Source organism: Salmo salar, chromosome 05 (genome assembly GCF_965601325.2).
Source record: "Salmo salar chromosome 05, fSalSal1, whole genome shotgun sequence".
In the NCBI taxonomy this organism is placed as follows: domain Eukaryota; kingdom Metazoa; phylum Chordata; class Actinopteri; order Salmoniformes; family Salmonidae; genus Salmo; species Salmo salar.
This window is the reverse complement of record NC_138295.1, coordinates 32,989,492-33,052,606: the sequence shown is the minus strand read 5'-3', so window position 1 is coordinate 33,052,606 and position 63,115 is coordinate 32,989,492. Positions and strand designations below refer to the sequence as shown.

Genomic DNA, 63,115 nt, shown 5'->3' with positions numbered 1-63,115 from the left:
TCGAATACGCCCACAACATCCTTCCTTGCTCTGCCACGGGTCTTTCTCCCTTTGAGTGTTCCCTGGGTTATCAGCTCCCGCTCTTCCCTGAGCAAGAGGAAGAGGTTGGCATACCTTTGGCCCACATGTTTGTGCGCTGCTGTCATCATACCTGGAAGAGAACCTGGTCAGCCCTTCTCAAGACCACTTCCAGGTATCAACAACAAGTGGACCGCCACCAGACCCCGGCTCCCCGGTATAGTCTCGGGTAGAAGGTATGGCTGTCCACCCGGGATTTGCCCCTCCGGGTGGAGTCCAGCAATCTTCCGGCCCGGTTTATTGCCCCTTTCCCCATCTCTGTCATTAGCCCCTCTGCTGTTCATCTTCTGTTGCCCCGTACCCTCCGTATACTTCCCACTTTTCATGTGTCTAGAATCAAACCTATCTCTCTCAGCCCTTTGTCTCCTGGACCCAGGCCTCATTGCTGATTTCCAACGCCAGCACCCCGGTCAACCAGGTATACGCCCAGGTAGGACGCCCTAGAGGGGGGGGTACTGTCACACCCTGATCTGTTTCACCTGTCTTTGTGCTTGTCTCCACCCCCCTCCAAGTGTTGCCCATCTTCCCCATTATCCCTAGTGTATTTATACCTGTGTTCTCTGTTTGTCTGTTGCCAGTTCGTTTTGTTCGTCAAGCCTACCAGCGTTTTCCCCTTGCTCCTGTCTGTTTCTAGTTCCTGTTTTCTAGTTTTCCCGGTTTTGACCATTCTGTCTGCCCTGACCCTGAGCCTGCCTGCCGTTCTCTACGTTGTCACATCACACTGGATTATGGACCTCTGCCTGCCCTGACCCTGAGACTGCCTGCCATTCTGTACCTTTTGGACTCTGATCTGAATTACCGACCTCTGCCTGCCCTGACCCTGAGACTGCCTGTCATTCTGTACCGTTTGGACTCTGATCTGAATTACCGACCTCTGCCTGCCCTGACCCTGAGACTGCCTGCCCCCCTTTCTAGTAATAAACTTTTGTTACTTCAACACTGTCTGCATCTGGGTCTTCCCTAAAACGTGAGAGCAGAACAGAACAACGTGTGGACAGTACTCTGCAGAACAGTAAACACAGAATAGTAGATGCCTTTTAGAGATCAATACAAACTATATGACATATCATTATGGGTCTAATGATAATGGCTATAATAGTCACGCGTAGTCATCCACACAGTGTGTTAATGCAATAATTTCAAAATGTGTGTGTTTGCTACGTGTGTACATGTGTGTAGTGTCTAGAGACCGAGCTGGACGATAGCATCTCTTAATTTCTTAAGTGGTTCCATTACTTCTATGGCAAATTACAGTAATGCAACACAATACAGTTATATGAGCTCTGAGTGCACACACCGAGGCAATGTTGTCACGTTCCAGGAAATGACATGGTTCTCTGAAATCTATATACACTTCAGACATAAATGTTACATGAGAGACTTAATAAGAACCAGGAAGCACACATGACCGCATGCTAATGACACAAGAGATACAGAAAGAGAGAGAGCGAGCGAGAGAGGGAGTTGCGAAGAGAGAGAAAGACAGAAAGAGAGCGAAAGAGAGAGAGAGGAAATCAGATTGACTGAGGTCTCTCTCATTACTAAGATTTTTGTGAAAGGGAAAACCACAAGTTATCATCATACAGGAAATGGACTCAGCATGAACAGATAAACATGCACATGCAAAAAAGTAAGTCTTAGCAAAATTATAGATATACACATAACCCAGGGTTCCCCAAACTCGTTCCCAGGGCCCCCTGGGTGCACATTTTGGTTTTTGCCCTAGCACTACACAGCTGATTCAAAAAATCAAAGCTTGATGATAAATTGATAATTTTAATCAGCTGTGTAATGCTGGGACAAAAACCAAAACATGCACCCAAGGGGGGACCGAGGACTGAGTTTGGGAAACGCTGACATAAGGGATTGAGTTGCAGTGACCTGAGGCAGGGAGGGATCTCTGATGAACATGGTAAAGCTTTTAAAACCACACTCCCACCTTACCCATCCCCTTTAAAAATAACATTCCCCACCTTACCCATCCTCTTTTAAAAACCACACTCCCCACCTTACCAAGCACCTTTTAAAAACAACACTCCCCACCTTACCCATCCTCTTTTAAAAACCACACTCCCCACCTTACCCAGCACCTTTTAAAAACAACACTCCCCACCCAGACCCTTTTAATAAGCAGCCTTACTATTCTGACCCCACTCTACAACCACTGTCTCTACGGTGCCTCGCCAACATCTATCATTATAATTCACTCTGAAACAACCATCCCTGCTTAGTTAAACCATATACACACATATATATATATATATATATATATATATATATATATATATATATATATATATATATATATACAGTTGAAGTCGGAAGTTTACATACACTTAGGTTGGAGTATTTAAAACTAGTTTTCAACCACTCCACAAAATTTCTTGTTAACAAACTACAGTTTTGGTAGGCGAATTGACATAATTTGAGTCAATTGGAGGTGTACCTGTGGGTGTATTTCAAGGCCTACCTTCAAACTCAGTGCCTCTTTACTTGACATCATGGGAAAATAAAAATCAGCCAAGACGTCAGAAAATAAATTGTAAACCTGGTTCATCCTTGGGAGCAATTTCCAAACGCCCGAAGGTACCACGTTCATCTGTACAAACAAAAGTACGCAAGTATAAACACCATGGGACCACGCAGCCGTCATACAGCAAAGGACGTTGTGAAGATGCTGGAGGAAATAAAAAGTATCTATATCCATAGTAAAACATGTCCTATATCGACATAACCTGAAAGGCCGTTCAGCAAGGAAGGGGGAGGCTTGCAAGCCGAAGAACACCATCCCAACTGTGAAGCATGGGGGTGGCAGCATCCTGTTGTGGGGGTGCTTTGCTGCAGGAGGGACTGATGCACTTCACAAAATAGATGGCATCATGAGGTAGGAAAATTATGTGGATATATTGAAGCAACATCTCAAGACATCAGTCAGGAAGTTAAAGCTTGCTCGCAAATGGGTCTTCCAAATGGACAATGACCCCAAGCATACTTCCAAAGTTGTGGCAAAATGGCTTAAGGACAACAAAGATGTATTGAAGTGGCCATCACTAAGCCCTGACCTCAATCCTATAGAAAATGTGTAGGCAGAACTGAAAAAGCGTGTTAGAGCAAGGAGGCCTAGAAACCTGACTCAGTTACACCAGCTCTGTCAGGAAGAATGGGCCAAAATTCACCCAACTTATTGTGAGAAGCTTGTGGAAGGCTACCCAAAACATTTGACCCAAGTTAAACAATTTAAAGGCAATGCTACCAAATACTATTTTAGTGTATGTAAACTTATGACCCACTGGGAATGTGATGAAAGAAATAAAAGCTGAAATAAATCATTCTCTCTACTATTACTCTGACATTTCACATTCTTAAAATAAAGTGGTGATCCTAACTGACACAAGACAGGGAATTTTTACTAGGTTTAAATGTCAGGAATTGTGAAAAACGGAGTTAAAATGTATTTGGCTAAGGTGTATGTAAACTTCTGACTTCAACTCTATATAAGTAGCAGAAAAATAATTTAAGGTCCTCTCTTCGTTTTAAAGCCCCAGTGCACTCAAAAGCTTGATTTCTCCCGTGTTTTATGTATTTCCACACTATGAGTTTGGAATAATACTGTGAAATTGTTAAAATTATGATAAGCCCTTTTAGTGTATGATCTGTTTGAAAAGAGCGCTTGAAATTTCTGCCTGTTTTGGTGGGATGGACATCACCATGCGGTAAATTCGTTGAGACCAATAAGACCAATTTTCAGTTTCCCCTTCCCCACTCAGACCACTGCATGACAGTCCTAACAAAATTCTTGCCAGCAGTAAGGTACTTAATTGTTACCCAGAAATGATTTGATATTGAGATAAAAATGGCTGCATTGAACCTTTAACAACTTTCTGCATCCAGGATGAAGTTCCTCATGGTTCACCTTTTGTCCCTTCCCTCCACACACTCACTACTACAACCGGTCTTGTTCTGTTATTATACAGGGAATCGTTCTTTGCCTCTCTCCTCTCCTCCAATTCCAAAGGGCAAAACCATTCCCTGCCTCTATGAGCCTACAATAACATAGCTTAATACTTCCAGATATATGACTTGTTGATTGGCTAATGTGGCACATCTGAACAATATAGCATAATAAACCTTCATGTATGTAATATCTCTCAGTACAGCCGCTAACGTCAAACTATCTACAAGCTCAATTAAGAGCCAGTTAATAGAAGTCATGAAAAAAGGTATTTTTGGAAGTGTGTGTACTTCTGCCTATTATCATTTGTGTAAGTGGGTGTGTGTTAATACAGTCCTCATCTGCCTCCATTTGATGTGGTTGCTGACCTCACAACATATTATAGCCAACTGGGTGTGTGTGTGTTTGTGTGTGTGAGAGCTGGTGGTCTTCAGATTCATTTCAGGGTAGAGACCAGTCTCTATTGGTTTAAATCTCATTCCTCTACCAGATAGCCCTCCACTCATAGAATACATTCATCCTCTGACCTGGCTCCATCCCAATCCTCCCAAACGCCCCCCCCCCCCCCCCCCCCCCCATCTCAGTTCCTTTCATTTCCTCAAGTCCCCACAAACAATCACTCACATTTTATTAAAAAAAGATTTATTTTTTCACTTTGAAAAAGACAAACTTGACATGGCAAATAAACAAAAACGCACAGAATTGCAGTTCTTAATTTCTCTAAACAGTTTAAAACCTCAAGACCCCTCTGCATGTCTCAGTGCTATTAAACTACAACCATCCCCATGGGGCGAATAGAATAGAACCCAGTAGAATCATGGGTAATGTAGTACATAATATGCTGTTGGATAGATCGGACTTAGTCTGTTGAAAGCCTCTATATAGCATCAGGAAAACAAATAGTCTGTCAGCACAGCAAGAGGTATTCACTTTCTGAGAATATGTAGGACATCAGAGCGGGAGTACAAATGATTGGTCCATTTAACGCTTAGTGTGTGTGTTTATGATCTGCGTTTCTTCGTGCACCGGTCACTGAGGAAACTTGTCCAAATGTTCTCCATTCGTTGAGATGTCTTCAGCAGGTCCAGCGAGGCTCCTCCCCCTCTCCTCAGTCAGAGTCCTCTACAGAGCTGGGGGGTGTGGTCATCGCTTCCTCTTCTTCCTCCTCAGACTCCTGAGACAGAGACACAATGAGAGACGGACACAGAGAGAGAGAGAGAGAGAGAGAGAGAGAGAGAGAGAGAGAGAGAGAGAGAGAGACGCACACAGAGAGAAAGAGAGAGACGGACACAGAGAGAAAGAGAGAAACGGACACACAGAGAGAGAGAGACGCACACACAGAGAGAGAGAGAGCGACGCACACACACACAGAGAGAGAGAGACGCACACACAGAGAGACAGACGCACACACAGAGAGACAGACGCACACACAGAGAGAGAGACGCACACACACAGAGAGAGAGACGCACACACAGAGAGACAGACGCACACACAGAGAGAGAGACGCACACACACAGAGAGAGAGACGCACACACACAGAGAGAGAGACGCACACACACAGAGAGAGAGACGCACACACACAGAGAGAGAGACGCACACACACAGAGAGAGAGACGCACACACACAGAGAGAGAGACGCACACACACAGAGAGAGAGACGCACACACACAGAGAGAGAGACGCACACACAGAGAGAGAGAGAGAGAGAGAGAGAGAGAGAGAGAGAGAGAGATATTCTTCACTATGATAATCCCATCAATTCATCCTATTGTTGCCATGGTGACAGTGCAGTACCTTGCCCCTGCTCTGAGGTTTGCCTTTGGCTTTCTTGGCCTTCTTGGCTTTCTTGCGTTCACCGTCAGACGAACTCTCCTCACTGGAGATAAACTCTCGGCTCTTGAAGCTGTCGTTCCCTCCTTGCTCCTTTTCCTTCTCTCCTCCACCAGACTTCCTCTTCTTGTCCTCCTTCTTGCCTCCCGCCTTCTTCTTGCTCTCCCTGATGGAGAGAAATGGAACCCTAGGGTCAAGATGGTTGTTATGAGTGTGTGTGTTAAGAGAGCTTCTATGTGCACCTGGTAGTGTGTGTGTGTGTGTGTGTGTGTGTGTGTGTGTGTGTGTGTGTGTGTGTGTGTGTTTCTGGTCTCCTACTTCTTGGCTGGTGTGGAGGACCCTCCACCACTCTCTCTGTATTCTTTCATGGCTTTCTCGTAGTTCTTTTTAGCCTCCTCTGCCTTCCCGTCCCATTCCTAGCAGAGAGAAACATTCTGTTATCAAACTGTTTTCTTAAATAACGGTTTAAATACAGAATTACAGTTCACTAAGGGGACAATTATTTTATTCAAAATGCCCAAACCGAAAAATGGGAGAGAGGAGCAGAATAGAGGAAACAGAGAGTAGAGAAAGCATTTCCCATCCCTCACCTCTTTGTCCTCCTTCCCTATCTGTTTCCACATCTCTCCTGCCTTCTTGGAGATCTCTGTGATGGAGATTCCGGGGTTTTCCGACTTGATGCGCTCTCGGCTGGAGTTGAGCCACAGCATGTAGGAACTCATCGGCCTCTTGGGGGCGTTGGTGTCCTTCTGCTTCTTCTAAAACGCAGACAGAGAGAGAAACATGAGCACACACACACATCACATGTGCATAAATACAAAGTTGATGTAAGTGCTGCCATAGGTCAAAAAGGTATATTTTTATCTGATACAATAATAAACAAAGATATTACTCATCTATTCCCCCTTCTTTCTCTCACCTCTTTCCTCTTCTAGATTACTCCTAATCTCTCTTTTAGATTACTCCTAATCCCTCTCCTCTTCCCTCTTTTAGATTACTCCTAATCCCTCTCCCCTTCCCTCTTCTAGATTACTCCTAATCCCTCTCCTCTTCCCTCTTCTAGATTACTCCTAATCCCTCTCCTCTTCCCTCTTCTAGATTACTCCTAATCCCTCTCCTCTTCCCTCTTTTAGATTACTCCTAATCCCTCTCCTCTTCCCTCTTTTAGATTACTCCTAATCCCTCTCCTCTTCCCTCTTTTAGATTACTCCTAATCCCTCTCCTCTTCCCTCTTTTAGATTACTCCTAATCCCTCTCCTCTTCCCTCTTTTAGATTACTCCTAATCCCTCTCCTCTTCTAGATTACTCCTAATCCCTCTCCTCTTCCCTCTTTTAGATTACTCCTAATCCCTCTCCTCTTCCCTCTTCTAGATTACTCCTAATCCCTCTCCCCTTCCCTCTTCTAGATTACTCCTAATCCCTCTCCTCTTCCCTCTTTTAGATTACTCCTAATCCCTCTCCTCTTCCCTCTTTTAGATTACTCCTAATCCCTCTCCTCTTCCCTCTTTTAGATTACTCCTAATCCCTCTCCTCTTCCCTCTTTTAGATTACTCCTAATCCCTCTCCTCTTCCCTCTTTTAGATTACTCCTAATCCCTCTCCTCTTCCCTCTTCTAGATTACTCCTAATCCCTCTCCTCTTCCCTCTTTTAGATTACTCCTAATCTCTTTCCTCTTCTAGATTACTCCTAATCCCTCTCCTCTTTCCTCTTCTAGATTACTCCTAATCCCTCTCCTCTTCCCTCTTCTAGATTACTCCTAAACTCTCTCCTCTTTCCTCTTCTAGATTACTCCTAATCCCTCTCCTCTTCCCTCTTCTAGATTACTCCTAATCCCTCTCCTCTTTTAGATTACTCCTAATCCCTCTCCTCTTCCCTCTTCTAGATTACTCCTAATCCCTCTCCTCTTCCCTCTTCTAGATTACTCCTAATCCCTCTCCTCTTCCCTCTTCTAGATTACTCCTAATCCCTCTCCTCTTTTAGATTACTCCTAATCCCTCTCCTCTTCCCTCTTCTAGATTACTCCTAATCCCTCTCCTCTTCCCTCTTTTAGATTACTCCTAATCCCTCTCCTCTTCCCTCTTTTAGATTACTCCTAATCCCTCTCCTCTTCCCTCTTTTAGATTACTCCTAATCCCTCTCCTCTTCCCTCTTTTAGATTACTCCTAATCCCTCTCCTCTTCCCTCTTCTAGATTACTCCTAATCCCTCTCCTCTTCCCTCTTCTAGATTACTCCTAATCCCTCTCCTCTTCCCTCTTCTAGATTACTCCTAATCCCTCTCCTCTTCCCTCTTCTAGATTACTCCTAATCCCTCTCCTCTTCCCTCTTTTAGATTACTCCTAATCCCTCTCCTCTTCCCTCTTTTAGATTACTCCTAATCCCTCTCCCCTTCCCTCTTCTAGATTACTCCTAATCCCTCTCCTCTTCCCTCTTTTAGATTACTCCTAATCCCTCTCCTCTTCCCTCTTTTAGATTACTCCTAATCCCTCTCCTCTTCCCTCTTTTAGATTACTCCTAATCCCTCTCCTCTTCCCTCTTTTAGATTACTCCTAATCCCTCTCCTCTTCCCTCTTTTAGATTACTCCTAATCCCTCTCCTCTTCCCTCTTTTAGATTACTCCTAATCCCTCTCCTCTTCCCTCTTCTAGATTACTCCTAATCCCTCTCCTCTTCCCTCTTCTAGATTACTCCTAATCCCTCTCCTCTTCCCTCTTTTAGATTACTCCTAATCTCTTTCCTCTTCTAGATTACTCCTAATCCCTCTCCTCTTCCCTCTTCTAGATTACTCCTAATCCCTCTCCTCTTCCCTCTTCTAGATTACTCCTAATCCCTCTCCTCTTCCCTCTTCTAGATTACTCCTAATCCCTCTCCTCTTCCCTCTTCTAGATTACTCCTAATCCCTCTCCTCTTCCCTCTTTTAGATTACTCCTAATCCCTCTCCTCTTCCCTCTTTTAGATTACTCCTAATCCCTCTCCTCTTCCCTCTTTTAGATTACTCCTAATCCCTCTCCTCTTCCCTCTTTTAGATTACTCCTAATCCCTCTCCTCTTCCCTCTTCTAGATTACTCCTAATCCCTCTCCTCTTCCCTCTTTTAGATTACTCCTAATCCCTCTCCTCTTCCCTCTTTTAGATTACTCCTAATCCCTCTCCTCTTCCCTCTTTTAGATTACTCCTAATCCCTCTCCCCTTCCCTCTTCTAGATTACTCCTAATCCCTCTCCTCTTCCCTCTTTTAGATTACTCCTAATCCCTCTCCTCTTCCCTCTTTTAGATTACTCCTAATCCCTCTCCTCTTCCCTCTTTTAGATTACTCCTAATCCCTCTCCTCTTCCCTCTTCTAGATTACTCCTAATCCCTCTCCTCTTCCCTCTTCTAGATTACTCCTAATCCCTCTCCTCTTCCCTCTTTTAGATTACTCCTAATCTCTTTCCTCTTCTAGATTACTCCTAATCCCTCTCCTCTTCCCTCTTCTAGATTACTCCTAATCCCTCTCCTCTTCCCTCTTCTAGATTACTCCTAATCCCTCTCCTCTTCCCTCTTCTAGATTACTCCTAATCCCTCTCCTCTTCCCTCTTCTAGATTACTCCTAATCCCTCTCCTCTTCCCTCTTCTAGATTACTCCTAATCCCTCTCCTCTTCCCTCTTCTAGATTACTCCTAATCCCTCTCCTCTTTTAGATTACTCCTAATCCCTCTCCTCTTCCCTCTTCTAGATTACTCCTAATCCCTCTCCTCTTTTAGATTACTCCTAATCCCTCTCCTCTTTTAGATTACTCCTAATCCCTCTCCTCTTTTAGATTACTCCTAATCCCTCTCCTCTTTTAGATTACTCCTAATCCCTCTCCTCTTCCCTCTTTTAGATTACTCCTAATCCCTCTCCCCTTCCCTCTTCTAGATTACTCCTAATCCCTCTCCTCTTCCCTCTTCTAGATTACTCCTAATCCCTCTCCTCTTCCCTCTTCTAGATTACTCCTAATCCCTCTCCTCTTCCCTCTTCTAGATTACTCCTAATCCCTCTCCTCTTCCCTCTTCTAGATTACTCCTAATCCCTCTCCTCTTCCCTCTTCTAGATTACTCCTAATCCCTCTCCTCTTCCCTCTTCTAGATTACTCCTAATCCCTCTCCTCTTTTAGATTACTCCTAATCCCTCTCCTCTTCCCTCTTCTAGATTACTCCTAATCCCTCTCCTCTTTTAGATTACTCCTAATCCCTCTCCTCTTTTAGATTACTCCTAATCCCTCTCCTCTTCCCTCTTCTAGATTACTCCTAATCCCTCTCCTCTTCCCTCTTTTAGATTACTCCTAACCCCTCTCCTCTTCCCTCTTTTAGATTACTCCTAATCCCTCTCCTCTTCCCTCTTCTAGATTACTCCTAATCCCTCTCCTCTTCCCTCTTTTAGATTACTCCTAATCCCTCTCCTCTTCCCTCTTTTAGATTACTCCTAATCCCTCTCCTCTTCCCTCTTTTAGATTACTCCTAATCCCTCTCCTCTTCCCTCTTCTAGATTACTCCTAATCCCTCTCCTCTTCCCTCTTTTAGATTACTCCTAATCCCCCTCCTCTTCCCTCTTTTAGATTACTCCTAATCCCTCTCCTCTTCCCTCTTCTAGATTACTCCTAATCCCTCTCCTCTTCCCTCTTCTAGATTACTCCTAATCCCTCTCCTCTTCCCTCTTTTAGATTACTCCTAATCCCTCTCCTCTTCCCTCTTTTAGATTACTCCTAATCCCTCTCCTCTTCTCGCTCACCTCTCTGCGTGGTTTCCTCTCCTTCTTCTCTTTCACTACTTTGGCCTTCTTTGCAGGTTTCTTCTTCTTTCCCTCGTCATCACTGCCATCCCCTCCGCTGCCGCTGTCGCTCTCCGACGCGTTACTGTCATACCTGAGGGGGAGAGAGGGGAGGAATACTGTTAAACAGAGAGGGAGAGAGGGGAGGAATACTGTTAAACAGAGAGGGAGAGAGGGGAGGAATACTGTTAAACAGAGAGGGAGAGAGGGGAGGGAGAGAGAGGGGAGGAATACTGTTAAACAGAGGGAGAGAGGGGAGGGAGAGAGAGGGGAGGAATACTGTTAAACAGAGAGGGAGAGAGAGGGGAGGAATACTGTTAAACAGAGAGGGAGAGAGAAGGGAGGGAGAGAGAGGGGAGGAATACTGTTAAACAGAGAGGGAGAGAGAGGGGAGGGAGAGAGAGGGGAGGGAGAGAGAGGGGAGGGAGAGAGGGGAGGAATACTGTTAAACAGAGAGAGAGAGTGAGGGGAGGGAGAGAGAGGGGAGGGAGAGAGAGGGGAGGGAGAGAGGGGAGGAATACTGTTAAACAGAGAGGGAGAGAGAGGGGAGGGAGAGAGAGGGGAGGAATACTGTTAAACAGAGGGAGAGAGAGGGGAGGGAGAGAGAGGGGAGGAATACTGTTAAACAGAGAGAGAGAGTGAGGGGAGGGAGAGAGAGGGGAGGGAGAGAGAGAGGGGAGGAATACTGTTAAACAGAGAGGGAGAGAGAGGGGAGGGAGAGAGAGGGGAGGAATACTGTTAAACAGAGGGAGAGAGAGGGGAGGGAGAGAGAGGGGAGGAATACTGTTAAACAGAGAGGGAGAGAGGGGAGGGAGAGAGAGGGGAGGGAGAGAGAGGGGAGGAATACTGTTAAACAGAGAGAGAGAGTGAGGGGAGGGAGAGAGAGGGGAGGGAGAGAGAGGGGAGGGAGAGAGAGGGGAGGAATACTGTTAAACAGAGAGGGAGAGAGAGGGGAGGGAGAGAGAGGGGAGGAATACTGTTAAACAGAGAGGGAGAGAGAGGGGAGGGAGAGAGGGGAGTAATACTGTTAAACAGAGAGGGAGAGAGAGGGGAGGGAGAGAGAGGGGAGGGAGAGAGAGGGGAGGAATACTGTTAAACAGAGAGGGAGAGAGAGGGGAGGGAGAGAGAGGGGAGGGAGAGAGAGGGGAGGGAGAGAGAGAGAGAGGGATACTGTTAAACAGAGAGGGAGAGAGAGGGGAGGGAGAGAGAGAGAGAGAGGGGAGGAATACTGTTAAACAGAGAGGGAGAGAGAGGGGAGGGAGAGAGAGGGGAGGGAGAGAGAGGGGAGGAATACTGTTAAACAGAGAGGGAGAGAGGGGAGGGAGAGAGAGGGGAGGGAGAGAGAGGGGAGGAATACTGTTAAACAGAGAGGGAGAGAGAGGGGAGGGAGAGAGAGAGAGAGAGGGGAGGAATACTGTTAAACAGAGGGAGAGAGGGGAGGGAGAGAGAGGGGAGGAATACTGTTAAACAGAGAGGGAGAGAGAGGGGAGGGAGAGAGAGGGGAGGAATACTGTTAAACAGAGAGGGAGAGAGAGGGGAGGGAGAGAGAGGGGAGGGAGAGAGAAGGGAGGGAGAGAGAGGGGAGGGAGAGAGAGAGAGAGGGGAGGGATACTGTTAAACAGAGAGGGAGAGAGAGGGGAGGGAGAGAGAGAGAGAGAGAGAGGGGAGGAATACTGTTAAACAGAGAGGGAGAGAGAGGGGAGGGAGAGAGAGGGGAGGAATACTGTTAAACAGAGAGGGAGAGAGGGGAGGGATACTGTTAAACAGAGAGGGAGAGAGAGGGGAGGAATACTGTTAAACAGAGAGGGAGAGAGAGGGGAGGGAGAGAGAGGGGAGGAATACTGTTAAACAGAGAGGGAGAGAGGGGAGGGAGAGAGAGGGGAGGGAGAGAGAGGGGAGGAATACTGTTAAACAGAGGGAGAGAGAGGGGAGGGAGAGAGAGAGAGAGAGGGGAGGAATACTGTTAAACAGAGGGAGAGAGGGGAGGGAGAGAGAGGGGAGGAATACTGTTAAACAGAGAGGGAGAGAGGGGAGGGAGAGAGAGGGGAGGGAGAGAGAGGGGAGGGAGAGAGAGGGGAGGAATACTGTTAAACAGAGAGGGAGAGAGGGGAGGGAGAGAGAGGGGAGGGAGAGAGGGGAGGAATACTGTTAAACAGAGAGGGAGAGAGAGGGGAGGGAGAGAGAGAGAGAGAGGGGAGGAATACTGTTAAACAGAGAGGGAGAGAGAGGGGAGGGAGAGAGAGGGGAGGAAGAGAGAGGGGAGGAATACTGTTAAACAGAGAGAGAGGGGAGGGAGAGAGAGGGGAGGGAGAGAGAGGGGAGGAATACTGTTAAACAGAGAGGGAGAGAGAGGGGAGGGAGAGAGAGGGGAGGAATACTGTTAAACAGAGAGGGAGAGAGAGGGGAGGGAGAGAGAGGGGAGGGAGAGAGAGGGGAGGAATACTGTTAAACAGAGAGGGAGAGAGAGGGGAGGGAGAGAGAGAGAGAGGGGAGGAATACTGTTAAACAGAGAGGGAGAGAGAGGGGAGAGAGAGAGAGAGAGGGGAGGAATACTGTTAAACAGAGAGGGAGAGAGAGGGGAGGGAGAGAGAGGGGAGGGAGAGAGAGGGGAGGAATACTGTTAAACAGAGAGGGAGAGAGAGGGGAGGGAGAGAGAGGGGGGGGAGAGAGAGGGGAGGAATACTGTTAAACAGACAGCGAGAGGGGGGGCTGAAGTAGGGCAATGGGAGAATGAGTGAGGGATGACGGGTAAAAACTCACTCCTCAGCGACATCACTCTCCTCTCCAGGGTTGAAAGACTCATCTAGTAAAAAGAGAGAACATCATTACCACAGCTCTCCCCCAAACCTGCTGCACTCTTGGACAGGGACATAACTAGCTCACAATAGCCAGACCTACAACGTTTTTAAATCTCTCCATGTATGAACGAGTCCCATTGAGATCTATTAGGGAGGCCCTGATTGGCTGCGGGAGCTGTCAATCAGCAGCCTGGCCACCCTATTGGCTGCGGGAGCTGCCACATAGCGGCTTGGTCACCCTAATAACTGCGGGAGCTGTCACTTACCGGTCTCTTCGTCTGAGTCGTTGCTGCCGTCTCCCTCCTCTCTGATCTTGCCCTCGGCTTTCATCCTCTCCAGGTAGGCATCGTGCTGATCGTCGTCTGAGTCACTGTACTCGTTGTTCTTAGCCTTTATACCATGTCGGGGGGCAGCAGAGAGTCAGAGACTACACTACCCATGATGCTCCAACAAGGCCCTGTATCTCTTCCTATGGACAGCAGGTTACTGTACAGAAGGGGCTGTGTTCCAACACTTTACAATGGCTTCCTTTCCTCACCTCCTTACCTTTAGGACTACTGCTGGGAATGGAGAGACTAGGAGAGAATCTCATTGCATTTCCTTGATTCCTCGCGTCCTTAAAACCCATTGGATGAGAAGGTCTAAGGACCTCTGACCTTCTCATCTAATGTGTTTTGAGGAGGCTTGGAGAGAGGACGTGAGGAATCAAGGAAATGTAATGAGATTCTCCCTAAGTTAAAAGCTAAGAAGCTGGACAAACAGGAGGAAGTGGAAGACAGGATCCTTTGTAGTTCTTGACCATTCAGGTGACCTCAAGGCAGTAGTTTGTTGCCGTGGCAACTACCACCCAGGGCAACGGAATGGGGCACTGATGGACAGAGTGGGCTGTTTATATTACCAGAGAGCATTCTGGGAGTAAAATCAGGACTTCCTGTATTTGGTTTAGAGGATGTTTCATCTTTCAGTTAACACACTGCAATGCCTTGGGCAATACATTAGTCAAGACAATGCAGGCAGCACCCCCCACACACAAACACAGCATGTTTTACTATCCTCGTCGGGACCTAAATTAGATTTCCATTCAAAATCCTATTTTCCCTAACCCCTAAGCCTAAAATAGATTTTCTGGAAAATGTCCCCACAACGGACATTTTGTCCCTTGTTTTACTATCCTTTGAGAATTTGGGGGATTTCCAGTCCCCACGAGGATAGAAGAACAAGACCACACACACACACACACACACACACCTCTCTTTCACACACACTCTCCAAAACACATCTGTGGATAAGCATAATCAGCAATCATATACCGATTAGTAAATCATTCATGGTTCTTCACAGAAATCAACCACCATGATTAGAATTATAGCCCCCCCCCCCCCAACATACACAGACACAAGACCCCCCCCCCAACACACACACCATGCGAGCAGTAATCGCTCCAAACCAAAAATCAAGCCAACACTCCCACACCCCCGTAACCATACCAACCTTCTTCTTCAGGGGTACACAACAGACAGACAAGAAGAGAGTGACATCATCAATATTTATAAACATTATTTATCTTGGAGAGGACTTGAATGTATGTCCACCACAGGAAACATCTCCTAAAGGTTACCTCCTTGAATCCTCGGTTCTTGATGTGGAGTTTCTTGGCGTTTACAAAGTCAAACAGCTTCCCGTACTCTTCCCTGTGACGAGAGAATCAGGAACCATGAATTCAACACAGAATCAACACGGTAGCTTGTGTGTGTTTCTCCGCCCCCTCTAATACCTCTCTATGCTGCTGAAGGTGAACTGGTTGCCCTGCTTGGTCTCCACCTCGAAGTCGAAGGAGCGCGTTGTGGTGGTGCCTCTGGCGAAGTTCACACTGGAGATCTCCTCGAAGCGCAGGTGAACCGGGGGCTTGTGGACGTAGATGAAGCCCCGCTCCAGAGGGTAGAGCAGGCCGGACTGGGCCTTGTAGGAACACGTTATACACTGGGCTCCAGGGGTGTTACTACAGGGGAGTGGAGGAGACTCAGTTATTCTGAGGGACATGACAATGTTTCATGGCGTGTTTATGATGTCATGTCTCGGGAGAGGAACGGTGTACAGCCCCAAAGGGTTTACACTTTAGGAGAGAGGAGGAACGGTGTACAGCCCCAAAGGGTTTACACTTTAGGAGAGAGGAGGAACGGTGTACAGCCGCAAAGGGTTTACACTTTAGGAGAGAGGAGGAACGGTGTACAGCCCCAAAGGGTTTACACTTTAGGAGAGAGGAGGAACGGTGTACAGCCCCAAAGGGTTTACACTTTAGGAGAGAGGAGGAACGGTGTACAGCCCCAAAGGGTTTACACTTTAGGAGAGAGGAGGAACGGTGTACAGCCCCAAAGGGTTTACACTTTAGAAGAGAGGAGGAACGGTGTACAGCCCCAAAGGGTTTACACTTTAGGAGAGAGGAGGAACGGTGTACAGCCCCAAAGGGTTTACACTTTAGGAGAGAGGAGGAACGGTGTACAGCCCCAAAGGGTTTACACTTCAGGAGAGAGGAGGAACATTGGTGCATATTTGCAAGTGATTCTGCATGTGTGCGTTGGTGACCGTGTGTGTGTTGTGTCGGTGATCCGGTGTGTATGTGATCCGGTGTGTATGTGATCCGGTGTGTATGTGATCCGGTGTGTATGTGATCCGGTGTGTCTGTGTGTGTTGTGTATGTGATCCGGTGTGTATGTGATCCGGTGTGTATGTGATGCGGTGTGTCTGTGATGCGGTGTGTCTGTGATCCGGTGTGTCTGTGATCCGGTGTGTCTGTGATCCGGTGTGTCTGTGATGCGGTGTGTCTGTGATGCGGTGTGTCTGTGATGCGGTGTGTCTGTGATCCGGTGTGTATGTGATCCGGTGTGTATGTGATCCGGTGTGTATGTGATCCGGTGTGTATGTGATGCGGTGTGTATGTGATGCGGTGTGTATGTGATGCGGTGTGTATGTGATCCGGTGTGTATGTGATCCGGTGTGTATGTGATCCGGTGTGTATGTGATCCGGTGTGTATGTGATCCGGTGTGTATGTGATGCGGTGTGTATGTGATGCGGTGTGTATGTGATCCGGTGTGTATGTGATCCGGTGTGTATGTGATCCGGTGTGTCTGTGATGCGGTGTGTATGTGATCCGGTGTGTCTGTGATGCGGTGTGTATGTGATCCGGTGTGTATGTGATGCGGTGTGTATGTGATCCGGTGTGTATGTGATCCGGTGTGTCTGTGATGCGGTGTGTATGTGATCCGGTGTGTATGTGATGCGGTGTGTATGTGATCCGGTGTGTATGTGATGCGGTGTGTATGTGTGCGTTTACCCCTGGAAGTTTCCGGGCACGGTGATCTTCCTGTTGACCAGAGCCTTCATCACCCTGCTGACCATCTCATAGAGAGAACCTGACATGTTCTTACTGAGCTTCCCTTCATAACGCTTCTCCACCTCCTCCCTTCGGTGAGGGAGGGGGAGGAGAGGGAGCAACAACAGGGGGAGAGCGGCCCAAAGAGAGAGGGGGAGAGAAGAGGGAAACAGACATTGTATTAAGCGATTCTCGCCACCCAACAAGGCCATTCTTCCTCTCCCATGCGATGTTGAGCTGCTGTCATTTCACTCTCCCACTCACTCGCTCATGTTGAGGGTAAGCTTGAGCTCCTCCTCCTTAGAGAAGTGCAGGATGAGGAAGTGGTAACGCGTCTGTCCCTGCTTAATGGGCGGGTCCAGACTGATCTACAGACGGCGGGAGAGGGAAGAAGAAGACAGAATGATTATGAGTCCAAGACGATGGCAAGGGCTTTGAAGTGAGAATGATGGCATTTACACTGTATTGTCGGCACGTTTGGTGGCCCAACGCTATCTACACTCGACTGTCAACCACTCACCTCAATCAAAACACACACACACACACACACACACACACACACACACACACACACACACTTACAACGAAGAACATCTGCCTCTGGTCCTTGCTCGGTAGCAGGAAGAGACGCAGCACGGTGGTGTAGGGGATCTTGTAGTCAAACGTCTTACCATGGAGGTGCAGGAAGGCAGGGTAGATGAGGATATCATACCTGACACGCAGAGGGAGAAGAACGTGGGTGAACGAGGGCCAGAAAGAGAGGAAGGGAGGGGGGGGGGGGCTGGCGTTGAGCCAAGTGAACAATGCGGATCAATCTGATAAATGGAGAGTAATATTCAACAAAACAAGGACGGATAATACTGATGATGAGTGGTTCGTGGTGCTGATGCCACAGTACCTGCCCCTGGGTGTGAGGCACTGCAGCTCTTTGAAGACACAAACAGCATCTCCTGTAGCCTGGATCACATCTGCCTTAGACCGCACGTTCTGGGCAAACGCCTGACAGAGAGGATAGGAACACAGGGTCAACCACCGCGTCAATGACGTTGGTGTGAAAATGAACTGTTTCTGGGTGTAGGGACAGCTGTGGTGGTAGCGCCATCTGCTGGGGTGAAGTCAGTAAGGCACCGACGAGCCGGCGGCAGGACAGAGTGATTGGTTAGTGGCTGTTCATCCCATCCCCGGTACAGGCCCGGTAGTAGAGCGTGGGTTACCTCCACGGGGTCTGTCCCCTCGTCTGCGGTGCCTGGGGGGACGTAGAAACGGACCTCCATGAGAGAGACCTCAGCGTCATCGTTCTGGTGGAACTCCAGCGTCACCTCGTTCTTCCCTGTGGCACACTGGGACACGCTGGCCAGGGGGATCTCAAACACGGAGCTGTCATTCACGTCAAACGACAACAACGGACCTGCAGAGAGAGGGGAAAGAGGGGTTCAAAACTACAGCTTCCATAATGCACCACTACATAGCCGGAGGAATACTACAATGAACGCTTCAACGGATCAGTAAGACAGATCCAGAGATGAAAAAGGTTGTTTTGTAAATATGCCAGCCATCCAGGAGGGAATTACAGGAGGATTAGATCCTCTGCTGGTGTTGTGTGATAAGTGTTCAGTGACATTTCGAGGGTGTTGTTTACCAGAGAATTTAGCAGTGCCCCAGTTCCAGCCCTTCACGCACATGTCCTTCTCTGTCAGCTCCACCTTGTAGTTGGCCTTGAAGAACTCAGAGATCCTCTCATAATCCTGCAGAGAGAGGGAGGTAGAGGAGAGGGGGGAGTAGAGAGAGAGGGGAGTAGAGAGAGAGGGGAGTAGAGAGAGAGGGAGAGGAGAGGGGGGAGTAGAGAGAGAGGGAGAGGAGAGGGGGGAGTAGAGAGAGAGGGGAGTAGAGAGAGAGGGAGAGGGGGGAGTAGAGAGAGAGGGAGAGGAGAGGGGGGAGTAGAGAGAGAGGGGAGTAGAGAGAGAGGGGAGTAGAGAGAGAGGGGAGTAGAGAGAGAGGGAGAGGAGAGGGGGGAGTAGAGAGAGAGGGAGAGGAGAGGGGGGAGTAGAGAGAGAGGGGAGTAGAGAGTGAGGGAGAGGGGGGAGTAGAGAGAGAGGGAGGAGTAGAGAGAGAGAGAGGGAGGAGTGGAGGGAGACGACGGGGGGGGGGGGGGCAGAGAGAAAGCAAAATAGAAAGAGAGGAAAGATGTTCTCAGTTAAATTCTTACTGCCCACACTATTCAGTGAAAAACAAAGAAACATCCCTCTTTCCTCCCCCTTGATGAGGAGGCTAATTAATCACAGCTCCTTCTGGTCGCTCTCTCCTTCTCGCAGCTTACAATCAGCCCGTTTATTTATCCTGCCGGCCCGATTAGAGCTGGAGCACCCAGGCACACACCGCAATCACTACCACATGTGTGTGAAAGGACAGTGTGTATGTGCGTGTTTTTGAAAGAGGAAAAGGAGAACGTGTAGGAAATAGGGCTTATGAACCTGGGTATCAGCTTGTCTGTTAGGTCAGGGGTTTTCAAACTTTTCTTGTCCAGGGACCCCTACCCAGGAAAACCAGCGACCCCTGCCCAGGAAAACCAGCGACCCCTGCCCAGGAAAACCAGCGACCCCTGCCCAGGAAAACCAGCGACCCCTGCCCAGGAAAACCAGCGACCCCTGCCCAGGAAAACCAGCGACCCCTGCCCAGGAAAACCAGCGACCCCTGCCCAGGAAAACCAGCGACCCCTGCCCAGGAAAACCAGGGACCCCTGCCCAGGAAAACCAGGAAAACCAGCGACCCAGGAAAACCAGCGACCCAGGAAAACCAGCGACCCAGGAAAACCAGCAACCCAGGAAAACCAGCAACCCAGGAAAACCAGCGACCCCTGCCCAGGAAAACCAGCGACTCCTGCCCAGGAAAACCAGCGACCCAGGGACCCCTGTCCAGGAAAACCAGCGACCCAGGGACCCCATCATGTTAGCAAACAAATAGATGCCTTGTCATCAGGTAAAAGTCATCCACATTGATTTGGTACAGTTTCATTATTTTGACCTCCCCACAGTTCATTGGAAGTGTAAACTCTAACATAGCCCATTAGCTAGAAAGGTGAAGGTACTGTAGCTTGGCAGTGGCGAGAACATTTCGCTGTTCTCAAGCACATTTTCTGTGATTTCTGTAACACTGACTCGGTACCGGTACCCCCGTATATAGCCTCCTGAGTGTTAGTTTATTGTGTTACAAAAATACAAATAAATAATAAAAAGTATTTTACTTTATTTGGTAAATATTTTCTTAACTCTTCTTGAACTGCATTGTTGGTTAAGGGCTTTGTAAGTAAGCATTTCACGGTAAGGTCCACACTTGTTGTATTCGGCGCATGTGACAAATAAAGCTTGATTTGATATACAGGTCAACGTTTACGATCACGATGTGCAGTTACAAGACAACATGGAGTCATACCCTGGATTGTTCTAAAAAAAATATAATGCACCCATTTGTCTATTGGAAACAATTTGCCACGGCGCGCGCACACACACACACACACACACACACACACACACACACACACACACACACACACACACACACACACACACACACACACACACACACACACACACACACACACACACACACACACACACACACACACACACACACACACACACACGGCTCCTTAGGCCTTTCTATGTGCACCAAAATGATTATCCGTATACCCTGAACTGCATTGTGAAAGCCTAACACTGTAATATCCTATTTTATAACTTTGCTAGTCATGTTGGCAATAGAACAGACTTTCAAATGATGCCCACCTGACCCAGACTGCGTTTTGGACTGCGTAAAAAACAGTAATTGTGTGAGGGCGGGGAATGCAAGGTTGTGTTCTTCAACAGCACAGCTAAGAGCCCCCCCCCCAAAAAAACACCTTAATAACGGAGTTACTTTTGAGTCATAAAAGTGCATTGAAATGACTTAGGAACTGTGCACACTTTGGAGAGGTGTGTGACCCCTTGAAGACACCGGTTAGTCCTCTCACTCAAACCCTTGTCATGTTGTAGTCTTATGTTGCACCTAACCTACATTTTGAATGTAGCCAGAGTATATTCAAATGTTGTCAACAATTGCGGAAAAAAGTACAATACATTTAAAATTCACATAAAAACAATACATGTGTCCTCTAGAGTGGCGCAGCGGTCTAAGGCACTGCATCGCAGTGCTAGCTCTGTTACTACAGATCCTGGTTTGATACCAGGCTGTGTCGCCGCCGGCAGCAACCGGGAGACCCAGGCGGCGATGCACAATTGGTCCAGCGTCGTCCGGGTTAGGAGAAGGTTTGTCCGGCCGGGATGTCCTTGTCCCATCGCTCTCTAGCGACTCCTGTGGCGGGCCGGGGCGCATGCACGCTGACACGGTCACCAGGCGTACAGTGTTTCTCCCGACACAATGGTGCGGCTGGCTTCCTGGTTAACCTGTTGGGTCTAGGGGGCAGCATTTGCACGTCTGGATAAAAAAAATGTACCCGATTTAATCTGGTTACTAATCCTACCCAGTAACTAGAATATGCATATACTTATTATATATGGATAGAAAACACTCTAAAGTTTCCAAAACTGTTTGAATGGTGTCTGTGAGTATAACAGAACTCATTTGGCAGGCAAAACCCTGAGACATTTTCTGACAGGAAGTGGATACCTGATGTGTTGTATTGACTTTAAACCTCTCCCATTGAAAAACACAGGGGTTTAGGAATATTTTGGCACTTCCTATTGCTTCCACTAGATGTCACCAGCCTTTACAAAGTGTTTTGAGTCTTCTGGAGGGAGATCTGACCGAACAAGAGCCATGGAACGGTGATGTCCCATTAGACACCTGGCGCGCTACTTCATGTTGGGTACCCTCGTTCCAATACGTTATAAAAGGCTATGCATTCGTCCACCTTGAATATTATTCATGTTCTGGTTAAAAAAGGCCCTAATGATTTATGCTATACAACGTTTGACATGTTTGAACGAACGGAAATATATTTTTTCCCCTCGTTCATGACGAGAAGTCCGGCTGGCTTACATCATGTGCTAACGAGACGGAGATTTTTGGACATAAATGATGAGCTTTTTTGAACAAAACTACATTCGTTATGGACCTGTGATACCTGGAAGTGACATCTGATGAAGAGAATCAAAGGTAATGGATTATTTACATAGTATTTTCGATTTTAGATCTCCCCAACATGACGTCTAGTCTGTATCGCAACGCGTATTTTTCTGGGCACAGTGCTCAGATTATTGCAAAGTGTGATTTCCCAGTAAGGTTATTTTTAAATCTGGCAAGTTGATTGCGTTCAAAAGATGTAAATCTATAATTCTTTAAATGACAATATAATATTTTACCAATGTTTTCTAATTTTAATTATTTAATTTGTGACGCTGACTTGACTGCCGGTTATTGGAGGGAAACGATTTCCTCAACATCAATGCCATAGTAAAACGCTGTTTTTGTATATAAATATGAACTTGATAGAACTAAAAATGCATGCATTGTCTAACATAATGTCCTAGGAGTGTCATCTGATGGAGATTGTAAAAGGTTAGTGTATCATTTTAGCTGGTTTTATGGTTTTGGTGACCCTGTCTTTGACTTGACAAAACATTACACACAACTCTTGTAAATGTACTGTCCTAACATACTCTAAATTTATGCTTTCGCCGTAAAACCTTTTTGAAATCGTAAAACGTGGTTAGATTAAGGAGATGTTTATCTTTCAAATGGTGTAACATAGTTGTATTTTTGAAAAATTTGAATTTTGACATTTATTTGGATTCAAATTTGCCGCTCTTGAAATGCACCTGCTGTTGATGGAGTGCACCACAGGTGGCACGCTAGCGTCCCACCTAGCCCCAAGAGGTTAAGCGTGCATTGTGTCAAGAAGCAGTGGGCTTGGCGGGGTCGTGTTTCAGGACAACGCGTGGCTCTCGACCTTCACCTCTCCCGAGTCTGTACGGGAGTTGCAGCGATAAAACTGTAACTACCAATTGTATATGACAAAATTGAGGAGAAAAAAAAGTATTCAGTCTTGTGTCAGCTGAACTGTTCTGTCCTCCTCACCTTTGGTCTAATAATTTCCCCATAAACTCGAAACTGTCGCTTTTCAATTGCTACCATGGTTATGAATATGTTTTTTCATATTTCTTCTGTAAGAAACATTTCAATTTAGCCCTATCCAATTAGGGATGATACCAGTAAAGCAATATTTTTTACATGGCAAAAATGAAAACTCTTTGGTCCTTTAAAACCCTGTTTTATGTAAATGATAGTGTGCTGTAGCATGGTAAATAAATAAAGTGAGACTGCGGATGAAAACATTTGGCTTGTTATCCTAAAGAAGCTCAATCTCCTTGGTTTCCCTGCCACGATACCAACGAGTATCGCAATACTGGTATTGTCCCAGCCCTACTTCTCCATATAGGCCAATTCCCACGAGTGTAAAGGGTTAAGTTGACGCAAACTGTTTTTCCATCCCAAAAATGTGCACTCAGACGGCCCGCCTAAGAATTTTCTATAGAGAAAAAACCCTGTAATTAGCTGAAATGACTGTCATTTCCTCCGTATTAAAAAGGGATTGTTCTAGATTTTAGCAATGAAGCCATTTATCTACTTCCCCAGAGTTGGATGAACAGGAATACCCAGCAGGCCAACTGTTCCTGTAGACTTCCAGTCATTGTGCTATCGCTAGTTAGCATTGCCACGTAAAACTCTAACTTCCTTCATACTGGACGCAGAGACATAAAAATGGTATCCATGATGGTAAAAATATTTTCTAAAAACATTGCCAACCCCCTACAGTACCTCGGACCCCTGTTTGAAAACCCCCGTTTGAAAAAAAAAAAAAGTTTGGAAAAACCCCAGTTTGGAAACCCCCAGTTTGAAAACCCCTGTGTTCGGTTAGTAGAGTGTGTGTGTGTGTATGTGTGTGTGTGTGTGTGTGTTGGACAGAGAGAGAGAATATACGCCAGACTGTGTATGCGTGTCCATCTGTGTGTGTATAGAACATCAGATCAGTGTGTTGACAGCGTCGGTGCGTGTGTTTGTAAAGATGTATGAACACATTGTGTTTGTGTGTGACAGCCCGTATATACAGATCGAAGTTTACATTATATAGTATATACTGGATATAAATCTGTGCGTGTGTGTAATGAGTGACCGGTAACTATGTAAAGATGTACATATCAATGTGTGTGTGTGTGTGTGTTCCTGCTGTCCTCATCAGCTCCAATGTGTAGAGCACCTTCTTTCATTACTCCTTTGGCAGAGTGCTGTTGCTTACATGACATAGCCATAATAATAACTCATCCCAGCCTCTACACACACACCAATTTCCTCCCCAAAAAACACGGTCCCAATCCTCCCTCCCTCCACCCCTCCCCGTCCCCTATCTGTTCCATTCCAACACCTCTTCCTCTCCCCCTAACTAACATGATGCTCTGTAACACAGATGTTGCTATGTGATCTTGACACCAGGGTCCTATGCATTAGTGGACACCAAGTGTTACAACAGGAAACGAAAACAAGTGTTTTCTATTGGACAGGATTGTCCCTCACCAGTGTGTCGGCCCTCTTTGTTTAGGTTTTGGAAATTGTGCCTAGTGAATAGACACAGTTATGGCTAACACAGTGGAGTCCAGATCAGTGCAAAGCAAACTCAGGGTAAGTGCAGTGCTGTTTACAAGAGGTGCCAAATTAGTAAACAGATGACTTGTGATTCATCATCAGTGCAATTCACCAGTCCCAATTCAAATACATTATCATTACTTGTTCAACACAGACATTCAACACATTGTCTAAACACTACCAGTCAAAAGTTTGGACACACCTACTCATTCAAGGGTTTTCCCTTATTTTTACTATTTTCTACATTGTAGAGCCTTTATTACAGCAGAGCAAAGATTAAAACTAGCCCAATTTATGAAATTGTTGCGTGAGGCTTGCTGTTCACGGAATCAGTAAGCCATTAACCAAACGCTAAAACAGGCAACAGAAGCAGGATCGGTCTTATTTCTGAAGGTACAGTGCATTCGGAAAGTATTCAGACCCTTTGAATTTTTCCACATTTTGTTACTTTACAGCTTTATTCTAAAATGGACTAAATAATCACCCCATCATTCTACACACAATAGCCTATAATGAAAAAGCACAGATAAATTTATAAAATAAAAACAGAAATACCATATTTATATAAGTATTCAGACCCTTTGCTATGAGACTCGAAATTGAGCTCAGGTGCATCCTGTTTCCATTGATCATCCTTGAGATGTTTCTACAACTTGATTGAGTCCACCTGTGGTAAATTCAATTGATATGACTTGATTTGGAAAGGCGAACACCCGTCTACATAAGGTCCCACAGTTGACACCACATGTCAGAGCAAGAACCAAGGAATTGTCCGTAGAGCTCAGAGACAGAATTGGGAAGGGTACCAAAAGTCTGCAGCATTCAAGGTCCCCAATAACACAGTGGCTTCCATCATTCTTAAATGGAAGAAGTTTGGAACCACCAAGACTCTTCCTAGAGCTGACCGCCCGGTCAAACTGAGCAATCGGAGGTGAAGGGCCTTGGTCTGGGAGGGGAAGTTCTTGAAATTTTCCGCATTGACTGACCTTCATGTCTTAAAGTAATGATGGACTGTCGTTTCTCTTTGCTTATTTGAGCTGTTCGGGCCATAACATGGACTTGGTCTTTTACCAAATAGCCCTATCGTGTGTACACCACCCCTACCTTGTCACAACACAACCGATTGGCTCAAACACATTAAGAAGGAAATAAATTCCACAAATGAACAAGGCACACCTGTTAATGTAAATGCATTCCAGGTGACTACCTTATGAAGATGGTTGAGAGAGTGTGTGCAAAGCTGTCATCAAGGGAAAGGTTGGCTACTTTGAAGAATGTCAAATATATTTTGATTTGTTTAACACTTTTTGGGTTACTACACGATTCCATATGTGTTATTTCATAGTGTTGAGGTCTTCACTATTATTCTACAATGTAGAAAATAGTAAAATAATTAAATGAGTAGGTGTGTCCAAACTTTTGACTGGTACTGTACATGAGAAGTAGGCTGAGGTGGTGTTGAACCAGTGAGGATATTTGGGCTGTCCCCCGACTAAAAAACATCTTGGTCAACTAAGAGTTGTCTGTTCTTTCGACCAATCGAATGGTCTAAATGTATTAAACATTTCTTTTTTCATATATGATTCGATTGACACATCCTATGTTTTAATTAAATCAACTATATGCACTGAGCTTGTCTGAAGCTTAACGGGCACTGTTTGATTAAATAATTAAAAGACAAATAACTAGAGGGAGTTCGACCACAATTGATTTGATTGTGCCGCCTGGCTCAGACTTGCTGACCCGTGTAAAAAAGAAAAGGAAAACAAGACAGCGGGTGACTGTGTGACTAGCACCCGCTGACTCGGTCCTCACTGGTGCAGAGACCACCAGAGAACATCAGTGTTTATCGCGCTGTCCTTTTCTTACGAAAAGTTCTTTTACCGAAATCCCTCATTTGTTTAGGAAAAAAAAATATTCCCTATTCCCTTAACCCTAGGGCCTGACCCATACATTTACAAAACAGTCACATCATAAATAAATTGGTTAAAACAAACTCTGAACACCTTAACACGTGACAGCAAAATGGAAGCAGACGACGTTAAAAATACATTTGAAACGGGGAAATGCTTACTGGTTGCGCAGGAGGTAAAGGGGAAGTCAGATGTGAGGAATACATTTGACTAGTTATGGAAAATACTGGAGATCAAGAAAAAGAAGGTATGGAGCAAGCGCTGCGTGCACATCAGGGCTGTGTGTGCGCCAAACAGGTGCTGTTAGATTACAATATAATTTCAGACCGTTTGGAACAATGTAAACACAAAATAAATGATGGGCGTACCAGTTGGAACGTTTTTAGTTTTTTTGTAAAGCCTTTATTACAGCAAAGACTAAAAACAGTCACATTCATTCGTGAATGCAATTTCTGAAACGGAATGGTTTAGGCCAATTTATTATCTACGCTAATTATTCAATGGTCACTTTGTTATTTTAAAACTAAAATGCTTGATAACATTTCACATCATGAATGACCCGTATGCTGTTTGATGACATGAACAAATAAATGATTGATTGTTACAATAGGCCTATATTTCAATACTTATAGGCTAAGTAAATTACAATATTAAGACTAAACAGGTCGCACTCTTAGGCCGACAGCTCGATGGTGGTTATACAAGGCTGCTATACTAAGCCTACTAATAATAATGAAAGTACTTATTATAATGATAGTAATAACAAAAAGGAGCTCTAATAATAACCCTCCTTTTTCTTTGAAGCATCATTTTTCTGATAATTTGTAACAGATTAAACAATACTAAATCAATTCAAAAATAATACCAGAGAGGCTGGTCTAACGCAAAGAAAAGTGTAGAGCCTTTATTACAGCAGAGCAAAGATTAAAAACAGCCCAATTTATGAAATTGTTGCGTGAGGCTTGCTGTTCACGGAATCAGTAAGCTATTAACCAAACGCTAAAACAGGCAACAGAAGCAGGATTGGTCTTATTTCTGTAGGTACAGTGCATTCGGAAAGTATTCAGACCCTTAGAATTTTCCCACATTGTTACTTTAAAGCTTTATTCTAAAATGGACCCCCCCCCATCAATCTACACACAATAGCCTATAATGAAAAAGCACAGATTTTTTTTAAATCTTTACAAATTTATAAAATAAAAACAGAAATACCATATTTATATAAGTATTCAGACCCTTTGCTATGAGACTCGAAATTGAGCTCAGGTGCATCCTTGAGATGTTTCTACAACTTGATTGAGTCCACCTGTGGTAAATTCAATTGGTATGACTTGATTTGGAAAGGCGAACGCCGGTCCCACAGTTGACACCACATGTCAGAGCAAGAACCAAGCCATGAGGTAGAAGGAATTGTCCGTAGAGCTCAGAGACAGAATTGGGAAGGGTACCAAAAATGTCTGCAGGATTCAAGGTCCCCAATAACACAGTGGCTTCCATCATTCTTAAATGGAAGAAGTTTAGAACCACCAAGACTCTTCCTAGAGCTGACCGCCCGGTCAAACTGAGCAATCGGAGGTGAAGGGCCTTGGTCTGGGAGGTGACCAAGAACCCGATGATCGCTGACAGAGCTCCAGAGTTCCTCTGTGGAGATGGGAGAACCTTCCAGAAGGACAACCATCTCTGCAGTACTCCACCAATCAGCCTGAATGCCAAGCGTCACGTCTGGAGGATACCTGGCACCATCGCTACAGTGAAGCATGGTGGTGGCAACATCATGCTGTGGGGATGTTTTTGAGCGGCAGGGACTGGGAGACTAGTCAGGATTAGGTTTGCACCTTTTGGGGAATATTCAGAGGTGGAAACTTTCCGTGGGAATTAACGGGAATATATGCAAATTAATATTAATACCATTTAAAATGTAGATTTTTTTTGCATTGGATATAATTACCACATCATATGGAGACAGAAACATTTTACCTTATCATAAGCAGACATAATTGCAAATGACTAAATCTGTCCAATAGAAATTTAAAAAAACGATTGAGTTATGAATTTAACTTTAATTAAATGAGTGGACACTTCACAAGGGATGATTTCACTGAACAACAAAAGGGAATATTGAATGATCCATCGCATCTCCCAAAATCATTTTCAACGTACATCTGTAAAATGACAGTGTAGAACCTAAAGCTTTGGTTGTCCACGTCTTCTCCCTGGACCTCCTCAATGTCCACCTCTTGAACATCAGACTGAGGCCTCATCTTCACTGTCACGTTCCAACCTCGTTGAGGATGGCTCGTTGTCAGGATCAAAATACCTCAAATTTGCCCGGATGGCCACCAATTTTTCAACCCTTGTACTGGTCAGCCTGTTGCGTGCTTTGGTGTGTGTGTTCCAAACAAGGACCAGTTACGCTCCGAGGCGGCTGATGTTGGTGGGATTTGGAGGATGATGGGAGGCAACAGGGGAAAGAGCCTCAGAGCCTCCCTTCCACCAGGTGGCTGATGAGATATGTTGGCACGACTGCCATGTTGCATCTCCATCCCAAAGCCCTTGCTTGGAAGTGTACTTCACCAGACTGCCAAGAACCTTGCCCTCATCCAGGCCAAGGTGGCGAGACGTGGTAGTGATGACACCATAGGCCTTGTTGATCTCTGCACCAGACAGGATGCTCTTGCCAGCATGCTTGGGATCCAACATGTATGCTGCAGCGTGTATGGGATTCAGGCAGAAGTCTTCACGCTTTTGGATGCATTTCAGAACTGCAGTTTCCTCTGCTTGGAGCAACAGTGAAGTGGGCAGGGCAGTACGGATTTCTTCTCTTACATCTGCAAGCAGAGTCTAAACATCAGACAGAATGGCATTGTCTCCCTCAATCCATGCAATGGCTACTATTATAGGTTTCAGGAGTTTCAAGCTGCTTACCACTCTCTCTCAAAATACATCATCCAGGAGGATCCCCTTGATAGGGCTGTCCATATCGGCAGACTGTGATATGGCCATTTCTTGGAGAGACTCCTTCCCCTCCAGGAGACTGTCAAACATGATGATGACACCACCCCAACGAGTGTTGCTGGGCAGCTTCAATGTGGTGCTCTTATTCCTCTCACTTTGCTTGGCGAGGTAGATTGCTTGATGACCCTTCACATACCTAACCATTTCCTTGGCTCTCTTGAAGAGTGTATCGATTGTTTTCAGTGCCATGATGTCCTTGAGGAGCATATTCAATGCATGAGCCGCACAGCCAATGGGTGTGATGTGAGGGTAGGACTCCTCCACTTTAGACCAAGCAGCCTTCATGGTCGCAGCATTGTCTGTCACCAGTACAAATACCTTCTGTGGTCCAAGGTCATTGATGACTGCCTTCAGCTCATCTGCAATGTAGAGACCGGTGTGTCTGTTGTCCCTTGTGTCTGTGCTCTTGTAGAATACTGGTGAGGGGTGGAGATGTAGTTAATTGCTTGCCCATGAACATTAGACCACCCATCAGAGATGATTGTGATACAGTCTGCTTTCTCAATGATTTGCTTGACCTTCACTTGAACTCTGTTGAACTCTGCATCCAGCAAATTAGTAGATAAAGTATGTCTGGTTGGAGGGGTGTATGCTGGGTGAAGAACATTCAGAAATCTCTTCCAATACACATTGCCTGTGAGCATCAGAGGTGAACCAGTTGCATACACAGCTCGAGCAAGACATTCATCAGCATTTATCTGACAACGTTCCTCAATTGAGTCAAAAACACTTCAGATTCCAGGACGATCATGAGCTGTTGCTATCGATAAGGTGTCTGATTCATCATTTTCACCTTGAATAGAAGTAGAGGGACTTTTGTCAGAGGTTGCTTGTTGTGAGCACTGAGGGAACTTTATGCACTTGGCCAGATGATTCTGCATCTTCATTGCATTCTTCACATGATTTGACACAGCTTTTCCATCTACATTAGCTGCAGTGAAATGTCTCCACACATCAGCTAGTGCCTGTGGCATTGTCCTGTACTGACTAAAGGGTCGGAATACTTATGTAAAATTTAAAAAATGTCCTTCCTTTTCATACATTTGCAGAAATGTATAAACACCTCATTAATGCTTTGTCATTATGGGGTATTGTGTATGGATTTGAAGGGGGAAAAACTATTTAATCCATTTTAGAATAAGGCTGTAATGAAACAAAATTTGGAAAAAGTCAAGGGGTCTGAATACTTTTCGAATGCACTGATATATATATATATATATGATTTATAAAGCCAGGCACATAACAGTTAGGCTATTGATTATAGACCTATTATAAACCTATTAAGTTGGGGTTTCCTCTCTCTTCACTTTTCTTAGACAATTAAGGCAAGTGCTGTTTTCTCTTCTCCTAACTCTGCTGCTGTCTCCACCGCATTATTCTCAACACCAATATGCTGGTTAACTTTGCTATTAGGCACATAGCAACATGGTCTAGGCGACAATTCAACAGCACATTGATGTGTTTCAGAAACGCGGACCACTATCCAACGGGGGAGAAAGAGCATTTGTTATAAAATAATATAATTTTTTATTTGTGTTACACCATTGTTCTTACATAATATAACCTGTTATGGCTAGGGGGCAGTATTTTCACGGCTGGATAAAAAACGTACCCGATTTAATCTGGTTACTACTCCTGCCCAGTAACTAGAATATGCATATAATTATTGGCTTTGGATAGAAAACACCCTAAAGTTTCTAAAACTGTTTGAATGGTGTCTGTGAGTATAACAGAACTCATATGGCAGGCAAAAACCTGAGAAGATTTCATGCAGGAAGTGGCCTGTCTGACAAGGTGTCGTTCTTCTTGTCTCTGTTTATTGAAGAGTGAGGATCTTAGCTGTCCCGTGACACTTCCTACGGCTGCCATAGGCTCTCAGAAGGCGGCAAAATACTGAATCGTGGCTTTGCAGGCTCTGGCTGAAACAAAGTAGCGCGTTTGGATAGTGGCTGGTTACAGTACTGTGAGACTCAGGCTCGTGCCCGCGTCGACCGAAAGCTTTGTTTTCTTTCCTCTGTTTAGCTAAATGGACATTCCCGGTCGGAATATTATTGCTTTTTTACGAGAAAAATGGCATAAAAATGGATTTTAAACAGCGGTTGACATGCTTCGAAGTACGGTAATGGAATATTTAGATTTTTTTTGTCACGAATTGCGCCATGCGCGCGACCCTTCTTTACCATTCGGATAGTGTCTGGGACGCACTAACAAAACGCCGCTATTCGGATATAACGATGGATTATTTTGGACCAAACCAACATTTGTTATTGAAGTAGCAGTCCTGGGAGTGCATTCTGACGAAGACAACAAAAGGTAATCAAACTTTTATAATAGTAAATCTGATATTGGTGAGTGCTAAACTTGCCGGGTGTCTAAATAGCTAGCCCGTGATGGCTGGGCTATGTACTTAGATTATTGCAAAATGTGCTTTCACCAAAAAGCTATTTTAAAAATCGGACATATCGAGTGCATAGAGGAGTTCTGTATCTATAATTCTTAAAATATTTGTTATGCTTTTTGTGAACGTTTATCGTGAGTAATTTAGTAAATTGTTAGCAAATTCCCCGGAAGTTTGCGGGTGGTATGCTAGTTCTGAACGTCACATGCTAATGTAAAAAGCTGTTTTTTGATATAAATATGAACTTGATTGAACAAAACATGCATGTATTGTATAACATAATGTCCTAGGGTTGTCATCTGATGAAGATCATCAAAGGTTAGTGCTGCATTTAGCTGTCTTCTGGGTTTTTGTGACATTATATGCTAGCTTGAAAAATGGGTGTCTGATTATTTCTGGCTTGGTACTCTGCTGACATAATCTAATGTTTTGCTTTCGCTGTAAAGCCTTTTTGAAATCGGACAGTGTGGTTAGATAAAGGAGAGTCTTGTCTTTAAAATGCTGTGAAATAGTCATATGTTTGAAAAATTGAAGTTTTTGTATTTTTGAGGAATTTGTAATTCGCGCCACGCCTATCATTGATATTGGAGCAGGTGTTCCGCTAGCGGAACTTCTAGATGTAAGAGGTTAACCAAATGCAATTTCAATATCACGTCTTAGTGATGGACTGTGCCATCCCCACAGCCTCCACAATGGATCAGTCCACTCAGACTGGTGCCAATCAGACTGATGCATTGTACACAAAGATTTTCTTTATTTTTTATGTTGCTACTGCTCGATTAAAGAAATCTCGGTCGACCAACAGCCTATCGACCAAATAATCCACCAGTCGACAACAATGGGGTCAGTCCTAGAGGACATAGAGGGTGAACACATCAAAGTGACTGACTCGCTGGCTGCTCCACTAACCAATGTTTGAATTCCTCACCAGTGACAGTGTGACACTGTTGTCTAAACCCTCAGTCAGAAGATCCCATCTTCAAAAATACAATGATTACCCTCAGGAGACCAGCTTTCCTTCTCTCTCTCTCTCTCTGTAGCAGCTTACCTCAGGAGATCTGGTGCAGCACTGGTAAGGCTAGATTATATACACATGCACTCACATTCACACACGCAGAGACACACAGATCCACTCTTGCACAATACACAGTCACGTGTGAACAGATCAACGGACTTATCTAAAAAGCTCACCCGACACCTACCCACACAGAACTCACAAATGAACACAAAACCACAGCCGTCGCTCACGCCACCATTTTCAAACAAATTCTCTCACTCGTTCACACACCGCCTCACCGTGTCTCTGAAGCCGTCATATTTGTAGACGTGTCCGTTGCTGGTTGCCAGTTTGATGCCGTGTCCCAGACACACACGCCTCCATGTGGCCACAGACAGCTCTGCTGCCGGGATGTTGTCCACCTTCCCGGTCTTACTGCTCTTATACACCACATTCTGCTTACTGAACCGCAGACGACCGTCGTTCTGCAGAGAGACCACACACACATAAATACACTTAGGTTACTGCGATTGACACATTTCCTGTTAGCTAGACGCTGAGTTTTGGTTGGTGCCAGAGCTAGATTGTGGCAATTTATTTGTATAATCATTACAACACTCAATTTTCCTTGGCTAAAAAGAAAACACGAAGCAAAGACTTCACTCTATGTTCCTTTAAAACCTACTTTTGTCAAATATAATGTGCTATTGCTTGCAAATAAACAAATGTGACTCTGGGTGACAACATACAAGTTGTTGCTAACATTAGGACTGTTTTCCTCAAGGAATTAAGTCCTCTTCATACTGGTATAGTGCCAACCCTAATATCCATGTCTACTTCTATCCTGGTCCTGGAGACCCACAGGGCGTGCAGGCATTTGTTCTACATTGATCCCAGGCAGGCCTAACACACCTGATTGAATTAATCAGGGACCGGTTTTCCAAAAGCATCTTAAGGCTAAGTTCGTCATTAGAACCTTTGTAGGAGCATCGTTAAAATCTCCGAGCAGTTTCCCCAAAACCTTTGTTACTAAAGTTGCAATTGAAAACGCGTGTTATTTACCGACTGCCTCAGACCGCTATTAAAACAGCTAAGTGCATCGTTAAATGCTTTTTTTGTCCTTCCGCGTCACTTTATAGACAGAATATCTCAGCTAAACATAGAATCCAGATGTTTATCTGTCTCTGTGACCGCGGGTAACTTCAGAACGAAGTTGACTACACATAGAATGTTGCCAATGTCTCTGCAATTGTTACAAACAAGCAAAGGATAAACAGATGCTTCAAATGAAAACCAAGATGACAGTAAAAGATAAATACAGTAGGCTACATACATAGGCCTATATATTTCAATCATATTGAAATCAATTTCACGTTCAGCCAATCTAGTTCTATTTTGTTGGCTAGCATACTGTCTGTCATTTTTGCGTCAATCCATATTTAATGATGTGTAACATGTGCACAATGTGCCAAATCGGTGACTTATTGCAATATTATTGGGAAAGCATTAGAATAGCTAGTTACTGACCCAGGATCCCTTGGATTCATGGTAGATCTCGTTGAACTCCAGCGTGTCTCCCATCTCTGCCTCTGCAAGAAGTGATGCTCAACTGAGGACACAGAGGAAGATCATGTCCAACAGTTAGCAAGCTAGCAATGTCAATTCAGAGGAGCCCAAGTTGTAATATATCTAGCTATTTTGCTAATTCCTCTGAGAGTCAACAGCTGACACAGACTGTCGTTGCTATTTCATTTAATATCTAGCTAGTTAGCTAGCTTCGCAAAATCAAAACATGTATTTAGGCTATGTAATTAGCCAATAACAGCATCCGCTAGCGTGACAACTCAATGCGGTTATAAAGGCTTAGTAGTAAGTGAACAACAATGAGCAAGCTGCTTTATTTGTGGCTAGAACATGTAGATATTAACTAGCTATCCATCGTAAAACGTTAGATAGCTGGACATGTAACGAGATGGCTAGTAAATGGATGCCAGTCGAGTGTGGCTAGCATGCTAGCTGGCTAGTGATGATGTTGAGTTGCTTCGATAACTATTTGATTCCTATGGATCAATAGTAGCTAGGACAATTTTACTTGTCTAATTTATCTGGTTTTATACACATATATTTGCAATCCACTATTTATCTCCCTAAATAAAAAGAACAAAAACTTGATGTCTTACTGTGAATGTGATGAGGAGACCTCGCCGTTTCCCGCGTGAAGCGTCAAGGCAAGAGCTGACGTCACCGGAAACAATCCATGCTACTTTTGCATTTACTTCCGTTTCGTTCTTCTTACCAGAAAATAACACTTTTTAAAGATGTTCGGCTGTGTTGGTCTTTCGCCTGACACTAACATAAATAACTTGGCTTCCTCTAGAAACAGGTGAGAATCGTTTAATACGAAAGCTTTCAGTCTTTAGTTAGGCTTGTTTTATGAAACGCAACCCTCATCGTTTTCAGAACCGCCTGCAATGACTACTCACCACCATTAAGGGGTGCACGCAGCAACCTGTTAAAATAATTGTTCACTGTGGATGGATGATGATAAAGCCACCGGTCGGCCATATTGGCACTCCCCAGTAGGAGCAGTCCTCTGTAGGAATGAATGGAATTCTACTGTATTTCAATGAAACGTTTAAAGGACAAAATTACATGTATTTAAGTATTGTTTTGTTGTAGTGGGGGCAGCAACATTAGTAATCTCAAAAAGTATACTTAGCTGACATAATAATTAAAAAGTATGCATTTAATAGAATAAATGTGGCAAAAACAAATGCATTTCTAAAGCTTCCAAAATATATTTTTTACAATGGTGGGGAGTGCCAAGATGGTCTGTGCTATCCGGGATCTTTGGGACATCCCTACCCCATTGAAGTTGACATGTAAAATGGTCAGGGTTAGGTAAGGGTAGGGACATCTTGAACGTGGAGGCACGGTGGCTTCAACGCGGCGCCCCCTATTGGTCATCTAGAGTATATATAAATCATTGGACCCATCCCAAAGAGCCTACTGTACCACTTTGGCAAAGGAATTACACTGATAGGTTACTAAAATCTTGTAAAATCTTGTTCCACTGACTTGCCTTGATCCAATATCAACATACTATGTTATATGAATCCTATGAGCAGACACATATCAATGTTTTGTTAATAATTAAATATTAGTTTTTAAATGGTTAGATTTAACATTGGTGTCTCTCTCTCTCTCTCTCTCTCTCTCTCTCACACACATACACATTCATCAATCGCAGCTCACACTCTGGGTACACAATGGCACACGTTAACTGACAGGTGGAAGTGAGAGCAGATCAGACTAGTCTAACTGTCAATAATGCTAATGCCAAAGGAATGAATGTTACACAAAGGAGAAAAGTATGAGTGAAGCAGGCAAACATTCACATAGGCATTTACATACACACACACCTAAATACACAGTGACCACACACAGACATCACACTCTATTCATAGACCCTATTCACTTAACTTTAATTCAAGTGGGCTGTTTTAATTTGCTGAGGTATATTGCATTGACATGACATGTAGGCCTTACAACTCTCCTGATGAAACATCATGGGAATAAAATAAGTATATGATTGATGAAAAGGAAGAATCACTGAGAGATAGAAATTGTTTGTGACAAGTTCCAGTCATCCCAGCTAGCACATTTGGTTCATTGGAAGTTGTGGGAACGTACATTTTTGGTTTCACATTGGTTCTGGGAACGAAGTCATACGTTTTCTAACCGGTAAAACAGAATGTTTTTTAAACGTTCTGACAACAAAAGTGAAAATGTCACCTGTTCTGGTTTCAGGGTGGTTCTGAGAACGTTTTACTATGGTTCCCTTAAAGTTTTCCTGGGAGTTTTTATTAACGTTCTGAGAACGGAACTTATAGGTTATTTGAAGAGAACATGTTTCAATAAGACTTTTAATAACACTCCTAGCTTAGTTTGGGTTAACTGATTTGAACACCAAACAGACAGGACACATGGAAAATCATTTGCTTGGGCATTAATCAGGCAAACACATTTCTTTTTTATTGTAGCACTACATCAATGAGATTTGAACTTGTAAACTTCTGATTACTATTCATGGAATTAGTCCCCTTCCACTTCTTTTTTTACTCATAGAAATCTGTTCATTTTAGTCTAGTCAAACAGACCCAATTTCAAAGGAAACAAGCACTCATTAAGATCAGGTGTGGCCAATTAATGGGTGAGGCCAACACACATAAGCACACTTAAAGGAAAGGTTGCACGCTATATAGTCTACAAATCTGATAACATAGATTGATCATATTCCATCTAAATGGTCTTAATGCAAAAGTTTATATTTTAAAATTATACACTTCTATTTTTGCAATTTGAATTACATTTATAAAAAACTCCTATACCAACTATACACTGCGGCTTTGATGTCAAGAAGGAACAGCCTGCTCTTGGCTTCGGCGATGTAGGCCAATCGGGCAAGTAGGTACTAAAGTGCCAAAAGAGTTTTGTCATGTTGTTGCTAGTAGATGATTTAAAAAAGTAAGGTAACCTAGTGGTTAGAGTGTTGGGCCAGTAACCAAAAGATTGCTGGATAGAATCCCTGAGCTGACAAGGATAAAATCTGTGGTTTTGCCCGAGCAAGGCAGTTAACCCACTGTTCCCTGGGAGCCGAAGACGTGGATGTTGATTAAGGCAGCCGCCCGCACCTCTCTGATTCAGAGGGGTTGGGTTAAATGCGGAAGACACATTTCAGTTAAATGCATTCAGTTGTACAACTGACTAGGTATCCCCCTTTCCCTTTCCCATCTAAGTGCACCGGGCCATGCAAAATGAACTGGCCCACTTAGATCTATCTAGCATGGTGTTTGGGGATGGAATGAGCAAGCAATCTACAACAACTCCATCAACACTGCACATTTAGCAGAAATGAATGGTCAAATACTTATTGGATTAATGTCATTGTTTCTTTCAAAGTATGTCTTTATTTAACCTGTTGGGTCTAGGGGGCAGCATTTGCACGTCTGGATAAAAAAAATGTACCCGATTTAATCTGGTTACTAATCCTACCCAGTAACTAGAATATGCATATACTTATTATATATGGATAGAAAACACTCTAAAGTTTCCAAAACTGTTTGAATGGTGTCTGTGAGTATAACAGAACTCATTTGGCAGGCAAAACCCTGAGACATTTTCTGACAGGAAGTGGATACCTGATGTGTTGTATTGACTTTAAAGCTATCCCATTGAAAGACACAGGGGTTTAGGAATATTTTGGCACTTCCTATTGCTTCCACTAGATGTCACCAGCCTTTACAAAGTGTTTTGAGTCTTCTGGAGGGAGATCTGACCGAACAAGAGCCATGGAACGGTGATGTCCCATTAGACACCTGGCGCGCTACTTCATGTTGGGTACCCTCGTTCCAATACGTTATAAAAGGCTATGCATTCGTCCACCTTGAATATTATTCATGTTCTGGTTAAAAAAGGCCCTAATGATTTATGCTATACAACGTTTGACATGTTTGAACGAACGGAAATATATTTTTTCCCCTCGTTCATGACGAGAAGTCCGGCTGGCTTACATCATGTGCTAACGAGACGGAGATTTTTGGACATAAATGATGAGCTTTTTTGAACAAAACTACATTCGTTATGGACCTGTGATACCTGGAAGTGACATCTGATGAAGAGAATCAAAGGTAATGGATTATTTACATAGTATTTTCGATTTTAGATCTCCCCAACATGACGTCTAGTCTGTATCGCAACGCGTATTTTTCTGGGCACAGTGCTCAGATTATTGCAAAGTGTGATTTCCCAGTAAGGTTATTTTTAAATCTGGCAAGTTGATTGCGTTCAAAAGATGTAAATCTATAATTCTTTAAATGACAATATAATATTTTAACAATGTTTTCTAATTTTAATTATTTAATTTCTGACGCTGACTTGACTGCCGGTTATTGGAGGGAAACGATTTCCTCAACATCAATGCCATAGTAAAACGCTGTTTTTGTATATAAATATGAACTTGATAGAACTAAAAATGCATGCATTGTCTAACATAATGTCCTAGGAGTGTCATCTGATGGAGATTGTAAAAGGTTAGTGTATCATTTTAGCTGGTTTTATGGTTTTGGTGACCCTGTCTTTGACTTGACAAAACATTACACACAACTCTTGTAAATGTACTGTCCTAACATACTCTAAATTTATGCTTTCGCCGTAAAACCTTTTTGAAATCGTAAAACGTGGTTAGATTAAGGAGATGTTTATCTTTCAAATGGTGTAACATAGTTGTATTTTTGAAAAATTTGAATTTTGACATTTATTTGGATTCAAATTTGCCGCTCTTGAAATGCACCTGCTGTTGATGGAGTGCACCACAGGTGGCACGCTAGCGTCCCACCTAGCCCCAAGAGGTTAACTTGCCTAATCTTTATTGGCCAATATAACTTGAAGGATATCGTGGTAGCCAATGTCTGTGTACATTATACCTGGATTTACTCTTACTGCTGCTAGTAACGTTAGCACTCAGAAATATGTGCCAGCACTAATTTTGGGTGTTGGTACTGTTTATATTTAGGTGCAGGTTCTCCACGATACTTTGGAGCTCAAGCAGTAGAACATTTGAGTTGCCGGGTACTCAGCTCCAGTGAGCTCCTGCCCAAGCCAAGCACTCAATTGAACCATGAGGAAACCTGTAGGAAACATTATGCTGAAGTACTGAAATTCCCACCAAAGAAAAATATGGTTCCCAGAACGTTATGTGCTAGCTGGTTATCCTGCGGCATTCCCAGAACATGGTGGGGATGTTGTATGCAAAATAACCATAGCACAACACTCTCACCAAGCTCTAAGAAACATGGTTCTCAGAACGTTATGTGCTAGCTGGGGTGGCTCCTTCAAGTTTTGCCTATGCGTCAATTTGGTGAATCACCAGGAGGATAAAGAAATAAAGGAAAAGAGGGATGGGAGGAGGAAAGGAGGGGGACAGAAAAACTTTCTCCCTCCTTACAAAAACCATCCGCAGGCAGTCTGTCACACAGACCATACGCCCGTCAAGTCTACGGACCGTCAACGTCAGCCTGGCGGATTTGGTGCGCACACCTCGGCTTGGATAGACAGGGACCCACCGATGGAATTCGGTGTTATCGATATTTTTTTATCAACTCACACATTTTTCATTAGAGAAGGTGTGAATTCTACGTACCCAGGATTCAGAAATGTATTTTTTCAAGAGAATATATTTAAAATTGGACTAATCAAGGACAAATTAAAGTCGAATAGGTTAAACTAACAAAAGAGGATACGAATTCATCATTACGCAATTTGGCAAGTTGTCTTTGGATTAAAGCCTTGCTGATTTAATCAGTGTGAACTGAAAGGAAATAAAGTAATTTGCCAAAATTAAAGATGCATTTTGGAGGTAAGTCCCTGTAAAAATGATCAAAGCTTAATATCTTCCACAATAACAGTCTTATAAAAAATTGTATTTATTTATTATAATGATGATTCATGTGATTAGGATAATAATGATTTACTATGAACCAATCTCTTTTACAAATGAATATTTTACAAACCACACTAGTGGTATTCCTGTTATTTGATCATTTTGAAATTATCCACAGTAGGAGTTCCCAGTAAGTTGTATATTTTGCATAATAATATGATGATGACCAAGGTGAATTTGCACTTCATTTTCTCTACCACCTAAGTCAAATTTCTAAGTAAATTTCAATGGATATATGAACCCTGAATATTTTCAGATAATAGCAGAAATCCCTCCCCAGTTGACAATTGTAATAACATATTAAAAGATAACAAATACGTAAAGCATGTTTATCTGAGAATACAGAAGAAATAGAGTAGTTGAGCTTTTGTCTGCACATATCATATATATTGATACTCAAAATATAAACAAATACTGAGATCAAATGTTATAACATAACAAAAATCCCTTTGAGAACTTCTCTGTTCTATAAAAAGGGGGATTTACAGTGTAGGACATTGAGGAGGCAATTTGATCTGAATGTAAGTTTTCACAAGCTTAGAAATGACAAATGTTTTTTAAATTAGCGCTAGTGGCTGTGTGTGGTGTGTGTGTGTGTGTGTGTGTGTGTGTGTGTGTGTGAATGAGAAGTTTCCTTCATTGTAAAAAATGGCTTGGGTTGAGAGGTACAAGATGGAGCTAAAGCCCTTGTCTAGTTAGCAGACATTGATATGAGAAAGTACATTGTTCACGTTAGTCAGGGTGTGAGAACACACATACACCTGCCCCTTGGGACAGCCTATGCGCTGGTGTTCCATGTCTGTGGATGGGGGGTAAAAGAGAGGGAGGTTAAACATTGTGTGACAAAATGATGCTAAACTCAGTAAAAATAGAAACATCTTTTTAAGTTTTCAGCAAACTAAACATGTGTAAATATTTGTATGAACATAACAAGATTCAACAACTGAGACATAAACTGAACAAGTTCCACAGACATGTGACTAACAGAAATGGAATTATGTGTCCCTGAACAAAGGGGGGGTCAAAATCAAAAGTAACAGTCCGTATCTGGTGTGGCCACCAGCTGCATTAAGTACTGCAGTGCATCTCCTCCTCATGGAGTGCACCAGATTTGCCAGTTCTTGCTGTGAGATGTTACCCCACTCTTCCACCAAGGCACCTGCAAGTTTCCCGAACATTTCTGGGGGGAATGTCCCTAGCCCTCACCCTCCGATCCAACAGGTCCCAGACCTGCTCAATGGGATTGAGACCCGGGCTCTTCGCTGACCATGGCAGAACACTGACATTCCTGTCTTGCAGGAAATCACGCACAGAACGAGCAGTATGGCTGGTAGCATGGTCATGCTGGAGGGTCATGTCAGGATGAGCCTGCAGGAAGGGTACCACATGAGGGAGGAGGACGTCTTCCCCGTAACGCACAGCATTGAGATTACCTGCAATGACAACAAGCTCAGTCCGATGATGCTGTGACACACCGCCCCAGACCATGACGGACCCTCCACCTCGATCCCGCTCCAGAGTACAGGCCTCACACTCATTCCATCGATGATAAACGCGAATCTGACCATCACCCCTGGTGAGACAAAACTGTGACTCGTCAGTGAAGAGCACTTTTTGCCAGTCCTCTCTGGACCAGCAACAGTGGGTTTATGCCCATAGGCAACATTGTTGCCTTACAATCCCTCAGTCCAGCCTCTCTCAGCCTATTGCAGACAGTCTGAGCACTGATGGAGGGATTGTGTGTTCCTGGTGTAACTCAGGCAGTTGTTGTTGCCATCCTGTACCTGTCCCACAGGTGTGATGTTCAGATGTACCGATCCTGTGCAGGTGTTACACATGGTCTGCCCCTGCAAGGACAATCAGTTGTCTGTCCTGTCTCCCTGTAGTGCTGTCTCACAGTACAGACATTGCAATTTATTGTCCTGGCCACATCTGCAGTCCTCATGCCTCCTTGCAGCATGCCTAAGGCACGTTCACACAGATGAGCAGGGACCCTGGGCATCTTTCTTTTGGTGTTTTTCAGAGTCAGTAGAAAGGCCTCTTTAGTGTCCTAAGTTTTCCTAACTCCCTACCATCTGTAAGCTGTTAGTGTCTTAACGACCGTTCCACAGGTGCATTTACATTTTTTACATTTTACTCATTTAGCAGACACTCTTATCCAGAGCAACTGACAGTAGTGAACGCATACATTTCATTTCATGCATTTTTTTGTACTGGCCCCCCGTGGGAATCGAACCCACAACCCCGGCATTGCACACACCATGCTGGCGTTGCAAACACCATGCTCTACCAACTGAGCCACAGGGAAAGCTATGCATTGTCATGAATCGTTTATGGTTCATTGAACAAGCATGGGAAACGGTGTTTAAACCCTTTACAATGAAGATCTGTGAAGTTATTTGGATTTTTACGAATTATCTTTGAAAGACATGGTCCTGAAAAAGGGACATTTCTTTTTTTGCTGAGTTTATAAGCTCTAAAACAAAAGAATAATAGGCTGAAGATTTCCTCTCTCTCTCCCTGCCTCTCTCTCTCTCCCTGCCTCTCTCTCTCCCACTCTTTTTTTCCTCCTCTCTCCCACGCTTTCAGATGGTCTTCAATAAAGCAATAAGGTTAAAACAACAACCCCCCCCCCCATACAAATGATCCAATATTAGTTATATAACTAAACCACTTGATATGACCAAGTTTCCCAGATTTGAGCATATAAAGAATATAAACCAAGTTCAAACAGACAGACCGTATTGCCTTTGACCTCTTTCTTTCTCTCTCTTTCTTTCTCTGTCTGTCTCCTGTGCGTGTTTTTCTCTCTGACACACACCGGCATGTTATGGCTGTGAGGCTGAATTAGTGTCGGTGTGTTTTAGATAACAGTGTTTGTGTCCGTGTGGAAAGCAGAGCACATCCACTCTGTTGAAGGGTTCAAACCCACACTTGGGTCTAGAGCAGAGCGACAGAAGAATATAGGAGAAAGTAAAGAGAGAGGGATGAAAGAAAAAGCGATGGACCATTCACATCCTTTGCTCAGCCCCATCCTTGACTCTGTGTGTGTGAGAGAGAGGGAGAGAGACATTGAGGTCGAAAGAGTGAGAGAAAGAGGGATTGAGTAAGAGAAGGAGAAAGTGGTGGTGCAGGATTAATACAGTACAGATTCCCTATTGACAGGAGTTAGCGAGAGAGGGAGAGGGGGAATGATATAAAATGAGTTGGTCACGCTTTGAACAGTTACACATGCTGTTTACATTTTTCCCAAATTAACATGGCCCTTCACTTCATCTCTCTCTCTCTCTGCCTTTCCCTTATTCTCTCTCATCCAAGTCCTTTACCCCTTCTCCTCCTCTCTGTATTTCTCTCTACATCCCTCTCTTTATGTCTGTCTGTCACTTTCTCCCCCATCCCCCCTTTCTCTCCCTCTCTCCTCCATTGTTTTCTAAAGCAGACAGACAGAATACATTGAACGGACGGCTCTTGTATTTTTGTTGTTGCAGACTTCCTTTTTAAGCGTAACCTGGGGGTTTTGGATAGGGAGTTAGGCAGAGCAGGGGAAGGTAGACTCCCTGTGGCTCAGTTGGTAGAGCATGGTGTTTGCAACGCCAGCATGGTGTGCGCAACGCCAGGGTTGTGGGTTCGATTTCCCCCGGGGGGCCAGTACAAAAAAAAAAGAAAATGCATGAAATGAAATGTATGAAAATGTATGCACTCACTACTGTAAGTCGCTCTGGATAAGAGCGTCTGCTAAAATGACTAAAATGTAAATTAGAAACCTAAGTCTGACTGTCTGAAAAAAGGAGGGAAGAATGGAAAGAGGTACAGTAGATGAAGGGGATGAGGTGTGCTAATTAGAGAAGGGAAGAAAGAGAGAGTCCAAAAAGTGAACATTGAAGGAGAGAAAGAAAGGGATATGGAGAGAGCTAATATTGATCATTAGGCGGTGGATGGAAAACTGAGAGGACGAAGTGTGTAATGAAAGTAAGAATTAAAGACACATTTCTCTGGGAAGGAGAGAGAATAAACAAACGGGGAGAGGAAGATAATTAAATCAGAGAGAAACACAAAACTAAAAAGAGTGAACGTTGAGTTTGTTGGAAGTAGCAAAGAGAGGGTTTTGTTGTAATCATACAATTGTATTGTATGTTTTATGCCTCTCTATCTCCCTTTTGGTTTTCTGTCATTGATGTTCTTTGGCAATCCAGGGTCCGTTCCATGCCAAGTAGATCAATTTGAATTTCAATATGAACTCCAAGAAGATATCTCCAGGGATAAGAGATGGAGAGAGTGTGAGTGTGAGTGTGAGTGTGTGTGTGTGTGTGTGTGTGTGTGTGTGTGTATATGCTCAAGCACATGTAAGTGTGTTTCAAAAGATTGGCACGTTGGTCCTTGTGTGTGTGTGCATGTGTGCGTGCGTGTATGCGCGCGCGTGTGTGTGTGTTGAGTTAGTGAAGGAATGCACGTTTGATTGAGTACATAAATCTGTGCTGTAACTGTACACAGGCACACATCGACCCTGACCCTGCCACCCCCCTCCCTGTGGTCTAAACGCCTGTTACTGTCCAGCCAGCCAGGGTATCAGTGTGTGCATGCACAAAGCCACCTTACTTTATGGTGAAATATCATTTTCCTCAGGTACTAAATATGGATAGAATAGAACTAAATAGAATTAAGAAATAAGGCCCGAGTGGGTGTGGTATATGGCCAATATACCACGGCTAAGGGCTGTTCTTATGCGCAACGCGGAGTGCCTGGATACAGCCCTTAGCCGTGGTATATTGGCCATATACCACAAATCCCTGAGGTGCCCCATTGCTATTATAAACTGGTTACAAATGTAATTAGAACAGTAAAAATACATGTTTTGTCATACCCGTGGTATACAGTCTCATATACCACGGCTCGAACCACCCAGTTTATAATGTAGAATATAGCACCGCTTCCAATCCAAGTGCCAATGCCGTTTAGCAAACTCCGAGCAGGGTTATGGTCAGATGACATGAAAATAGAGTTCTTTGGCCACGCACACCAGTGGTGGGTTTGTCGTTGAAAAACAGAAGCATATACAGAATAGTAGCTCATACCCACTGTAAAATATGGTGGTGGATCGTTGATGTCATGGGGCTATTTTGCTTCCACTGGTCCTGCGGCCCTTGTTAAGGTCAACGGCATCATCAACTTTACCAAGTACCAGGACATTTTAGCCCAAAACCTGGCTCCTTCAGCTAAGAGGCGGGAACTTAGACGCAAGGGGATCTTCCATCAAGACAATAACCCCAACACACACATCAAAATACACAAATATATGGTTAATTAACCACAAAATCAACAGTCTCCAGACTTGAACCCCATTGAAAACCTGTGGTTTGAATTGAAGAGGTCAGTCCATAAGTGCAGATGAAGGATATCAAGGATCTGGAGGAGTGGTCTAAGACCCCTCCCAATGTGTTCTCCAATCTCATGAGACATTTTAGAAAAGGCTCATTGTCAATATCCTCGCAAGGTGAGGCTGCTGGAGTACTGAAAACAGCCTTATCTTTTTTTAGATTCGTTTTATTAGTTAAATAAAATAGTCTCTGAGCAACTCTATTAGTATACAATAAAAATCCCACTTAGCATACAATATAGCTCCGTATTTATATGATTTATTTTATACAGTCTTTTTTTGCTAATCTTTATCAAGGGTGCCAATAATTTTGGACATGACGGTAGCTGATAGCAAGTCTTCTGTAGTCTGTAGGATCTGTACCCCAGCCCTGAGGCCAGCCTGTGCCCTAACCCCAATGTTCAACCTTGACTGACCACAGACTCTTAACCTCAAATCAAGCACCATAAATGTTGTCCTACAGCTGGCAGCCATAAGACTGTGCAAAGTTTCACATTTACATCTGCAATCAAACCATAGATTAACATAGATAATCAAACATGGTTTAGAGAATGGAGAACTGCGTGTATACGCACACACACACACACACACACACACAGGTCACAGGAAAGCTCTGTTGTAATGTGATCATGCCTGTGAGAATGTTCTGGCTTCAACCTGTCCTGTGGAGTTTGTTCTTAGTGCCAGGTACTGCTCCCTGCTCCGAAGACCGAGGGTTTGGGCTTTACGTTATCCTAACATTTACCGTCCACAGTAAAACTGTCTCATTCTACAGACGACGCTTGTGCATCAAAGCGGCATTCTGCCAGGCTGCGTTGTGTTTTGCATTAAAACACATGCAATGTGAAGTGTTCCAGGTGCGTGTTAGGAAGTTACCGAGATGAGTTATATTTCTCTACAGTATTCTTCTATGTTCCACGGGAGAGTTGTTGAGCTGTTGCAATTCGTTCTAAATATTAAGGTGTGTCGGGCATCGAGCTTTTGTGATTGAAAGGAGTTGACATGTTTTGCTGTAACTGTTAAACCGATTCAGATGAAAGGTGTTGAGGTGTGTTAAGGAGTAATATGTTGAAAGTGATGACGTTGAGAAATGGGTTCTATAGTGGAAAAAGTCCTGACATGTTTGGTTAGTTCTGAGCAGAACAAGGTGTCTGCATAAATGTTTGTGAGTTGTTCAAGAGCTCCTCTTAAGTCTTTCACTCCCCGGGGGCAAACTGATGGAGGGAAGAATGAGGGAGTGAGAGAGAGAGAGAGAGAGAGAGAGAGCACTAATCAGGGTTAATAAGCTGCTGTTATTTTGGCCTGGGGCAAAAAAAACGGAAGACTTCTAAATGTCATTTTACCTTTATTTAACTAGGCAAGTCGGTTAAGAACAAATTCTTATTTTCAAGACAAGATTTTAAAGACGAGAAGAAAGAGAGGGGTAAAGGAGGAGAAGGAGAGGAAATGGAGAAAACAATCAACAACCTGATAACCTTCACCAAATAGATGGAGGGACAGAAAGGAAGAGAGGAAATGAGAAACAGAGGGATATTGCAGGAGTAAGAAAGACAGGAGAGAATAAGTGGAAGAGGAGTTGAAAGGAGAGCGATGGATTGGATAGAGAGAGAAAGAAGGGGATGGATGGGGGAACAGAGAGATGGTAACATCCTGTACAGAACATATTTCACACCTGGTGAACAGCAACATGTTTAAAACTCAGAATTACACAGACCCTTGCCCTGTCTGCCTGTCAGCCTGGAAGACCGAGAGAGAGCGGGACCATGAATACAAGCGTGGTGGAGGAAGGGAAAAGAGAGAGAGTATAGGGTGGATGAAACGGTTCTTGGAAAGCAAAGGGCAAAAGAGAATAGGAGAGAGGTAACAGATGTGTGTGGCAACAAGATGGAGAAAGGGGGGGGGGGGGAGAGATTAAAGGATGCATAAAATGAGAGCATTTGGGAAGTTATGACAGCTGAGTCCTGGGGGACAGACAGACAGACAGACAGACAGACAGACAGGGGAATAGGATTCTCTGTGTGTTCTGTCTCTCAGTGGCCCTATGGGACAGGGAAGTGGATAGGCACTGAGCTCTCTACCATTAACATAGATCATTTGGCCACCATTTTCCCTGTGTGAAGCTGGAAGAGAGGGCCTTAAAAAGGGTCCACACATTAGCCCCCCCTGGTCACCTCCAACTTACACACACACACACACACACCTCCAACTTAACACACACACACACACACCTCCAACTTAACACACACACACACACCTCCAACTTAACACACACACACACACACCTCCAACTTAACACACACACCTCCAACTTAACACACACACACACCTCCAACTTAACACACACACACACACACCTCCAACTTAACACACACACCTCCAACTTAACACACACACACACCTCCAACTTAACACACACACACACACCTCCAACTTAACACACACACACACACCTCCAACTTAACACACACACACACCTCCAACTTAACACACACACACACACCTCCAACTTAACACACACACACACACCTCCAACTTAACACACACACACACACACCTCCACCTTAACACACACACCTCCAACTTAACACACACACACACACACACACACCTCCAACTTAACACACACACACACACACACACCTCCAACTTAACACACACACCTCCAACTTAACACACACACACACACCTCCAACTTAACACACACACACACACCTCCAACTTAACACACACACACACACCTCCAACTTAACACACACACACACACCTCCAACTTAACACACACACACACACCTCCAACTTAACACACACACACACACCTCCAACTTACACACACACACACACACCTCCAACTTAACACACACACACACACACCTCCACCTTAACACACACACCTCCACTAACACACACACACACCTCCAACTTAACACACACACACACACCTCCAACTTAACACACACACACACACACCTCCACCTAACACACACACCTCCAACTTAACACACACACACACACCTCCAACTTAACACACACACACACCTCCAACTTAACACACACACACACCTCCAACTTAACACACACACACACACCTCCAACTTAACACACACACCTCCAACTAACACACACACACACCTCCAACTTAACACACACACACACCTCCAACTTAACACACACACACACACACCTCCAACTTAACACACACACACACCTCCAACTTAACACACACACACACACCTCCAACTTAACACACACACACACCTCCAACTTAACACACACACACACACCTCCAACTTAACACACACACACACACACCACCTCCAACTTACACACACACACCTCCAACTTAACACACACACCTCCAACTTACACACACACACACACCTCCAACTTACACACACACACACACCTCCAACTTAACACACACACACACACCTCCAACTTAACACACACACACACACCTCCAACTTAACACACACACACACACCTCCAACTTAACACACACACACACACACCTCCAACTTAACACACACACACACACCTCCAACTTAACACACACACACACACACCTCCAACTTAACACACACACACACACCTCCAACTTAACACACACCACCTCCAACTTAACACACACACACACCTCCAACTTAACACACACACACACCTCCAACTTCAACACACACACACACACACACACCTCCAACTTAACACACACACCTCCAACTTACACACACACACCTCCAACTTAACACACACCACACACCCTCCAACTTAACACACACACACACACACCTCCAACTTAACACACACACACACCTCCAACTTAACACACACACACACCCTCCAACTTAACACACACACACACACCTCCAACTTAACACACACACACACACACCTCCAACTTAACACACCACACCCTCCAACTTACACACACACACCTCCAACTTAACACACACACACACCTCCAACTTACACACACACACCTCCAACTTAACACACACACACACCTCCAACTTAACACACACACACACCTCCAACTTAACACACACACACACACACACACCTCCAACTTAACACACACACCTCCAACTTAACACACGCACACACACACAACGTATGCATGCACTCATGTAAACAGGCACACACGCTTAACATTAAACACACACATGCACACCAATGTATCCACACCGATGTACAGCATTCCAAGTACAAACAACAAAATCATGCACACATGTACGCACATTTACAAGCACTCACATGCCAACATAAACACTTATACAACACCAACGTAAACACTTATACAACACCAACGTAAACACTTATACAACACCAACGTAAACACTTATACAACACCAACGTAAACACTTATACAACACCAACGTAAACACAAGCAAATTAAGGCAAATAAGAGACAAAGTCATGCATTCAAAACAAACGCACACAAATAAACATGTTGATGACAATAAAGTAAGCCAGATATATATCTCTGCTGTGTGTGTGTGTGTGTGTGTGTGTGTGAGGGCCTGCCTGCGTGCATGAGTGTGTGTGTGTGCGTGTGTTAGAGGTGGATTGAACAGTGAGACCATTCGTCTGACTGTTTGAAGCTTTGACTGAAGTTTTATTTGAGACCAAAGAAAACATTTGACAGCCAGAACCTCTAAAATTGGATTGAAACCGAAAGGTTTTATTGCCAGTCAGATTACTTAGATTTGCCAATATATTCAAACAAAACCATCACCATAGAGACTTAGAAATAAACAGCCTTGTGTAGTTTTAATCTTCAACAAATACTGATCTTTCCTTTGACTGGATTCTCCCCCAGTCCATCACATCCAGCTCACACTGCTATTGTCTGCAGCCGTAGCATCGGTCCAGGTCCCAGAGCCCTACCTCAGCCTGTCTAATGAGAGAACTTCGATTGAGAGGACGTATGAGCTGACCAAGTACCTGGAGCATCAGCTGAGAGAGATAAAGGACACCTATGTGAGTACTGTACTGTTATATAGATGCTGTGTTGAAACACTTATGTTGGAGCATGTCAATGTTTCTTTCCACAAGTGTTTGAATTCACCACATATTTGAGAAGCCTGGTTCCATTCTGTTTCTGCTCCAGCCAACCCTTTGGTCTTTGCTATTGGGAGTTTGCTAACACAGAAACAGACTGGCACCCAGGCTTGTGTCTGAGCATAGTTAATCCATGACTGATTGCACATGTTGGATTAAATATTCCTTCTCTCCCTCCCACTCCCTCTTTCCATACTCTGCTCTTCCTCCATCTCCTCCCCTCTTCCCTCCCTTAGCTATCCTACCTGGGCCCTCCGTTCAGTGATCCAGACTTCTCCCCTCCACGGCCCAACAGCACGACCCTGTCCCTGCCCAGCGCCGCCACCCGTCTGGAGCTGTGGCGGGGATTGGAGAACCGTGCCAGGCTGACCCAGAACCATAGGGCTTACTCTGTCCTGCTGGGAGCGGTGAGGGAGCTGGCCCGCTCCACCCTCTGCCCCTACCTCCAGAGCTCCCTGCTGCACTTCTCTACAGGCCTGGACAGTCTGCTGGGGTCTATATCAAGCCTCATGAACACTCAGGGGTATGCCCTGCCTCCTGCTGGGATCGAGGCGCAGTACCTGCAGAGAGACACAGGGGGCGACAGAGAGGCAATGGGACGCAGACCATCCCCACTGATGAGTCAGGGTCTCTATAAGGCAGGGGTGGGGGCGGAGGTGGGGCCAAAGAGGCATCCTCTTGGTGATCAGAGGGGTACTGGGACCACCAGAGGGGCAGTGAGAGGAGAAAAGGAGGAGAGCACCAGGAGAGAAATGACAGCGAGAAAGAGGGAGAGAGAGAAAGATAGGGGGAGGGAGGGTAGGAGAGCGGAGGTAACTAGGGCTGTGGTTAGGAGCGTGGGGTCGAGGCAGGAGGAGAGATGGGAGCGTGGGAGGAAAGGGAGGAGGAGAGAGGCAGAAGATTGGGAGGGGGCCAGTGAAGACAGGGAAGAGGAGGATGAGTTGGAGAGAAAGGGAGGGAAGGACAGAAGGGGGAGGAGGCTGCTGAGTGTTTCAGAGGAAGGAGAGAGAACAGTTAAGCAGGGTCCACTGGACTCTGAAGCCAGCGTCACTCTGTCCTTTTCAGACAGACAAACCTTCCCCCAACAACAACTCCTAAACAACAATAACAACAACAACTATGATCACAACAACCTCTACAGCTACAACTTCAACTATCACCCCCAAAATAAGGACAGAGCCGGGGGGGATTCAGAAAACAGGGCGACAGAGGAGGAACAATACATCATCCGAGAGTCTGCATCCCTCCTCTCCTCCTCTTCATCCTTCCATCCCCAGCGCCGATCCCCTCGCTCCTTATTCTCCCCCACTCTCCACCCCCCCCTCTCACCCCTCTCCCTCCTCTACCCGTTTGGCACAGGGCCGGGGGAGGGACACACCCTGTTGTCAGAACCAGTTCCCCTGTCATTGAGGAGGGGTCCCCCCTTGCTGCCGCCCCCTCCCCTGTCACCTCTTCTGTCCTCCTCCCCTCTGCTGGCGGTGCAGCCGGCGCTGAACGACTTCTCCAGGAAGGTTGAGGGCTTCTGGGTACTGAGGGAACTGCAGAGCTGGCTGTGGCGCTCCGCCAAGGACTTCAACCGCCTCAAGAAGAGACTCCGAGTCTGACAGACTGATAGAGGAGGGAGGACACACACTGTCTGTCTGTCTCTCTCTCTCTGTCTCTCTCTCTCTCTCTCTCTCACACACACAGTCTGAGAAACTGAGAGAACACACACAGAGACATACCCACACATAGAACCTGAGAGTGGGCACAAACACACACACACATTTTCACACAGACAGTGTTGGAATACCTACCTAGTGCTGAACCACGGAAAAGTGGCTTTCTGGCCTGCCATCAGCCTGAGCACACATTGGCACATCCGGGGATGGAAAATAATCAATTGTCTGTCGCTGTCTGTGGACAATATCAGCACTGTCACCAATGTCATGACATCATGACATAGCAGGTCATTGATCTGCCATTGGAACTTATTTACTGGATGTAACACCTCACATACTGGACAAAGGTGGTGATCAAGCAGCTAGACAGTCATGTCATTGACTGAGAGCTGAATCAGAACAGCAGTGAATCACTAGACATTCATCTTAGGGAGGAAGAGAGAGTTATGAATGGAGAGAGACAGGGAAGAAGAGGAAGGAGAAGAGGGTAGAAAGAGAGTGAGTGGGAGAAAGAGAGAAAGTGGGCGGTGGGGGTTGCTGAGTAATCAGAAATCTGCAGACACTTACAGTAAACACTGCATAGACACCTACCGGACACACACAGTACAGACCCATTTCCAGGCGTACCAGTCATTTGTGAATTGGCCAACTGTTTTTACAGTTCAGTTGTTGACACTTTTAGCTTTAGAATGGGTATCTCAGCCTTTCCCTCCACTTTTTTCAGCCATATGCAACACAAAAGCCCCTAACCTTGGCATGGTGGGGTTTTCTATCAACTGCCTTGTCTTTACAGCAGGTCTGGGACCTTTTCAGTAATGTCCAACAGTGTGTATGTATAGTTTAGGATTAGATTATATCTGTGATATTTATTGAACAAGATGTTGTATTTATTTTCTTGTGTGAATACTGTCCTACATCATGTTGGAGATGGAAAATAATCAAATATGAGCTTTTGTACTGAGATGAATGTTATTGTTCCTTTAGGGAGGGGTGTTTGGGGAGTGAGGTTGTTTTTGAACGTTATGGTTTTGACTGTGTTGGTTTGGGTGAGGGGTACAACTGAAAGATTTGGAAGGGGGTGCATTTCCGAAAACTAAGAGCGACTCACATTTATCAAAAACAAGAGGGTAATGAAAGAGTTTTATTTGTCTGTCTTGACAAAATTTACGATGTCTCTTTTTCTTTCATCTCTCCCCTTCCCCCCATCCCTCACTACTCCCTTTCTGTTCTCCATCCTATTATCTCACGCATCTCGCCTTCCCAAAAATATCCCTCTAACCTGCCTCGTAACAGACAGAGCTTAGGAGCATAAACACACAGGTACGAACACAACCCTTAAACACGTCCACCTTCACCCCCTCTGTTTCTTTCCGTTGTTCTCTGTCTCTAACTCTCTCTTCCATTTCCCTCACACAGTTTCTCACTCTCTTTCTCCCCCCGTCTCTCGTTTCCCCTCAGGCTGGAAATTAAGGGATCAATGAAGATCCCACCCTTCACCTCAGCTACACACCTACACTGTGCACAACCATTTCCCAACCGACTACACACACAGATACACAGGGCCGGCTCTAGCCTTTTGGGGGCCCTTTTAGTGTGTCCCCCTCTTGACATAGAGAAATGTAAATTTTAAGTTAATTTCCTGCAATTCTACATATTTCGCCATGGGCGGAAATAAACTTTTTATATTTTAGAAAAAAATGTCATGCAATTCTACTCATTTTGCCATGGCGCCGATATTTTCTTTTCAGTTTTACAGCTAATTTCCTGCAATTCGACCTATTTTGCCATGGCTTATGCCATGTTATTGACATCTGAGTGAGAGTTACTAACAAACTTGGAGGTCACAGCCACACCATCATCCCAGACACCCTGGACCCACTCAAATTCTCATTTGAGTGGGAACAGATCTACAGATGACTCAATTGCACTCCATATTGCCCTCTCTATTGCACTCCCACCTGGACAAGAAGAACACCTATGTGAGAATGCTGTTCATTGACTACAGCTCAGTGTTCAACACCATAAATGCCCTCCAAGCTAAACCACTAAGCTAAGGACACTGGGACTGAATGCCTCCCTCTGTAACTGGATCCTGGACTTCCTGACACGATGCCCCCAGGTGGTGAGGGTAGGCAACAACACATCCACCACACTGACCTTCAACACGGGGGCCCCTCAGGCGTGCGTGCTTAGTCACCTCCTGTACTCCCTGTTCATCCACGAATGCATGGCCGCGCACGACTCCAACACCATCATTAAGTCTGCCGATGACACGGCGGTGGTAGGCTGATCACTGACGACGATGAGACAGCCTATAGGGAGGAGGTCAGAGACCTGGCAGTATGGTGCCAGGACAACAACCTCTCCCTCAACGTCAGCAAGACAAAGGAGCTGATCGTGAACTACGGAAAACGGAGGGCCAAGCACGCCCCCATTCATATCGACGGGGCCGTAGTGGAGCAGGTCGAGAGTTCCTCGGTGTCCACATCACTAAGGAATTATCATGTTCCACACACGCCAACACAGTCATGAAGAGGGCACGATAACGCCTCTTCCCCCTCAGGAGGCTGAAAACATTTGGCATGAGCCCTCAGATCCTCAAAAAGATATACAGCTGCACCATTGAGAGCGTCTTGACTGGCTGCATCACCACTTTGTACAGCTGCTGCTTGGCATCTGACTGCAAGGGTAGTGCGTACGGCCCAGTACATCACTGGGGTCAAACTCCCTGCCATTCAGGACCTCTATACCATGCAGTGTCAGAGGAAGATCCTAAAAATTGTCAAAGACTCTAGCCACCCCAGTCATAGACTGTTCTCTCTGCGACTGCATGGCAAGCGGTACTGATGCACCAAGTCTAGAACCTGGACCCTGAACAGCTTCTACCCCCAAGCCATAAGACTGATAAATAGTTAGTCCGGATTGCTACTTGGTTAACTAAACTCAGCAAAAAAGGAAACATCCTCTCACTGCATGGGCGGAAATCCCAGGGGAGACGGGGGGGACACGACCCCCCCATCCTGGGAAAAATATGATTTGTCCCCCCCAATATATCACTGAAACATAACTATGTAATTTAAATAATATTAATAATACGCAATGAAAGCAATTGTGCTGATTATAGACACTTAATAGCGCGTTTTTAAGTTTCAAAAGATTGCGACCCCCCCACCCTTTTCCTCACAATGGTTTGATCCACTGGCAAGGTAACAGAGGGGTTGTAGCCACTGTCTGAAAGGCACTCAATGAACGTAACTGACGTGAGGTTAATCCAGTCAATCGCGCACTCACACTAGCTGAATATGCAGAGCTAGTGCGCAAATATTAACTATTAAGCTAGCTAGTACCTATTCCATTTATGTGGCCTCGTCAAAGATGGAATCTTTGCTATCGTCAATTTATTCCGAGATCAGCATGCAGATGATGTAAGTTAGTGCTTTAAAGTCCCTGTGATAAGGTTAGCGATAAACTGAAGTCCAAACTGAACAGAACTACACTCTCTTCTACCATTGTCTTAAATATATTTAATGGTCTCGTTGCAAAAGCTAAATTGTCGCAAGGGAACTTTTCTTTATTTATTTTATTTAACCCGGGTAGCAAAGATTATAGCAAACACCACTGAAACTGAATTGGTGCTCGCTAGCTTTGCAAATTCAGCTATTGTTGGAAGCCAGCCAATATGAAACAAACTATTAAAATTACAAAAGGTTGCAGCATATGTTGTGTAAATGGTGAACTCATACAGCTGTCAACTCTTGTCATTTTAATCCGTTTCACATTTGCTAGCTACCTTTTAGATCGAAACCCAAATAGAATGATAAAAGATATGATAGAAGCCCATCTCCTACTGTAAATAACCTACACACTGTGTGTGTGTGTAGCCAGCCAGCCAGGTAGAAAAATGGCAGAAAAATAAAAGACAGACATCAGAGTATTTTTCAGTACACCAAAACGCAAAGTAAGAACCCTAGTAGCCTAATATCTCAAAGACTAGTTGATAAAATGTTCATAAGAAAGAAATGAAATTCTAATGGAAATGTTTCACAATGATGTCATTAGGCAGAGCAGGCAACAGATGGCACACAGACAGCAGAGTTGGGGACAGATATGCAGGGACAGACTGGCAGAGACAGGGAGTCTCAGGTAAGTTTGTTGAGTCTTTGTTTGGCAACATGAAAGGTTCTCCATTTTTTTAACTTGTAAAATAGGAACATAATTGGAAAATGCCATGGATACCCCCACTCTCAACTTAAACTGGTGACTGAACTAAGATTTGTTAAAGGCAATGGTATTGCTGTTGTGAGTAGTTGTGTAGTTTTGGGTACCGGTAGTTAGGAGTACGGCAAACACCTTATTTCTTTGGTTCCTCAATATACATTTACCATATTACAATGTAGGCTATGTGTTACAGCACTACTTTTGGTGTCCCCCTCAGGAATTGCTCTTGAGAAAATTTAATGTAATTGTCCCCCCCAAAGTTGATATCAGATTTTCGCCCCTGTCTCACTGTCAACTGCATTTATTTTCAGCAAACTTAACGTGTAAATATTTGTGTGAACATAAGATTCAACAACTGAGACATAAACTGAACAAGTTCCACAGACATGTGACTAACAGAAATTGAAAAATGTGTCCCTGAACAAAGGGGGGGGGGGGTCAAAAGTAACAGTCCGTATCTGGTGTGACCACCAGCTGCATTAAGTCTCCTCCTCATGGACTGCACCAGATTTGCCAGTTCTTGCTGTGAGATGTTACCCCACTCTTCCACCAAGGCACCTGCAAGTTCCCGGACATTTCTAGGGGGAATGTCCCTAGCCCTCACCCTCCGATCCAACAGGTCCCAGACGTACTCAATGGGATTGAGATCCGGGCTCTTCGATGGCCATGGCAGAACACTGACATTCTTGTCTTGCAGGAAATCACGCACAGAACAAGCAGTATGGCTGGTAGCATTGTCATGCTGGAGGGTCATGTCAGGATGAGCCTGCAGGAAGGGTACCACATGAGGGAGGAGGATGTCTTCCCTGTAACACACAGCGTTGAGATTACCTGCAATGACAACAAGCTCAGTCCGATGATGCTGTGACACACCGCCCCAGACCATGACGAACCCTCCACCTCCAAATCGATCCCGCTCCAGAGTACAGGCCTCGTTGTAACGCTCATTCCATCGATGATAAACGCGAATCCGACCATCACCCCTGGTGAGACAAAACTGCGACTTGTCAGTGAAGAGCACTTTTTGCCAGTCCTGTCTGGTCCAGCGACGGTGGGTTTGTGCCCATAGGCGACATTGTTGCCGGTGATGTCTGGTGAGGACCTGCCTTACAACAGGCCTACAAGCCCTCAGTCCAGCCTCTCTCAGCCTATTGCGGACAGTCTGAGCACTGATGGAGGGATTGTGTGTTCCTGGTGTAACTCAGGCAGTTGTTGTTGCCATCCTGTACCTGTCCCGCAGGTGTGATGTTCGGATGTACCGATCCTGTGCAGGTGTTGTTACATGTGGTCTGCCACTACGAGGATGATCAACTGTTCGTCCTGTCTCCCTGTAGCGCTGTCTTGGGCGTCTCACAGTACGGATATTGCAATTTATTGCCCTGGCCACATCTGCAGTCCTCATGCCTCCTTGCAGCATACCTAAGGCACGTTCACGCGTGTTTTTCAGAGTCAGTAGAAAGGCCTCTTTAGTGTCCTTAGTGTTCATAACTGTGACCTTAATTGCCTACCGTCTGTAAGCTGTTAGTGTCTTAACGACCGTTCCACAGGTGCATGTTCATGAATTATGGTTCATTGAACAAGCATGGGAAACAGTGTTTAAACCCTTTGCAATGAAGATCTGTGAAGTTATTACGAGTTTATTTAATTATCTGCATTGACCCTTTTTGCACTAACTTTTTTGACTCATCACATACACTTTTGCTAGTGTTTACTATCTGTCACTTTATTCCTAGTTATATGTATCTACCTCAATTACCTCATACACCTGCACATCGACTGGTACCGGCGTATACAGCCATGTTTACGTGACTTATTGTGTATCTATTATTACTTTTATTATTACGTGTTACTTTTCTACTATTTCTCTGTATTCTTTCTCTCTGCATTGTTGGGAAGGACCCGTAAGTAAACATTTCCCTTTTAGTTTACAGTTGTTGTTTACGAAGCATGTGACGAATAAAATTGTATTTGACACACACATATACACACACACTGACGTTCAAACTCCCAACCCAACCGGGGGGGGGTGGGGGGGAAAGGGAGCAGTAATGGTTCAGTAGGAAGGGACTTATCCCTGGTTGGTTGTCAATGCTGACACATGGTCATACACGCTCTGACTCAGTAACTATGAGTGAAAGTGGGGGAAAGGGTTAACTCTGAGACAGCACACACACACACAGCGCAGTGTGTTTTTTACATTTGGTAAAAGACATCAAAGGGGCCGCCACCAGTGGTCAACAAAGACCGCTTTGTGCCAGAGTGTGTTTGTGCATGTGTGCATGCACGTGTCTGACCCTGTGTGGCTTGTATGCGCCCCACGTGTGTGACTCATACAAGGCGCAAGTGTCATAAGCGGGTATAAACGAGGCTCCCCCTTCACAACTATGCCATTTCTACACTCTCTCTCCTGCAACACACACTCACACAGTCTCAATATTTCTCTCTGTATGGATGAGTAGATTGATGATGTAACTGGTGAGTGTTACCCAATGTTAGTCTGACCAGTGGCATTTTCTTGTTATTTACGTATTAAGTTCCATTCCCTAAGGCTCACTGTAGCAGTCTGTATTAAGTTCCATTCCATAAGGCTCACTGTAGCAGTCTGTATTAAGTTCCATTCCATAAGGCTCACTGTAGCAGTCTGTATTAAGTTCCATTCTCTAAGGCTCACTGTAGCAGTCTGTATTGAGTTCCATTCTCTAAGCCCCCCTGTAGCAGTCTGTATTAAGTTCCATTCCATAAGGCTCACTGTAGCAGTCTGTATTAAGTTCCATTCCCTAAGGCTCACTGTAGCAGTCTGTATTGAGTTCCATTCCCTAAGGCTCACTGTAGCAGTCTGTATTGAGTTCCATTCCCTAAGGCTCACTGTAGCAGTCTGTATTGAGTTCCATTCCCTAAGGTTCACTGTAGCAGTCTGTATTGAGTTCCATTCTCTAAGGCTCACTGTAGCAGTCTGTATTGAGTTCCATTCCCTAAGGCTCACTGTAGCAGTCTGTATTGAGTTCCATTCCCTAAGGTTCACTGTAGCAGTCTGTATTGAGTTCCATTCTCTAAGGCTCACTGTAGCAGTCTGTATTGAGTTCCATTCCCTAAGGCTCACTGTAGCAGTCTGTATTGAGTTCCATTCCCTGAGGCTCACTGTAGCAGTCTGTATTGAGTTCCATTCCCTAAGGCTCACTGTAGCAGTCTGTATTGAGTTCCATTCCCTAAGGTTCACTGTAGCAGTCTGTATTGAGTTCCATTCTCTAAGGCTCACTGTAGCAGTCTGTATTGAGTTCCATTCCCTAAGGCTCACTGTAGCAGTCTGTATTGAGTTCCATTCCCTAAGGCTCACTGTAGCAGTCTGTATTGAGTTCCATTCCCTAAGGCTCACTGTAGCAGTCTGTATTGAGTTCCATTCCCTAAGGTTCACTGTAGCAGTCTGTATTGAGTTCCATTCTCTAAGGCCCCCTGTAGCAGTCTGTATTGAGTTCCATTCCCTAAGGCTCACTGTAGCAGTCTGTATTGAGTTCCATTCCCTAAGGCTCACTGTAGCAGTCTGTATTGAGTTCCATTCCCTAAGGCTCACTGTAGCAGTCTGTATTGAGTTCCATTCCCTAAGGTTCACTGTAGCAGTCTGTATTGAGTTCCATTCTCTAAGGCTCACTGTAGCAGTCTGTATTGAGTTCCATTCCCTAAGCCCCCCTGAAAGCAGTCTGTATTGAGTTCCATTCCCTAAGGCTCACTGTAGCAGTCTGTATTGAGTTCCATTCCCTAAGGTTCACTGTAGCAGTCTGTATTGAGTTCCATTCCCTAAGGCTCACTGTAGCAGTCTGTATTGAGTTCCATTCCCTAAGGCTCACTGTAGCAGTCTGTATTGAGTTCCATTCTCTAAGCCCCCCTGTAGCAGTCTGTATTGAGTTCCATTCCCTAAGGCTCACTGTAGCAGTCTGTATTGAGTTCCATTCCCTAAGGCTCACTGTAGCAGTCTGTATTGAGTTCCATTCTCTAAGCCCCCCTGTAGCAGTCTGTATTGAGTTCCATTCTCTAAGCCCCCCTGTAGCAGTCTGTATTGAGTTCCATTCTCTAAGCCCCCCTGTAGCAGTCTGTATTGAGTTCCATTCTCTAAGCCCCCCTGTAGCAGTCTGTATTGAGTTCCATTCTCTAAGCCCCCTGTAGCAGTCTGTATTGAGTTCCATTCTCTAAGCCCCCCTGTAGCAGTCTGTATTGAGTTCCATTCTCTAAGGCTCCCTGTAGCAGTCTGGGAAAGCCCTGTCCAGATGAGTGGCAGTCTGTGACCTAATGGAAGAGTTATGGCCTACAGAGGAGTTGACATATAAGTCCTCTTGTTAAGAACTTTTATTTGCACTGTGAGAGGCAACGCTATCTGTCTCTGTCTTTCTCTCTCCCTCTGTTCTTACTTCCTTCTCTCTCCTTGCACACAGATGCTCCTTCCTAAGTACAAATCTGACCCCCCCCCCGTCGGTCTCTCTCCCTCTCTCACTCTTTCAATCTCTTCCCCATATGTCCCTTTGAATCCCTTTCTTTTTCAGTCCATCTATCCGAATGTTAACCAGCCTGTCAGTCATTCTATCTGTCTGTCCGTCCAACTACATTTCACCGCAAATCTCTCATTACCATCACTTTTTAACTCTAATACCCCCTTATTCTCTCCCTCTTTTTATTATTATATATTTTTTTTTTCAATTGAACCTTTATTTAACTAGGCAAGTCAGTTAAGTACAAATTCTTATTTACAATGACGGCCTACACCGGCCAAACCCGGACGATGCTGGGCCAATTGAGTGCCGCCCTATGGGGACTCCCAATCACAGCCGGTTGTGATACAGCCTGGATTCGAACCAGGGTGTCTGTAATGACGCCTCTAGCACTGAGACACAGTGGCTTAGACCGCTGCGCCACTCGGGAGCCCTTTTTATGTCTATCTTCAATTCTCTTTCCTTCCCTCTGTTCTGCTCACCTGCAGCACATAAAAATTCCTATTTTATTTCTCCACAGAACTGTTGAGTCGTCCCAGGGATTTACTGCATTCCTCTTCTCTCTCTGCACAGCTACATAGCATTGACGTGTTTTCTCTTTTTAACAATTTTATTTCCCCTTTCTCTCTCCATCCTTTGTCTTCACATACATTTATTCTCACACTCTTGAATCTACCTCCCCTCGTCTCTCTTCTCCTCCCCTCGTCTCTCTCCTCCACCCCACTTCTTCCTGGCCCATCCCTTCCTTTTACCTCATGCCCCACCTGCCCCACCCTCTCCCTCCCCCCACTCTGGGCCATTGCCATGCAATGGAACGTTCTGCCTCCACTAACTTAGCTGGAGGGTGCAGGGTTGGGCTGAACCTCTTAACCGCTAGGCAGGGGTTGCCCGAGGGCTTGGGATGAGCTTGATTTATGAGTTAATCAATTCATCCTCAGTGAGCGTGTAACCACCGAGGTGTGCTTTCTTTCATCTGGCTGTTTGAGTCTGTTGACTCGGCTACCTAGGAAAACACAGCCTGCTGTTGCCCTACGTGTTAGACTTCTTCAACATGTTTTCGAAAGAGATTAGAAGGGTGGTTTTGGATTCAATTCATAGGACCTTTGAATGGTTTGTGTGCGCGTGCAAGAACATAACCAGATGACAGAGGGCTGTTTGATGATCATCTAATAAGTCTGACGTGCATGTTGGCAGCCCATCAGATGAACGAATACAAAACAGAAAGCAGGAGACAGAAAGATACAGCAAGATATAGGATCTATTTGAAGAGCAAACCTATGGTCAGGTAAATCCAACATGGCGGAATCTGACTTCAACTCCAGACTTATTTAGAAGTAATATCTTTTTTTTTTTAAACAGTGCTCTCATAACATGTTATGATTCATGTTCTGTCAAAGAGTTTATTCCGTGGCCTTTAAAGGAGTTCTGGTTGTGGGGGGAAGTCAATGGAGCATTTAGCATGTTGAAGTGTCACATTTGTTTTAATCTTTATGGCTGGTTAGGAGCAGCTGGAATTATGCTGGATCAAACAGCGCAGGTAGAAACGAAGAAAAACAAACCTACCATTAAATCTATTTAGTCCTACCACGTGCCAACAGCCTTAAAGGACACCACCAGTTAAACACCCTGCAACTCTGACGTCAAGTGGCACACACCCAAATACCTCCGCAGCTGCCCCCATAATCTCAATTTTCTGCGACTCACATTCCATCCCCACAGTATAGTTGATAACCATAGCTATAAACTAAAAATAGTACCATACCACTTGTTGGCCCAAGCCCTCTGTACTGATACATATCTACTAGTCACATCACTCCTCTCAGGATCCCTCCCCCTTGACCCATCTTCCTCTACTTTCTTCACTGCCTCAGCATATGACAACTTCTGCACTACTCACTCTGGAAACCTCAACCTGCCTCTCTCACACGGGACATTTCTGATCCCCAGCCCCATGGGCACCTCGACAATTAACACATACCACTACTTTCCCCAATGCTACACATTCCCTTGTCTTATGCCCTTCTGTTTACGTCGCACACCTAGGAACCTACACACT

At 44.7% G+C, this 63,115-nt stretch overlaps 2 protein-coding genes across 3 annotated transcripts; one reads left to right on the top strand and one right to left on the bottom strand.

The window, feature by feature from the left end:
* Nucleotides 1-4,655: 4,655 nt before the first annotated feature.
* On the bottom strand, nt 4,656-35,047 carry ssrp1a (structure specific recognition protein 1a). Of its 2 annotated transcripts, none has more exons than XM_045718090.2 (18): nt 34,950-35,047; nt 34,297-34,378; nt 33,069-33,254; nt 18,451-18,556; nt 18,026-18,219; nt 17,710-17,810; nt 17,394-17,523; nt 17,076-17,179; nt 16,773-16,901; nt 15,215-15,439; nt 15,059-15,131; nt 13,707-13,830; nt 13,403-13,445; nt 10,604-10,736; nt 6,451-6,618; nt 6,179-6,276; nt 5,825-6,047; nt 4,656-5,204 (listed from the first exon to the last, which is right to left on the bottom strand). In XM_045718090.2, the coding sequence occupies exons 2-18, from the start codon at nt 34,348-34,350 to the stop codon at nt 5,139-5,141; spliced, it is 2,157 nt and encodes a 718-aa protein (XP_045574046.1). In that variant the 5' UTR covers nt 34,351-34,378; nt 34,950-35,047; the 3' UTR covers nt 4,656-5,138. The 2 variants fall into 2 exon arrangements, with proteins under 2 accessions (XP_045574046.1, XP_045574048.1); XM_045718092.2 differs by having other exon boundaries at nt 5,825-6,026.
* A 5,126-nt stretch (nt 35,048-40,173) lies between these two features.
* On the top strand, nt 40,174-52,423 carry clcf1 (cardiotrophin-like cytokine factor 1). Its single transcript, XM_082974916.1, has 3 exons — nt 40,174-40,186; nt 50,461-50,621; nt 50,939-52,423. The coding sequence occupies exons 1-3, from the start codon at nt 40,174-40,176 to the stop codon at nt 52,304-52,306; spliced, it is 1,542 nt and encodes a 513-aa protein (XP_082831042.1). The 3' UTR covers nt 52,307-52,423.
* The last annotated feature ends 10,692 nt before the right edge of the window (nt 52,424-63,115 follow it).

Coding starts and splice junctions, on each gene's coding strand:
- clcf1 (XM_082974916.1), top strand. Junction 50,622..50,938: donor GAGAGATAAAGGACACCTAT/GTGAGTACTGTA, acceptor TCCCTCCCTTAG/CTATCCTACCTGGGCCCTCC.
- ssrp1a (XM_045718090.2), bottom strand. CDS start 34,350: ATGGGAGACACGCTGGAGTTCAACGAGATCTACCATGAATCCAAGGGA. Junction 18,557..33,068: donor ATGACGGCTTCAGAGACACG/GTGAGGCGGTGT, acceptor CTCTCTCTGCAG/GATTATGAGAGGATCTCTGA. Junction 16,902..17,075: donor CTTACCCTCAACATGAGCGA/GTGAGTGGGAGA, acceptor CCCTCACCGAAG/GGAGGAGGTGGAGAAGCGTT.